This window comes from Dermacentor andersoni, chromosome 7, assembly GCF_023375885.2.
Source record: "Dermacentor andersoni chromosome 7, qqDerAnde1_hic_scaffold, whole genome shotgun sequence".
In the NCBI taxonomy this organism is placed as follows: domain Eukaryota; kingdom Metazoa; phylum Arthropoda; class Arachnida; order Ixodida; family Ixodidae; genus Dermacentor; species Dermacentor andersoni.
This window is the reverse complement of record NC_092820.1, coordinates 134770776-134842864: the sequence shown is the minus strand read 5'-3', so window position 1 is coordinate 134842864 and position 72089 is coordinate 134770776. Positions and strand designations below refer to the sequence as shown.

General features: G+C 46.3%; 2 protein-coding genes and 1 pseudogene across 3 annotated transcripts in view; all 3 read right to left on the bottom strand.

The window, feature by feature from the left end:
- Nucleotides 1–16255, bottom strand: part of LOC126533780 (sulfotransferase 1B1-like) — a 22353-nt gene extending 6098 nt beyond the window's left edge. The window contains exons 1-3 of the mRNA XM_050180976.3: nt 15944–16255; nt 13052–13287; nt 1150–1451 (exon numbers count right to left, since the gene is read on the bottom strand). Coding sequence (XP_050036933.1) covers nt 1150–1451; nt 13052–13273 — 524 coding nt within the window. The 5' untranslated portion in view covers nt 13274–13287; nt 15944–16255. The remainder of the gene's footprint in view (nt 1–1149; nt 1452–13051; nt 13288–15943) is intronic.
- A 12095-nt stretch (nt 16256–28350) lies between these two features.
- On the bottom strand, nt 28351–57846 carry LOC126533782 (sulfotransferase ssu-1-like). 2 transcript variants are annotated; one of them, XM_050180978.3, is made up of 3 exons: nt 57508–57846; nt 37549–37757; nt 28351–29248 (listed from the first exon to the last, which is right to left on the bottom strand). In XM_050180978.3, exons 2-3 carry the CDS (start codon nt 37741–37743, stop codon nt 28505–28507), a joined length of 939 nt encoding a protein of 312 aa, XP_050036935.1. In that variant the 5' UTR covers nt 37744–37757; nt 57508–57846; the 3' UTR covers nt 28351–28504. The 2 variants fall into 2 exon arrangements, with proteins under 2 accessions (XP_050036935.1, XP_054928335.1); XM_055072360.2 differs by lacking the exon at nt 57508–57846 and adding an exon at nt 44031–44122.
- A 4002-nt stretch (nt 57847–61848) lies between these two features.
- LOC126534518 (sulfotransferase ssu-1-like) lies at nt 61849–68582 on the bottom strand (annotated as a pseudogene).
- Between the last annotated feature and the right edge of the window lie 3507 nt (nt 68583–72089).

Below are 72089 nucleotides of genomic sequence, written 5' to 3'. Positions count from 1 at the left end.
TCACACAATCTCCTCCATGTGGACTCAATGCTACAGTATTTATGTGCTAAGCACCGGGTCTCCGATTCTACTGCCAGTCGCTATGGCTGCGTATTGCAGTCGTGCAAAAATGATTGTTCGCTGAGACCTGGGCACTTGGCAAGGTAACCCTAGCTGCCAAAATTAATGCGGAACCCTAAATGCGGAGCCTTAAATACGGCATCACGTCGTAGTCGAATAGTAATTCGGAGGTGTATAATTATATCAATAATCGTTTCACGTATTGATGCTGTCTTAAAGCCTGGGTAGCAGTGCATCTAAACGCGGAGTAGGTAATTTATTTCCTAATAATTTAGTGTTTTATGTATACATTGTGAACAGAACGCGGGACCAAGATGGAATGTAACACTCCAACTGAGCGTTAAAAAATCGGTCACACGTTGCACCATGACGCATGAAGTGTGGCGATCATCCTTTGACTAAGGAAACGCGCAGAGATCTAAATCGTTGTTGGGAAGTCTTGGAAGCTTGGCAACGCACTCTGTCGCAAGAAGCATTGAAAAGCAAGTCAAAAGTGCTTGTTCTTTCCTGAGCTTAAGAAACTACGCCGACTAGAAAACTAAACGCCCATCCTTCCATTCAGTATCCCAGCAAAAAAAGAAGAAAGAATAACGTACAAGCAAAGACGAGAAATACTCGGGCGCAAGGTGACTACCACTGCATGCGACTACGGAAACAGAAGCGGGAAGCGTTCGTGGATCGTTTTAGCGTCTGAAACTGACTCAAGTAGTATTTAGTCATCTGTGTGCGATGTGCCTCTTATACTTTCGAGTCTAAGTTTTGTTTTCTTGAACTTTAGCCCATTGAAATGCAATCGGTAATTAATGGCAAAACGAGCACATCACGTTTAGCGATGAGCAAAGCGAGGTGTGCGTTTTCCTGTGTTCCCGTCTTCTTTTGCATGGCTGTGCTCGTTTTACCTTATGTTACGCATGATTATTCGATCGTCTTCATGATAGAAGCACGAACGGCACACGATGGGACTAACAAATCAGCTAGTCAACATCATCTCTGTCTCTCTCTCTGCCTATATGTAAAATCTCTTTGCGTGTGATAAGCTCTTTACTACTAGGCCTAATGTCGTCTGTGCTTCGAAACGAACGAGCTCACTTGGCCTGCGGGCTGTACGGCTGTTTGTCGAAAGGCAGGTGAGTCTTGATCGTGCCTGGCCTGCGCATCTCCAGCACCGACTTGATGCCCATCCACTCGAGATACGGAGAGCGGGACACGAACTCCGCAAAGTCATTGCTCGGTTGGCCGCGGTTCAAGATACCGAACACCAGGAAGTTCAGAAGCGCCGAGCCACACTTGGGGTAGCTGACGGTGAAGACATCGCTGGGCCGAGGCTGGTAAGTGAGCGCCGACAGCAGGGTCTCCTCCACGAGGAAGTTGCGGGCATTCAAGGCATCCACCTGGATGTAGTTTAGGGGAAAAAAAGGGTTTATTCGTTTGTCTGTAGCAACTTGCTGATATATAAGGCAAATCAATTTGCCCCAATTGCTTATTCGCACGCCTTTTTTTACAGCTGCAAATTAAATGAACCGACAGGTTTTCTTCAGAAGCCCGGGAGACAGCTCGATAAAACAAGGACACCTGCACTGCCTTTTCTCATCCAGTGTTGTTATTTTCACAATGTGCATCTTCAATAAGCAGCTTATTTCTTTGTTCTCATAATAGGTGAATATTGTGAACGTGAACCATCGTTGCTGTGGTCAGTAAACTCGCGGGATCGAATCCCGGCCACGGCGGCCGCATTTCGATGGGGGCGAAATGCGAAAACACCCGTGTGCTTAGACTTAGGTGCACGTTAAAGAACCCCAGGTGGTCGAAATTTCCGGAGCCCTCCACTACGGCGTGCCTCATAATCAGGAAGTGGTTTTGGCACGTAAAACCCCATAATTTAATTTTTTTTTGGTCAGTAAAGCGTCACTTTCTGAACCCTTTCAGCCCAATTTTGTTTTAGTCCGCACCCACCGCGGTTGCTTAGTGGCTACGGTGTTGAGCTGTTAAGCACGAGGTAGCGGGATCGAATCCCAGCCATGGCGGCCGCATTTCGATGGCGGTGAAGTGCGAAAACACGCATGTTCTTTGATTTAGGTGCACGTTAAAGAACCCCAGGCGGTCCAAATTTCCCTAGGCCCCCACTACGGCATGCCTCATAATAAGAAAGTCGTTTTGGCACGTAAAACGCCTAACTAAAATTTAGTCTGGATTTTTTAACTGAGCGGACACATTTGTGCACACGATAGGGAAAAATACCAGAACAAATAAGAGCACATATTGTCACCCAGCTATGACAACTAAAACAGTTTAGCACCGACAGATTGAGAAAAAACGTCTGCCTTTAGCGATGGCTGGTCCTCGGAGAGCACGCGCGCAACCACGAACTTCATCGTTCTCGCCTTAAGGGTCCCGTGTCAACACGTGCAAACCTATTTCGCGTCATTGCTCCCGTCTCAAAAGCGACCGGCCCGGTCGCTTCAAGGGCAGCGGGCGCGCACTATGGGCAAGAGTGCCAACATGAAAAGACAAAAAAAAAAAAAACATACAGGAATGTACACAATGCTGAAGCGGTTTGTGATAGGTTGCTTAGCCCTGGCGTGCGTAGTACGGCTTCATCCGTACTACGTGGACGACTTCAGCACGGGGACGGCGTCGGTTCGAGCCAGGATCAGAGGTTTGAGGCACCACCTCGTAGTTCACATCACTGAGGCGGCGTACAACTTCGTAGGGGCCTAAGTAGCGGCGCAACAATTTCTCTAAGAGCCCGCGGTGTCTGATAGGTGTCCACACCCACACGCGGTCGCCTGGTAAGTACTGGACATTCCGTCGGGTTCGGTTGTAACGGTAGGCGTCGATATTTTGCTGGGTGCGGATGCGATTCCGAGCAAGCTGGCGAGCTTCCTCGGCTTTCTCGACGAAATCTTCAGTGTTGTCATTCCTTGTGGTTCCGTGGTCTACCGGGAGCATGGCGTCTAAGGGGGTTGTAACGCGACGTCCGTAAACAAGCTCGAATGGTGTAAACTCGGTGGTCTCCTGCACAGCGGTATTGTAAGCAAACGTGACGTATGGCAAAATTTCATCCCATGTTTTGTGTTCCACATCAATGTACATGGAGAGCATGTCGGCTAATGTTCTGTTTAGGCGCTCTGTTAAGCCGTTAGTTTGGGGATGATAGGCTGTGGTCTTTCGGTGGTCGGTGTGCGTCAGTGTGACGACTTGTTGCAATAACTCCGCTGTAAACGCCGCACCGCGGTCAGTAATGAGTACAGCGGGTGCACCGTGGCGAAGCACGATGTTGTGGACGAAGAAGCTGGCGACTTCAGCAGCAGTTCCCCGCGGCACAGCTTTCGTCTCCGCATAGCGAGTTAAATAGTCAGTTGCCACGATTATCCACTTATTTTGCAAGGAGGACGTGAGGAACGGCCCAAGAAGGTCCATTCCCACTTGCTGGAACGGCGCCGGAGGCGGATCCAAAGGCTAAAGGAGGCCGGCAGGCTTGACGGGTGGAACTTTACGCCTCTGACAGTCACGGCATGTTCGCACATAGCGCTGAACCGAGGAAAATAGGTGTGGCCAATAGTATTTTTGCCGTATGCGCGCTAATCTCCTCGCGAAGTCTAAGTGGCCGGCACAGAGATCGTCGTGACACGCCTGTAAAACTTCCTCGCGCAGTGTCGCCGGAACGACGAGAAGGAACGTTTCCTGGCTGTTCTCGAAATTTTTCTTGTACAGGACATCGTTTCGCAGGCAGTACGACGTCAATCCTCGTGAAAGTGGGCGTGGGACAACAACGTCAGCTCCCTCGAGATATCGGATGACTGGAAGCAGCTCAGAGTCTGCACGTTGATAGTCAGCCATGCGCACCACGTCGACGACACCAAGAAACGGCAAATCTAGCTCCAAGTCGGAGGATTTCAAAGGAATAGGAGAACGTGACAAGCAGTCAGCGTCGCTATGCTTATGGCCGGATCTGTAGACAACAGTTATGTCGTATTCCTGGAGGCGGAGGCTCCAACGAGCGAGGCGACCTGACGGGTCTCGCAGATTGGCAAGCCAGCAGAGCGAGTGGTGATCACTGATCGCTCGAAATGGCCGGCCGTATAAGTAGGGTCGGAACTTGCTGATGGCCCACACGACTGCTAAGCATTCTTTTTCGGTCGTTGAATAATTAGCTTCTGCTTTTGTCAGACTACGACTGGCATACGCAATTACACGTTCTGCGCCATCTTGCCATTGAACCAGAATGGCCCCGAGTCCTACGTTGCTGGCGTCGGTGTGTATTTCAGTTGCCGCGGTGTCATCAAAATGCGCCAGCACTGGAGCGGATTGAAGGCGTTTACGCAATTCGGTGAAGGCCTGCTCTTGTTCTTTCGTCCACGCACAGGGCACATCTTGTCGCGTCAGTCTCGTGAGCGGTTCAGCAATCCTTGAGAAGCCTTCAACGAAACGACGGTAGTAAGCGCAGAGGCCCAGGAACCGCTGAACAGACTTTTTGTCTTTAGGACGAGGAAACTCGGCAACGGCAGCGAGTTTTTGTGGGTCTGGTCGTACTCCTTGGGAGCTGACCACGTGGCCTAGAAACTTGAGTTCCTGGAAGCCAAAGTAACATTTTTCAGGCTTGATGGTGAGGTTGGCCTTGCGTATTGCGGTAATAACACTTCGTAGCCGGGTGAGATGTTCATCGAACGTGCTCGAAAACACAACAACGTCGTCTACGTACACTAGACACGTCTGCCACTTTAGTTCAACGAGTACAGTGTCCATCATTCGTTGGAACGTAGCAGGAGCGGAACAGAGACCGAAAGGCAGCACTTTAAATTCGTACAGCCCATCGGGAGTCACGAAGGCGGTTTTTTCACGGTCACGCTCGTCCACTTCGATTTGCCAGTAGCCTGACTTTAGGTCTAACGAAGTAAAGAACTGAGCATGACGCAGACGGTCCAAAGCGTCATCGATCCGCGGCAGGGGATAAACGTCGCGTTTGGTGACTCGGTTAAGCCGTCTGTAGTCAACGCAGAAGCGGAGTGTGTTGTCTTTCTTTTTCACTAGTACGACAGGCGATGCCCACGGACTTGTCGACGGCTGGATGACGTCATCCTTTAGCATTTCTTGAACTTGACGCTTAATCGCCTCCCGCTCCATAGGTGACACGCGATACGGATGCTGACGAACAGGCCGCGCCGACTCCTCTGTAACTATCCGGTGTTGCGTAACGGAAGTGCGCTGGACTTTGGATTCCGTGGAAAAACAGCCGGAGAATTCTGTCAGTAGGCCCAGCAGCTGATCCTTCTGGACATCTGCTAAGTCAGCATTATTGTGGACGCGGGTATTCAGGCTGGCGTGAGTTGTTGCGTCCGGTGAAGTCACTTGTAACGTGCCGATATCGGAGAAGTCAGCAATTTCGTTCAGGAATGCCACAGCTGTACCTTGAGGGACGTGTTGATACTCGTGGCTGAAGTTTGTCAACAAAACTTGCGAGCACTTATGCTGTATTCGAACAAGGCCCCGGGCGATGCAGATGTGTTTTTCAAGCAGCAGCGGGATATTTGCCTCGGCAATACCCTCATAGCCGTCGAATGCGTCGCAGGTGACGAGGGTCAATACGCTGCTCCTTGGCGGCACCGTGATGTTCTCGTCAACAATCCTCAAGGCGTTGGCATACGTGTCGTCAGTGCTGCTCCCTGCTAAGGCCTGCGCCGTCGAAAACGTTACCCGCGACTTTTGTAAGTTGATCACAGCTCCATTAGCCTGCCGAAAGTCCATTCCCAGAATTAGGTCCCTCGAGCAGCTTGGGAGGATAACAAAATCTCCGAGGTACGTAAACCCACGAATGCTCACTCGCGCTGTGCATCTCCCTACCGGGGTTAGCAGATGGCCTCCTGCAGTTCGAATCTGCGACCCTGTCCACTCGGTAGAAACTTTCTTCAGCTTGCAGGCAAGGTCCATGCTCATAACTGAGGTGTCCGCTCCAGTGTCGATTAACGCCGTTATTTCTTCGTCGTCTATGGTGACGGGAATGTTCGACGTTACTACCTCTCGTAAGGTGTTCGACTCCGTCTGTACGTCTGCGTCGTTCTGTTTTCGTCGTTGTCGTCGTAGTGGAGGATATTGCGTACGGTCGTCGTCAGCGGCCTCACCTCCGGAGGTCGCTGAACTCAGTTTTCCCGACCCGCCGGGCTAGGCGAGCGGCGTCTCAGAGCGCCGCGAGTAAAAGCTTGGCTTGGTGATGGTGACCTGTAACGAGCAGGAGACGACGAACGGGGCTCCGGCCATCGCTGATCATCATTGCGACGATTTGTGACGAAACTCTCTATTTCCGGCGGCCGCTCACCAGGTCGTGGACGAGGTGCATTCGGCGAGAATCCACGAAGCCCCAGATGACGATAAGGACACATTCTGTAGATGTGCCCGGCTTCGCCACAATGAAAACAAAGGGGTTTGTAGTCTGTGGTGCGCCAGACGTCGCTCTTCCTAGTCCTTGCTTCGGCGATGTGCGGTGGGCTGCGAGGTGGCCTGAAGCTTACGTCCATTTGTTGAGTGGGGTGTACCATGCTGCACGCACTTGAGGGTGGCGGACGGCGTACTGCTTCAGCGTAACTCATTTCGGCGTGCGGTACCTGCTGTGGTGCCTCGTACTGTCCAGGAACATGGACGGCCTGTCGGACCTCGGCGCGCACCATTTCCGCAATGGAAAGTTGTCCTACAGGGGCAGTGGTCGTCTGCATCTTCTGCAGTTCCTCCTTGACGACAGCCCTGATGAGTTCTCGGAAGGCGCCAACGTCGTTACCGAGGGTAACGGCAGAGAGCTCCGTTGAAATCACGGCGTCGCGGTTGTTTTGCCTGGCCCGCTGTTGAAGGGCCTTTTCCATAGTACTGGCTTCGTCATGGAACTCTGCAAGTGTCGTCGGCGGATTTCGAATTAGGCCAGCAAAGATTTCCTCTTTGACGCCGCGCATGAGATGGCGCACCTTCTTTGTTTCAGTCATCAAAGGGTCCGCACGTCTGAAAAGCCGATTCATGTCTTCTACGTACGCAGTCACTCGCTCATTCGGGCCTTGAATTCTTGCCTCCAACGCTAACTCCGCTCTCTCCTTCCTGTCCGCCCTGGCGAAGGCATTGAGGAACTGCCTACGATATTCTTCCCATGACGTCAGTGTCGCCTCGTGGTTCTCAAACCATGTTTTCGCGGAATCTTCAAGAGCGAAGTACACGTAACGTAGCTTACGCTCGTGGTTCCAGTCGTTGAGGTTGGCAACCCGGTCAAAATGGTCAAACCAGTCATCGGCGTCCTCTGAAGCACTTCCGTGGAACAGATTCGGCGTCCGGATGTGATTGACGACAACGTGCGATGCTGCAGGAGTGGCAGGAGGTGGTTGGGTCGTCATTCTAGTTCGTTCAGGTAGCAGACCGTGCTGTGGCTGGAGTCCCTGGAGGCGTCGGCTGGCACGTACGTGCACAGGGGTAAGCTTGGTTGAACTACTCGCCGGGCTTAGGTCTGGGGATGCTCCGGAGATCTTAACATTGACCGTACCCAGCACCTCCACCAGAAATGTCACCCAGCTATGACAACTAAAACAGTTTAGCACCGACAGATTGAGAAAAAACGTCTGCCTTTAGCGATGGCTGGTCCTCGGAGAGCACGCGCGCAACCACAAACTTCATCGTTCTCGCCTTAAGGGTCCCGTGTCAACACGTGCAAACCTATTTCGCGTCAATATACGTGAACCTTTGACATCACATAGAAATCTCATTGCCAACAAAGTAACGTTTTGGAGTCAGCGTATGTTTCTACCGGACGTTATGATTCCCAGTAATGTTGGGGCGACGTATGGCTACTAATTCGCTGAGCGTATCGCCGAGCAAACTCGTGGAGCGATGAGCGGCAACGCGCTGGCTACCGACCGTTGTGTGACGTAAGCAGAATGTCATCCTGGCGAGCTTGGCTACGCGGCAGCTTCCGCCTCCCTGTTTCAGTTTCCCATGCTCTGATGGTCGACTGCTGTGCCGCAGTGCCGCAGGTAATCCAATTTTTCCAGATCCAGATTTTCCAGATAGTTGGTACGTAGAGGTCGCTTCCATTTACTAACTGTGATAAAACCACCGGAATTAGAAGTTTAAAAAATATTTAGTCGATTTTTGTTATTTTCCGACTAAACACTTTGTATTCCCCGTCGCCACATGGTAGCCACAGCTTCACAGCATGTCTCCGAAGGAACTGTCATTTTGCTTGAAAAGGGCCATTTTTATATATTACTAAAGCCTTCGCAGAAGAACCCAGTATATGTACATGCAAGAACATTGAAATAGTTTTGATATAAGTATGGAAACCCTACTGAAAAATAAAAACCGTATTTTCCATGTCTCCTATATCCAATAACATCATATGTCCTATGGAAAAAATTTGTTTTTAAGTGCGACCCCATAGCTTTAACATCGGCTTTTCGGATATGGGAGTTACAGGACATATGGATTCCTCAATAGAGAATGTTGCAAATACGCCTTTCAGACCACACTATTACAAAATTTTGCTGAAGAGCCGTTAGACATTGGTCGCTCATTTTTATTAATAATAGGTTTACTATTCATGGCGGATATTCATACACACGGAGAAGTGCATATGAATATCGATTCCCACGCAGTGTGGGATTCGATGTGATGCGAAGCATCTTGCTGTTACAGGGCTGACGGAATGAAACGCGGCAGGGAGCATTTAGTAGAGCCTTGCATATGAGCAAACTTCTGGATAGTACCATATGTCATGTCGCTATAGGAATCTGTTCACAAAGGATGACGCGGAGACAGATCTAAGTGTGCGCGCCAAAATTACGTCGATGTGACACGAACTGCAGCCGATGGAAACGAAAGCGTGCGCATTAGTTAGCGAAATATTGAGGCGTTTGATTCCGTGCGCACTGTACACGGCTACCCAGCATTGTTTGGAGTTCCACACTTTCTCATCGGATGAACTAACGTGTTTGCGTAAATTGAGTAGGTGTGTGTGTGTGTGTGTGTGTGTGTGTGTGTGTGTGTGTGTGTGTGTATGTGTGTGTTTGTGTGACGATAACAGCACTACGACGACGTCCACGTTGACGACAATTGTATGGCAGCAATGGCATATCTACATCGGTATTTCGACGAACGCTTACGACATGACGATTGTTGGGTTATACACGGTGTGGCATCTGGTTCGCAAGCCCCAAGGATAGCGTTGGCCTGGCGGCCTGGGGCACAACTGGAAGCATTCTAAGGTCCTGGCAAAGCATGAGTCGACTGCTAACAGTACAACTTGTTTATTCTATCATCGCAAAAGAGCGGCCGGTCAGGTCGACCGAAGTGGAGAGACGGGAGAGCACGTTACTCGACGGAGGAAATCGGAGCCTCTCACGGCGTCCGGCGGCAGCTGCTTTTATACTCTCGGAGTCGAGGGCAAGAAGGAACGGCTTGCGAGAGGCGCGCGCGTGACGGCGGCGCCCGGACACGTTGAGACTAGAAGGTGACGCGCATCCGCCGGGCTGGCGCCGGTCAGATCTCCTCGCTTCACAGTGGGGGAGCTCCTCTCCCCGGCTGCCGCGCTTTGACAAGCGTGGGCACCAACATGCACACACACACACACACACGCACACACGAAGACACGTGGCATGGAAACATGCCTGGACGCGCATGGCAGGAGGCGTCGCGGCAGCGCTGAACGGGCCAAAATGTCCGCCGCTTTGAACGAAGCCCCGGCGTCCGTTGCATCCGCGCCGGCTAAACCGCGCGTCGTAGGCGAAACGTAACAACGGGTAGTGGACGAGCATAATCGAAACACAAATTGTGAACTCATCAGCCATTACACGTTCTATAATCGCACGTATACGAACGACTATATGCTATGTGTTTTATGCTAAAATCACGATGACATTTGAACTCCGGCGCAGGAATGTTAGAACATGACTACCGTAACGCGTTTGCATTGAAGCAGGTTCAAAGTACGAAGAATGCACAGAATATTCGCAGTCCTCAGTTAGAGCTCCGCATAGAGAAAAACAAGCCGTACAAGTCTTTCAGGAGAGTCTGTGATGGTGGGCTCGGTTTAGCGAGTCTCTTTTTAGGACAGCTCTTTAGTTTCTTTGCTTTTCTCCGAGGTGTAAATGACACGTTTCTCAGAACCACAGATTCGACTGAGGCTGGGTAAAGCACTACGGGAATTTGTTGTGTCTTCGGCGTGTGGGCAAGGGCCATTACAGAGATATCTAAAGGAAATGGTTGCACATTTCTGTTTCTTTTCAGCGCGTTTTTAAAATAATATTTTTGCAATATTTTAATGAGATGTCACGTGAGATACTGTACAAAGGCCTCATTGGTGAGTTATTTCCTGCGCCATTTTGCGGCAAAATATATTGTGCAGGCCGAGGAAATACTTTAAAACGCATCAGACGAATGCTAGTAGTGCTAAATGTTAGAACCTGTTCTTTTTTTCAGCTGCACACAGAAAACACACTGGTTAAGTATGGTTAGACGATATAGGTTTATTTGTTCTTTAACGTACTCATTCTTTATTATGCACAAAACCAGACACAGTTGAAGACATTAAAGTCCGCATAAAACCTGTTATCTCACGGTTAAAAAGAGGAATGCCGTGTCTTTGGGTCTTGTTACTCTCCTGGGCCTGCGCAGCATATGGAAACGTCGGACAACTGTGCAAAATACAGATATTGATGTTAGACCTGTTCGCCAATATTCTTGCGAATCTGTGTCCACCTTTGTTGAAGTGACGAGGGTGCAGACGTGTGTACTAGAGTGGGTGCCCACATTGAAACTTTTGCTACACATGCCAAAATACTGATAACATGTCAGCAAACATGAGCTGACGGCTTAACGCAATGTGATCTTGCACTATTGTTTTCAGTTTGTGAGCTCTGGCACATACGAGCCAATAAAAAAAAAGTAGCAGTTTAGCTGAAAAGACGATGGACTGATTGCGATATCAAATTAGGAAATATCTATACGAAGCGTGCTAGTAGGTTTATGGGCCGTATAAACTTGTCAACATTCGCTTATTAACTAAGTAACGGTGATAATGTAGAAAGCAACAAAGACGCAGAGAAAGCGCCGTCTCTGTGTGACTGCTTCTTTCTACGTCATCGTCAAGTCGCGCTTACACAATCTGTCATGAATTAGAACCGACTAGGCCGCCAACGTGTTTTAGCTAAATTAACAAGCACGGTACTCCCCTGGAGGAGCGCGTAAACTCACTGTAAAAATGCCGGAGTGAGGAATCGTGGGCACAACAAGCGAATTGACTTTCGTGTATCTCTCGCTTCTACGCGAACGAAGCGTCAAAGGCACAGCGCATGCGAAGCTATCGGCACACGCGCACTCTGCAAACATCGCAGATCCCTTTGAGGATGAGGCCCGCGCGGGCGACCACTTTGGCCCCGTCGCAGTTCGCTTTCAAAGTGGGACGCCCGCACAACCGCGCCGTAAGCTGCAGCCGCCGAAAAAGAACGCCCCCCCCCCCCCCCCCCCTCACCTCCTCGCCTCACCCCCGTGCCTCGGCGCGACAGGGGAGGGCGCGCTTCCGGCCCGGCCCGCCTTCGTCGCTCGCACACGCGAGATTGAGCCGCGTTCGCCGGCTCACCCTCGCAAGCTTTCACTCGCACACAAAGCATACGGGGCGCGGTGACGGTTTTATCGCGCTTAGACTTCATGCGGAACCTCACGGCACTGGCGAAGCGAACGGCAGAAATGCGCCTGGAGTGTCCATATAATTACTATGGCAATAAGGAAAGCGACAGTGTGCTAGTATTGAAAGCACTGTGTTGCTTTGTTCCACGGTGGAGGTTCGAATCCAACATCGGTCACAGGTTATTTCTTTTTTGTTAAAGCGAGACAGGAAGCTACCCGCCTACCTACTTCGAAGTGACAAAAACTGGGCAAAAAATGCTCCGAAATTAAAGCGAGGAGAAATAGGAACCTACGTACCGCAATGTACCAAGAATGAGGCAAAGAATGCTTCGCATTGAAGATTTCACGGCACACTTCACTTTAAGACCTTGTGTGAATGCATGCGTCTGCGTTTGTGTGCGTGTGCGCCACAATACAAAATGACTGAGACAGAACAAGCACTTTTTCGTTGTTGTCATTTGTGTTTTGTGGTGTAAAGGCTATAAATGCCCAACAAGAAGCTTTTCTCAACAAAAGGACTTGTCTTTGTCAAGGCAGCTACTTCTGCCTGACGACCCTGTTATGCTAACAGTACTCGGTAGCCTTATACCTACGGTCTCTTCTGAATTGTATTTGTTTGATGCCAGCGCTGCAATCTACTCGCGCTGTATGTATGTACAATTTCCCGCTGTTTCTCCAGGCATCAGTAATAGGCTAGCCCATTTTTTTATGGTACTTGTCCCGCAATCACCGATCTCATCCCCCCCACCCGAAAATCACAGGTCTTCATGCTGCAGCTGAGGTATGATTCTGGTGCACTGACAGTCGATCACTATACATTGACGTAACTTTGTTAGAAACAGCTTCGGGAAGAGCACTATGGTAAATACCACTTCTCCAGTAGACGCGCCCGCAGGACACGCAGGGAATCTCCGCACACTCCTCCTCTGAACTTTACGCCGTACCGCTTGTCTTCCTTACCTGTTCCGTCACTTTCACGGCGCTAGCTGCTTCGCCGAGTACATACATCCATACATCGTCGAAGGTAGTATTGGTCTGTATAATGTTATTGGAATAAAAGCCTTGCGAAAATGCGTATCGTGCAATAATATTAAGATCGACCTACCCACAGGTTTTGTTACACCGCCAGTGCGATCGCCTCTCGTTGTAAACCACATCGAACTCTTTCGAGCACAATCGGCCACTGTTGTTACCAGCAGCCTGCCAACGCATTAACGCTTTATTCTATCAAGGCAGTCTTACACCAGGTCGACGTATAGAGTTTCGGACCCGTCAAGTGATTTATGCAATGAGAAGTTATTACCACAATGTATCAAGAAAACAAAGTTATGTATGCGCTAACCTCGGACGGCGGTCCAGGGTCTGAAACTGAGCTGTCCTCGTTCTGGTTCCGCTGGTCCGCTCCTACAGGCACCAGCTGTCCATTGGGTTCGGCTGAGATGGGGCCAGCGTAGTCAGGTACAGCGATTGTAGCAGCTGTGATGTTGGTGTTGTAGCCTTCCGAATCACTACCGGGGTCCGAGCCCGGCGGGCTTTCGTACTCAGGCTCACTGCTGTTCTCCATGCTCGAGATTTTGTCTTGCGAGAAAAAGCACACGGCTCAAGGCATGCTAAAATGTGTGCGCAGAAACAACGAAAGGACAAGACTGCAGCAATCACGCAAGCTAAACGCGTAGGACACCAAGCCCAGACAATGAACTCTTTATTTTTGCATAAACTTCAGAATATGTATTTGTATGTGCAAAGAATATGTTTTTGTATGTGCGTCTTTGCACATTGTATGTGCAAAGACGGCTTCCTGAGCCTGCGGACACCGTCGATTCTCACCGATTAATTACCAGTCGTTTCTTCTAACAGCTAAGAAAGATGCGCTGGTGCACATGAAAATAACGGGAGACAACCTTACTACATTAAGTCATTCGGCTAGGCTGTAGCGTTACTTCGTTTCGGTGCGAAACGCGACAGTTTAATGGAGATCGAAAAAAAGAAGAGAAAAGCGGTAGCATGAACTTACACATACCGTTGTTTAACTGAATGTGAAATCTATCGCTTACAGAAGCCCAAAGAAATCCAGAAATCCTAAAGAACAAAAACAGATGTCAAAGAAAAGAACACTGTCAAATCAGGTTGCATCATTGCACGCGCATGTACCCGCAGTGATCGATTGATGCGAGGTCATGCGCACGCAGAGATGGATGGTTTTCTGTACCTATAAATGTTACTTCAAGAGAAACAACAGTAGTTGCAAGCGTGTGCTTGCCTTCGTGCCTTGTTTCCGTCTCCCTTAAGTCTGCGCGCATCACAGAAAAAAATGATGAAACCTTAACAGCACGAGTTTCAATTACTCTCTTTTTCTTTGGTTGTTCGACTGATGCGTTACCCTTGTCCTGTGAGAAGTTTGGTTTTAGCGGAATTGAGTGCGTTATGAATTCGAACTTCTACTACGGATTTTCCTTTAACTGCAAGACATCCGTATAGCCGTGCACGCAGCTGTTAGTATCACTATTCTTCTAACCTCACTAAGACCAGTAATATACCAGACGTTGGCTGTCAAATTCCTCAAAGAAGCCTGCTAAGCTAGCCGCACTCGAAAGCGTTATTCACTGCTATTAAGTTTATGTTTAGAAGTACAAGTTATCAGACTGAAAATTCTGAAATTTGCAGGCTCATGTTGAAAGCGCAAGAGAAGGGTAATTGGAGATCGCTGGGAGAAGCCTTCGTCCTAACAGGTTACCTAAAGATAAGCTACTACTGCTGATGATGATTAGCGGAGTACGCGGCAAGATATTTATCAAGATCGGATACAAACCCTGCTCCCCACCCCCATTTTTTCTATTATGTAAATAGGTATGGGAGTTTAGATAATACGGGATTGTTGCAGTAAGGTCAAGCAGTTGTATTGAACATACCGATTCTCGTTTTATCACCAAAACTCATAACCATTCGGCTCGCTTAATGCATGGGATCACCGAACGCTGAAGATGTCATTGCCGGCAATGCGTACGGTTGTTGTCCAGCTAATGCGGGATCCTTAAGGGTGTACGCGGCTGGCAATCCCCCATACCCCAGCGCTTACAGGCGAGTCTCATATTTCCGCGAAACAATCAAATACAGAACGCCGATGCTGCGAAGGACATCGTGCGGCTAATCTGTCACTGCCTTCCACTTGTCCCGCCAGTGGGAGTATTGAAAGCAATATTGGTCGCACCTCCCAAAGTGAGTGCCTTCCATTAAGCTGGCTCCTAAGTTTGCAATGTGATTGGCCTTCACGATATAATTGTCAAAATATTAATATTCTTCATATTGGACCTCAGTGTTGTTCCTGGGCACGAAACATTAATAATCGATTGATCAAACATCCTTATTAGTAGTGACACTCTCATTCTTATTAGTAATTGATAACACCATCAACTGCTCGCTGTTACATCACCTTGCCAGTTTAACGTTGACGACCTTATGCACAGCTCTGAAGCTTGTAGAAACTGCGATAACGTGGCACAAGCATGCCTCAAGCATACCTATAGCGCGCTATGGTTATGAGAAACATGCCCATACGGCGCATTTGACGCATGCTTCAACGTAAATGATTGTTCCGGCTTACGGCAACGTGCATGTACTGTAGTGACTATCACTTTATTGTACCTATTAGTCTGGTCTCTTTGAATACAGCCTTTAGAGTTACCCTTGTCGCATCCACCTTGATATGTCTGTCGTTTTTGCTGAGGAGCTTAGTGGAATGCGCTAACAGCACAATATATGAAATCAGTGTGCTCGTAGTAAATTCTTTTGTAAGCTTTCCAGCATAAGTTCCCAGAATACAGATTTTATTTGATCAATGCAATGTTCTTCTCGTATTTACATTCAATATTTTATTTCTTAGAGCGAACGCTTTGTTTTAGACTCGCAATGCTTGACTTCTTGTCTAATCTCATGTCGTTGCGTGTCGATAAAAGCTTGTTTGCAGACGCCGCCAGATTATATGGGACTTGAGCTCGGTCAAGCTGCAACGTTGCAGTTTTTAATCCGCGATTTTCTGCTTCTCTCTTTCAGAAATAAACACGTTTGTTGGTGCGGTAATTCATTGTCTCATAACCAACATAAGCAAGACGGCGTCGCGGCTACGGTGTCCAAAAAAGCGATGCGAGATGCTTTCAATTACAAAGCGTGCTGCCCCACTTTCATATAAGGAATATGCTTAGCTTGATGGCGAAATCATGCCAGCGTCCAGACTCACCGCTTCTAGCAGATGTGCTCGATGGAGTGCCGGGCGAAGAGCTTCAATGCGCGTGGCCGCTATAAACAGGAGCTCTAGGTAGAAAGCCCCCGACAACGGCTACCGGCAGCAGCGCCCGACAGCACCCGGAGAACGATGGCGCGTGGATTTCCTTATGTCTTCTTTTTCATCGACTTTGGTAGAGGGGCCACTCACTTGCTTGCTTGTTCCTAAAGTTAGCTTGTTTGCTCTCGGAACAGTGCCTTTTACCCACTAGAGGTTATGAACCAAGGAGCTGGCAGAACAGAGAGGGCAAGAGGGCACGTGAGAGGAATGCGAGAATATGCGAAGAAAATATTACAGAAGAAAGGCAGATGGGTTAACACGAATAATCGTCCGGTTGGCTGCTCCTCACTGCGTGAGACTGGAAAATGCCGAAATGCAATAAAAAGACAGAAAAGAAGAGTGAACATAAATATTTCTGCACAAATAGAAGGTATTATACAGCGGAGGTAAGCTGTCACATAAAGGAAGTAAGACAAGGGCAAATAATACTCAATGCCAGAAAAGGGCAATCTTGTACATACTCGCTGATCATGGGACAAGATGTATCTAAATTCTAGTATGAGTCGAGCATGCTTTGGATGAATCATAAGTGGAGTACCCTTGTGCAGTTTAGAGCAACTATGACATTCTGTGCGATGCTTGCGCGCATTGCATGCGGCCTGTTGTGTAACATGCACAATGGGATTACAGCCGCTCAGGTTTCCATCACGTCTAACATATACACTATAGCTTATCATGAAAGTTTAATTTCTTCCCGGCATTTATTGTAGAATGGTGTCAACCTGCAGGAATTGTTTGCGTGAACAATTCCTTTTCGACAAATTCTATCAGGTAACAATAACATTCTAGATCTACAAGGCTCACTATCATCATCATAAGGACGTAGCAGTAAAATTCAGATTCCACAGACACCTAATGACATGTATTTCTTTAATATTCGCTGTAGGGCATATAATCGTTCGATTATATGTGAATTAAGGCTGTTCGATTTCCACCGAAATTGATTCGCAATATGAAATGACTATGGAAAGATCTAGTCTACGCCCGTAATTGATGTCAAGAGAAATGAAAATCGATGACCCTGCATGAGCACCTGATGCATGGTGATAGCACAAATCCATGGAAAACCGCAAAGACTACTATCATCGTGATCAGAAAGCCAGGTTTCAGATGCAGGTTTCTCTGAATAAAAGAATGCTTCGTTGAGTGACAGAAATCTGTAATGACATTTATATTCGTTCGCAGGCTGCAGGCATTGAAATGAACTATAGAGAGATGTCTGTCGCGTCGCAAAGCAAAGAAATAAACTCGACAGCAGAGAAAGTCTTGATGTGGTAGATTCGCAGACGAGGAACGGAAAAAAAAGTTTAAAAGGCTGTTCGATGAGCGACATGCGACTTAGTTGGAAACACGGAGGTCGATCTGGGACTTTATAAGAAGCACTCTAATGCTCGTAGTCTGACCAGTCAATCTGGCAGTTGTCCGCCCTGATAAATTGCCAGCTCCTATCGTAAGAGCTATAGTGCTTCTGCAAACAAGCGTTTATTCGCAACGGCAATTCGACCACTGTTGTAGGCGGGCGTTGCGGACCTTACGAACGAAGTCGATCTTCTTCTCGCCGCAACAAAAGCGAGCGATAATATTCTTTTCTTTGGCTTTTGTGGCTACCATATCGACAACGGCCATGTCAGATGGAGAAACAAGGCAGTCGATAGCATCGCTATTGGTCTTCAATATTGCAAAGCAATCTTCATTTTGCGTCATCTTTCGTCTCCACATTATTCCGTTGAGAAAACTGTTTTAGACTGGCTACCTTCTTTGCAACGTTTCATTTCTTGCGGTCATCGAGTGCGTGGTTTATAAGCATCAACTCACCCTGCTTCGCCCTCATGTCATTCAAAAACTTTCCGACAACGTCATGGATTGGTCAAAGCCAAATTCACGCAGCTTGTCAGGACACTTAGATACAGGGTTATTGGCTACACACAAGCCTACCAGTGAACAGACCTTCAAAAACATAAAGTCGCTCCGCATGCTCGGCATTGCGAGGCATTGTGGCGTGGACAGTAACGTAGTGGAGGCAGCAGCCACGGCTACGAAGTAAAACAGTAATAAAATAGGAAAAGAGGAAAAGGAACGGCACAAACCTGCAAACAAAAACGGCGAAGCATTTGTGCAGCCGCTAATATTACTTGACAAATGCAGGCGAGGCACTCGTGGCGTCCTTAAGTATGCTTGTATGAGCGGCACCAAGAGCAGACTGCTCGGTAACGCTATAGGTCCCGTGAGAGCACGCTAAAAAACTGCGTCATAGTTCAGAGCAACATTCATTTGGGCTAGATGGCACATACTTGAATTAGGAAGGAACAGCGCCAACTAAGACGATCACGAGAGGGAGAACGACACAGAACAAGCGCTTGTAATGTGTCGTTCTCCCTCTCGTGATCGTCTTAGTTGGCGCTGTTCCTTCCTAATTCAAAACTGCGTCCTAGCACGTCAATAAAGCCACTCACCATTGGCAATTTTAATGACGATGGATGACAACTGCGAACTGCGTAGTTGAAATTAACGTTCAATCTTTTATATATGGTCTGTAGCTTCTTCCACACAAAGAATTTTTCTTTAGTATCATAATCACAGCCGAGGTGTGCACATGAACTTGCCCAAGGATCTGTATAAAGCAAGTGTTTAGGCCTTATTGCAATCTGATGGAATTTTAGCCATATATGTTTTCAAAAAACAAATCCTCTATGCTATCAATATTTACAGTCCAAACTGAATTGACTTAAATATAAAATGTAAATGGCATGCCTATCGGGCATATTCGCAAATATTTGTTGACAAGAAGCAATTAGTACTACTCTCTATACTTAAGCACTTTCTTGGAACAGGTATGAAGCCCGAACATCGCCTTTGGTACTTCTAGGAGGCACCGAAAAAAAGAACACCGGGATATGGTATTATATCCCTAAAATCTTTCAAAAAAGAGTACAATAATTTCTGGAATTCTTAGCATAAATCCCATCCGATTACCTCTATTACCAACAAAATAAATTGCTGTAGAAACCACTTCACGATAACTATCGATGGTAAGGCGTTAGCATAGAATAAATGTAGCTACAGAACTTGTTGGCACCGTCGAAAAGCGTAATGTATGAGGCGTGCATTGCAGTGAGACTCGTCTTTCGTGCGTCCCCATGAACACTCGGCGTCCTCAAGGAGCGCCGCAAAGAGCATGTGTGTGGCCTCTGAAATTCATGACGCGCTGGTGCTCGTTAACCCTGAGAAACACCTCATGCGGCAACCGAACTCCCCTGTCGCGCTTTTTTTTTTCTAGATACAAGGCGTCTTCTATAGTGACGCTGCTGACAAGTCCGCGCATGGCCGACTAGAAGTATGACACAGCGGTGCTTGCGAACAATCACTACACGTCACCCAGTGTATTTGTGACTCAGCCTGCTGAAGCGTCGGGTCACTGTCACTTTGTGCAGCAACCCGACGTGGGTGTTGTTGGGCCAAGCGTCAGAGAAATTTAAAGGAACTTTTTCGTCATTCTAGGGTGGCATAATTCCAATGGCACACACCTAGCCAACCAAGTTGGCGTCAAAGACGTTCATTGAACAGCAGCACGCTCTCACAGGCCACCCAGTGACCAAAGTTAGCATCAAATAGCTGATCTGTCACTCGCGCAGGCTGAGTGGCAAGTACGTCCAAGTAGTACATGACGGCACCAAATGTTTCATAGAACATTGATACCTACCGAGTCAGGCGTCTACATTCACCCAAGTCGACGAGAAAGAGGTTCATTGAAGAGTGGCACATATGTGTGAGATATCGCGTACTCCGTGAGCCAAGTTGATCCGTCGGTTGCTTCCAAATTCGGTTCCCTCAGGACGAAGTCACTGAGCAGGTTGGTGGGCGAGTTGGTTATACGTGATTACAACGAAGGCGCCAAATAAAACAATGGACGAAGGAAAGCGACACAGTACAACCACGTAGGCGCAGTTTTTAGTGAGCCTACGTGGTCGCCCCGTGTCGCCTACCTTTCTCCGTTGTTTTATTGGGCGCCTTCGTTGAAAACCATCAGGGCTCCACCGCAGTGCGCTACTCATTAGACCATGGACTACCCAGTGATCCAGGCAAGCGGGAAAATGACGTGCGACAAACATACAAAGGCCCGGACAAGTGCGTGAAGAATCGTAAGAATACTCATGCATTAACAAAAGCAGCGGACGTCAGCGATTCCTTGGACTTGGAGCTTATTTACTGCAATAGTAGCATTCTCCGGCCCTAAAGGCCACTATTTTGCTTTTGTCTTGGCTTAAAGTTATGGCCCCTTTATTTTAATGTTTCGTTGCTTGTTCTTTCCTGAAATAATTGCCGTCACGAAAAAGGAGGGTATGGGCAAGATGCCGGTGTTTACAGTGTTTCTAGTTTGGTTGGCGAATTGGTGCAGTCGTAATGTAAAATGTTAAAAGAATTGGAAAAAGACGGATATATTCAATTTAGTAACTAAAATATATTAAAAATGTGATGATAAAAAGAACTGCTTTTTAGATAAGTAATCTGCGACTATCTTTCTTTTGCTGCACGGAATTTCTTTTGTGCCTAACACAGTGGTACATTTATTGAAATTCTGAAAAACATTTACCGAACTTGGCACCCTCAGAATTACTTTATGTAGTTAGATTTGATTGATTTACAACCAGTAATGAGCCTGATGGAACCTTCTGTTCGCAGTTATTGGACTAAAGGCTAATGCTAATATTTTTTTGTTGAAGGGGGTAGAACATGTTAAATTTTCAATATATTCATATCTGACCCTCTTGATGCATTAGGCAAATTTTTTTATACGGCGACTTTCCATTATTGCCAGTTGATTAGGTTATGAAATGTGCTGTAAAAAAAGATTTCCATCATTCAATAAGATAACTTCGAAGCCGGCATACCTGTCCAGCATGACGGCAGCGGGGAATTTGGAAAAAGTACATTAAGATTTAAAGTTCCTTTTTTGTTTATATATATGCTTAAGGAGCATGTGAGGAGGGAGTTGCTGCGTGCAATGATGAAGCAGTTGCTTTTAGGGCGTGAGAAAAAGTCTTGAAGGCACCGGCTGTTGGATTATAGAGAGTTTTAGCAGTGCCAAGTTACCGTGCAGTAAGTGCGGTAATAGCGTACCGGTCGAGGACTGCGCATGCGCGCAATTTACCCCACGGAAAGATTATCCGTACGGCATCCTAGACGGCAAGGAGTCGGTAAGGCTCGGCTCGCACCGTGTTTTGCAAGATGAGCCGCACCAAGCTAAAGCATGTCCACATCTCGCATGCGTTTTTCACCGTGATAGGACCAAGGCACGCGTTAACTTTAATTCACTTTATGCGGCACGACAAAGGTGGCAGCAAGTATGACAACCCTTGTAACCGGAAGGTCAACTTGGGCTGAACTGAACTTGTGAGTACCCTTCGTAACAGGCGATTGATATACTCTGCCCGAATGAGAAAGAAAAGAACATTGTAAAAAGCAACTCATCTCAAAGAAAAGCAAAAAATAAAAAGTGCCATAAAAGAAACATTTCGCATTGGTGACGCCATCGAGTGACGCAGAGCTTACTTGCAGGGCACGCAGAATTTTTATTGCAGCAACTATATTCTACTTATCTGCTCGTGTAAAGTGTCACCGGCGGTGCAATTTACAATATACCAAACCCTTGCTTATATATATATATATATATATATATATATATATACATACATACTTACATATATATATATATATATATATATATATATATATATATATATATATATACATGTATTGCTTAGACAAAAACAACTATGTAACATAAAAATGTTTCACGCGTTGAAGAACAAAGTGTCACAAGATGTTGCTCCGGCCTTGTGACTGGCCTCTACGTTTCGAGTAGCCGGTCACTTCCGTAAAGAAAGATGTGTGTATGGACAAGCTGAAGCTTTCTAGTATTCGCCAAAATGAATATTTCGCGCTGAGCGCATGGTTATTGTATTCTGCAAAGCCCGAATGTTAGCCACTATCATCATTATCACATTGCCGTACGCATCAAGCTGCACACGCGGCTGAAACGTCTTCGGTCATCGCTGTAGGTTAGTACGGAACTGTAATACCACACCGTCAACCGCACTTACCGTACCGTAATACGGCACTGCTAAAAAACCCTCTAATGAACTGCGAGTCGCGAGCATCCTCAAATATATCGCGGGTGAAACGACACAGGACATCCTGAGAGATATGAGCCCCTTGCAATGCTGATACATCGGCAAAGAGGCAACGGCAGCGGCTGTAAATCATTTGAGTTACTGTGTAATAAACCTACATGACGTAATCGTTTAGACGTCAATGCTTTGTCTTGTCTTCTACCAGCCACCTGATTCTGGACATTCTCTATTTTAATAGCAAAAGCAGTGCAAAACAAAAATGGTTGCGACATTCTGTAGAACTACACGGCACACGCGCTCTCCTGTGTACTTTTCTCTTTTGTGTTGCCGTTCCTTTTTTACTGCTTTCACAGTGACAATCAGCCAATTCGGCCAGTATTTTACACGCTGTGTTCAGTGCGCCGTAAAATAAGCTGATCATCATCGTTGTTAACTACGCCTCCTGTGTGCCGTACTTGCTGTTTTCAAGTCTTCTTTAGCGTACTTGCTGTTTTCCACGCATTTAGGTCACCTTAGAGTTCCACACATTTCGCTTCCATGCTCTTCGCTGTTTCTAGACACGTACGCGTAGCTATACTTATAACATTGTTATTGGAAGAACACCAGCATAGCAAACGAGTAATTCAGGATGTTCGCCATTTGGCTGTTCAACTCCTACTCAAAAATCCCCTTTTGAAAAGCTCTCCAGCGTACATTTACAAATTCGCAAACGCGACAACCAGTCCACATTTATAGATAGTTCGCCTAAAACCGCACATACACCATAGCATTACATTTTTGCTTGTTTGTCTTGTCGCTACAACGGGTCTTCTGCTGGTCACAATTAAAAAACCTGAATGTCGTCACAAGCAAAGGTGAGACAGCAAGTGCTGTCGTTGCGACGAACGAAGAACTCTGCTAATTACTGACAGTACCAATAATTACATCACACAAATCCATGTCGCTAACCACGACATCGAAAGAAGCACTGGCATCCTATATGGATTAGCGATTTACTTCAGTTTATGAGATTGCGATGGCCAAGCTCAAAGAAATGGCACAATAAAGCCCTTTCATTGTAATGATAGGATCACAGTGCTTTGTATTTCAGTAAAAATATTTCTTTCTCCACAGTAACCTGTATGACTTACGTGATATTTATGAGGCTTACTCTCTTGCGCATGAAACATTTTTATTGCTTTAACGATTTCCTTTCCGTATAGGAGCTTGAGATTACCACGCTGGCCAAAACGACACACTGAAGCCTATTTATTGTAATCAGCGGGTCAGAACGTTTTCAGCCACAATAACGGTATGTTTTGTCCCGTAATTACACGTGTGACTTACGTCATATTTGAGCGTCCTTTTTTTTGCACTTGAGGAGGAGGAGGAGGAATAAGCTTTATTTGTGCACAGCAGATTTGAGACTTAGGCCTCTACCTAAATGACGGCCTCGAGCCCTTGGGCCCTGGCGTCATCTTCGGCCTGCTGGATTGCCTTGAGTTGGTCTTCCGGTGCACAGCTGAGCAACGCGGTCTCCCACTGCTCTCTGGTCTTAATTATTGTATTCTGTATGGGTGTACGAGGACAAGCCCAAACCATATGTTGTAGGTCCGCCCTTTCTCCACAGAATCTACATCTATCCGTGTAAAGGTCCGGGTAGTAGCGGTGGTAGGCCACCGGGTTCGGATATGTATCTGTTTGTAAGAGGCGCCATGCTGTCGCTTGCCGTCTATTTAACGAGGAGTGTGCCGGGGGGAAATGGGCCCTTCCCAATTTATAGTGTTTGGTGATCTCGTTAAAGCTGGTCATCCGGTCTCTCTCCGTTCCCAGTATTTGTTGCGTGTCACCTGCTCGGCCTGTCAGTTCTCGAGCCAGGTTGTGCGCTATTTCGTTCCCGGGAAGGGAGGAGTGTGCGGGTGCCCATATAATGTGAATGTCGCAATTTTCACGAAAGTTTTTTTAAAATTCTCAGTGCTTCCGGCGAGATTCTTCCTTTTGCATAGTTCTTGACGGCTGTCTTGCAGTCGCTTACTACGATGTTAGCTTCCGTGGAGGCTATTGCCAGTGCTAAGGCAGCTTCCTCCGCCACCTCTGCCTTCCATGTTTTTACCGTCCCACTAACTCTGCAGTCACCCTCTAGACTCGTAGCAACTATCGACATACTCTGTCCATTTGCGTACTCCGCCGCGTCCACGTAGACCACGTCCCTGGCACTACGGAATCTTTTGTGGAGAGCTCTCGTTCGTGCGTTTCTTCGATCTTGGTGAAACTCCGGGTGCATGTTTCTGGGGATTGGGGGTATTGATAGATGTTCCCTTATTTTCCTTGGGATGTCTCTCCGCACTCCGTCCTGTGCTTCGTAGGTTATTCCGATGTCATCTAAGATGTGTCTCCCCGTCAAACTCTGTGTAAGCCTTTCATACTGTGCTACTCTCTGGGCCTCAATAAGTTCGTCTAATGTGTTGTGCACGCCGAGCGCCAAGAAGTTCTCGTTTGACGTATTTGCCGGAAGTCCCAAGGCTTGCTTATACGCCCTTCTAATAATGCAGTCTATCTTGGCTTTCTCTGCAGCGTAGAGCTTGAGGTAAGGAACCACATATACAATACGACTGATTATGAATGTTTCTATTAATCGGATTAGATTGTGCTCTTTCATGCCATAGTGCCTGTTGGATATCCGCTTTATTAGTCTGATTGTTTGTTGAACACTATTGTCAAGTAGTCTAATGGTTTCTCCGTTATGGCCGTTTTCGGATATGCGGAGTCCCAGTATTCTCAGGCTCTCCACTATCGGTATCGTGGTGCCTTCTACTGTGACCACAATTCCCGGCCTTTCCCTAATGCTTTTTCGACCCCGGCATGTGGGCCTATAGAGCAGAAGTTCTGATTTTTGCGAGGAGCATCTCTGTCCCTTGTCTTTGATGTAGTCTTCCACCGTGTTTACTGCTGTTTGAAGGATCTCTTCCACATGCCCATCGCTTCCACCCGCCACCCAAAGGGTGATGTCGTCCGCGTGGAGGCTGTGTCCGAGTCCTTCTGTCATTTCGAGTCTCGCAGGAAGACCGATCATTGCCACGTTCAATAAAAAGGGCGATAGGACTGAACCCTGCGGGGTACCCCTATTACCTAGCTTGAGCGCGTCCAATTTGGATTCTCCAATTGAAATCTTTGCGGTACGATCTGTCAAGAAGTATTTGATGTACACGTATGTTTTACGTCCTACATCCAGCTTTTGGAGATTTTGTAGTATGGCCTTGTGCATGACGGTGTCAAAGGCCTTAGTTAGATCGAGACCTAGTATTGCCTTAGTGTCTAGACTTTTCTCACCCGCATCTATAATCTGATGTTTTAGTTTGAGCATAATATCCTGCGTCGATAACTTTGGTCGAAATCCAACCATGGTATGTGGGTAAAGTCCTCCATCATCCATGTATATAGTGAGACGTGTGAGAACCACATGTTCCATGAGTTTACCGACGCAGGATGTCAGTGATTTGGGCCTTAAGTTCATCAGTTGTGGTTTCTTTCCAGGCTTTGGTATAAAAATGATTTGGGCTGATTTCCATTGACTTGGAATGCTGCCTTGCTCCCAGCAGTTATTCATGTAGTCCGTGAGAGCTCGGATGGATACATCGTCGAGGTTCCTGAGTGTTTTGTTGCTTGTCCCATCAGGTCCTGGTGCAGATTTCGAGTTGAGCCTGGTAAGTTCATATCTGACTTCTGCCTCCGTAATAGGGGTATCAAGATCAGGATTCTCGTTACCTAGGTAATCCGGAAGTAGTTCTCTATCCGCATCTCCAACGTACATCTTTTGGAGCTCTCGAAAGAGCTCTTCTTCTGTACCGTTGTAGCTGTGTATAACCTTCTGTAGATTGTGTCTTTGTATGATTTTTGTACTTCCGAGGTCCATGAGGCATCAGAGAATGTTCCAGGTCTTCGACATTCCTATCTGCCTTTCCATCAAGTCGCACGTGGCTTCCCACTTCTGTTGTGTTAACCTATTTGCATATATCTCAATTTCATTGTTTAATTCCACAATCCTCTTCCTTAATTTCCGATTATGTTTTTGCTTTTTCCATCTTTTCAGCATGCTACCTTTCGCTTCCCACATGTGCAATAATCTGCTATCCATCTCATCTATACCTGCCTCCTCTGGAACAGTTTTGGTAGCTCGTTTAATGTTTTCTTGCAGTTTCTCTGCCCATTTCTCAATGTCCGTTATAGTGTCTTCCGCATCGTCTTGTCGGATTTTGCGGAAAGAGTCCCATTCTACTAGCTTCAGTTCTCTCCCCCTCTTTTTCCTTGGACCTGCTTGTACCGTTGTGACGACGATGTAGTGGTCACTACCTAAGCTTTCCTGCATGTTTGTCCATTCAGAAACTGCTACATTCTTCGTAAATATGAGATCTGGTGTCGTGTCGTTGGTTACGCTGTTTCCTATTCTGGTTGGTGCCTGAGGGTCAGTTATGAGCGTTAGTCCTTCGTGCTGAGCGTCTACCCATAGGCTTCGGCCCTTAATGTTCTCTATGCTGTATCCCCAAGCCGCGTGTGGCGCGTTAAAATCGCCGACCACGACTAGTGCCTGCTTGTGCGCTACGCTCAACACTTTGCGGAAGAGTGGGATGAATTTGGGCTTGTGCCGGGGTGGACTATATATGTTCAGAATAAATAGACTTCCCTCTTCTTTACGGGAGGGGATTATTTCAATCAGGACGTGGTCTATGCCGCGCACACCGGTATCGTGCTCGACAGCCGAGAGGTTTCTGTGTATCAGCGTCGTGACGGTTGCCTTCTCGCCGGAAGCACTGTACGATTTATACCCCGATAATTTTGCGATCCCCCCGGTTTCCTGCAGGGCGATGACATCAGGCGCCCCCTTACTTGTTACGAACTGCTGCAGGTTTCCTCGCTTGCGACGATACCCGCGGCAGTTCCATTGCCAAATCGCGTATTGGTTACGCGGCGCCATGTTGATTTATCTGTTCTTCCCCGGTGGCCTTGCTATTTTCTACCGCATTCGGCCTGCTATACGGTTTGCTTTTAACCGATCATGCGCCTGCCGGCCTAATATCCTTTGGTGTGCTTTCTAGTGCCGCTACTCTATTCTCTAATTCATCAAATCGTTGTTTAATCTCTGCATACATGTTTGTGATTTGTTGCTGTAACCCATCGAACATTCCTTTAAACGTTCCCATAACCTCGCCGATTGCAAAGACGCTCTTTTCTTCAGCTGTTTCTTGCGCCCTCCTTTTGTGTGGTGGTGCTTCTCCGTTCGCTTGCGTGGGAGCGGGCGTTGGAGCCCGACTACGCGTCGACGTCATACTGGCGGAGGGTGCGTTGCCATTCTTTTGTTGCTGAAGCTTCGCGTTTTCTGTCCTAAGCTGCTTGATCTCATCTTAAAGCGTTGCATTCTCTCGGGTAATCTGTTCTAACATGTTTCTAATCTGTGTCATTTCTTGTTCTAGGGCGGACCCTTTAACTTTAGGAGATTGAGTAGCAGTGCCGGAGACCGCGCTTGCCCAGCATACCTGTGCTTTGCTCCCGTCTCCGCCTCGATTAATTCTCGAACCAGACCTCGACCTCGATCTCGTCCACGATCTGGTCTTTGACCTGGACCTGGAGCGTTCGCGACCGGCTTCCCCTGGCAGTCTCGGGTAGGAACCGGAGCGGTGTCTTCCATAGTTTTTCCTGCTTGTTTGTTCTCTGTCGGTTGAGGGCTGCTTGCTCGCTACCGTCTTATGATTATTGTTGTTGCTCCCTCTGTTTTCTTTGCAGTTGTTTATTTCCGCTACCAACATTTCCGCTACCAACACATTCTCCTTTCACGGTTGGTCAGCTTACCTTTCTCCCAAGATGCAAGCTGTCGGTGCTATTTCGAAATTGGTTTGCAGAAGAACCAAGCGTTTTAAATTTAGCTCCTGCGCGAAGAAGTTGGAGCAATCATCGTACATCAGTTGTCAAAATGTAGGCAGCCGATTGCTATACGTGACGTAAACAGTAGGCTAGCACTACAAAAAAAGAATAGATTTTCATGCGATCTTTACGCTATAACATCTGAAAGATTCATGTAGATATCAGTCATCCACCTGAGATACAGAGGAGTCACCCCTAGAAGGCATTAATTCCTAGTTGGATGACCGCCAGGCAAGGGCAATTTTTCTTTCTTAATTCTAAAGGTTTGTTTTTGAGAAACTCAAAGTGGTTCTAGTTTTTTCTAGTATAAACATCTACATCTGTTTATTCTTCTCTACAAAATAGACAACAAACACGCGCTCAAAATTAACAGTGTGTGCGCCTTTCGTTTACGTCCAGTATCTCAAGAGGTATATAAATACATATTTGTTTAGGGAAGGTCAATGTCTTTCCAAAGGCTCATGACAGTGCTGTTCTTGGTCTTGGCCGAAATTCGCTCTTTCATGCGTCTAATTTGATCTGGCGTGAAGTGGTTCTTCCAGTCACCAATGATTCCCTTCCTCACAAAGTCTCCAGTCATCGGCTTCTTCAAGTCTTCCGCTGCTTCCGCGGATACCGATTCATACTTGCCTGTGTCTCCAATCAAATCACCTGCCTTCGCAGTCCAATTCTTGAACTCCTTGTTGAAGCCCTTCATGGTGTCCAAGCTGGTAGTGTTCAAGATCCTCTCGAAAACTTCCGGTTGCTCTCGCAGCTTCTTTCCGTAACCTTCTCCGAGAAAGTCGGCAATCTTGAGAATTCCTGCACGGGGATCCAGCTTGAGCTCCTCGTAAGTTACGACGAGGACGTTGTCATCGTTCCTGTGGTCGTACCAGGATATCTGATGGTCGAAGTAGTCACCGAAGTCAACCTTCCCTTCGATGAACATGTCGAAAAACTTGTCAAATGGTTCTTGGGCGAATCGATATGCGGGGAATGACTTGGTGTGGTGGTAGAATGAAACGCAGCAGTCGTAGGGGTTACGCGTCACGTAAATATACTTTGCTTCCGGCGACATGGGCTGGAGGGAGTAAGGAAGGTGAGTTTTTATGGCTCCGGGACGCGGCATACTCTCAACAGCTCCGGATCCCAGCAACTCTAAGAAGGGTGCCCTTCTCATGAAGTCATCCATGTCCTGCAAGTTGAAAGAGCATTTCAGAAAAGTGACGCTGCATCCCGCTAAAAACACATGGTAAGAAACAGTGCATCCAATCACTATCATGACAGCCTCCATGTTCGTTCGCTTTCATTCAATGAGCTTACATTAGCGCTCACATTTTACTTAAAATACCCGCCAGGAAAACATGCCGAGTAGAATTGGTCACGGTGCTCTCAGGGTAAGCAAGTGATAAGTCGCGGTACTATGGGGTGGCACTTAATGCCTAATGTTATAATAACGGGGTTTGTATTTGGCAAGACAAATAACTCGCGGCCACGGCTTTCAGGTAGCGCGAACAAATCTTGCAGTAGAATAAATGTATCGCTTTTATACGCAACAAATTAAATATCGCGGTGTTGGCACATAAAACCCAAGAGTTCAATTCAACTTAGTTAACTAGATAAATTTTCTAGGAATAATGCGACGCTTGTTTTATGACAAAATTATATTACAGGCGCTGCTGAATTTTATTTTACTGAACGTAGTATCACTAGCTTTCGCGTAAAAGTTTGGAGTCTCTAGCACAACGAGACAACCGAAAGTATGGCAAGTCATATATTCGTTTCATTATCATTCCATTGTGTGTAAGCTTACTTAAGAACTGGCGCGTGAAGATTTACGCAGACTTTAATCGATACAGATGAGTGCTGTTGGATTTAAACAAGGCAAAGGGGACGTCGCACGAAGATCCAGGCTTGCCATGTGATCCAGTGTCGCTGAACACGAAAAGCCACATTCTTGTGCTGTCGTATTTAATCGCCCAGCTAGCATGGACTGCTTCTCCCTCATGTTATCTCAGGTGCCCAATAACGTTACTGGTATTGCGAAACAGTGCGAACGCCAATCAGAAGATTGGCGCTCTAAGTGCACATGGCCCGTTAGCTTCGTACAGTGCTTTTGCCATTGACTAGCCTGCGCTCTTTATCCGTGCCTTTGTAACGTGCACTCCTCCTCCCCCTTTTTCCCGCAAGGTGGAAGGGCTAAGAGTGTATACAGCATGCACACAGAGCAGCAAGAACACAACATTTAAGACTATTTGATTTCTAAGCTAGGTCCCCGCAGAAGCTGTGTTTGACGAGTGCATTTATACATGAGCAGTCGAAGTAATCACAAATAGATTTACATGTATGCGGCATTGGACTGTGTAATGCCTATGGAAGGACGCTCTTGTAGACTGCATGCACCGAAAGGCAAGAAACTATTTATCTTTGCCAGGATGTTTATGGCAGGGAGTTATTCATTTAGTAGGAGTCGAAAGCACCATAACTTGCAGCGGTAGCCCACTGGTTATGTCATTTCGCTGCTCAGTTGGAGAACGCTTGTTTCACCCCGGCCGTGACGGCTGCGTTTCGAAAGTGTGATTTGCAACAACGTTTGTATACTTAGATTTAGGCGCCCCTTAAAGAACCCCAGATGATTAATATTACCCCGAAGTATACCACTAGACCACGTGCCTCATTATCAGATCGCGGGTTTTCCAACTAGTCTCCGAACACAACCTTTTCCTTAAAGAAGGCCATTACATGGCATGAACGAAAACCTGCGCTTAAAATGGTAATAAGCAAGGCAGGCTAGGCTATTTAAAACTAATGACAATAATCTTGCCACGAGCAGATTTTTGCTAAATCCATGCGAAATTTTTTTGGAAAGTATAAAATATTCCTGAATATGGCTGCCTTTCAGCTCATTCCGCATTAGCGTGAAAAATACATTCTGCTGCTTTACGTGCCAAAACCACGATACAATTATGACGCATGCCACTATGGGGGATCCGGTGATGCCACTCCGAGTTAACTCCGACTACCTGGGCTCTTAAACGTGCACAAACTGCGAGGTACACGGGTCTTCGTGCATTTCGCCCCCATTGCACCTGTCAAGTCCGGTACTGGATCCTGCGCCTTCAGGCTGATGGCAAAGCAAATAACACACCACGGTACTTGCTTTACTGGTAGAAGAGTAGTTTTCCAGTAATTCCGTTTGTTTTTCAAAGTAACATTGTTTTACTTCTGTTGCTTCAATACTAGTAATTGTTTATAAGAAACAAATTCCGCGGAGCCCGTCTCACGATAACTGTCGACGGTAATCGCTTACCATTGAATCAATATAGAGCCACAATGCATTGCCACTGTAGAAACGGGTTATGTGTGGTGCATTTATTGCAGCGGGACCCGTTTTTTGTGCTGCCGACGTGAAGCCTGCGTGTGGCCTTTCAAACGTATGGCGCGCCGGTCCGTGCGAAAGCTCAGAAATGCGTCATGCGAAAACCGGGCTCTTCTCTCGCGCTTATTTCTGGACAAGCTGCGTCATCTTGTGCCGCTGCCGAAAAGTCCGCCCGCGGCGTTTCTAAACCAGCGTGCCACGAAACGTCGGGCAAGGTCCGATGCCTCGCGCGGGGATGCGTCACGCTGCTCTGGGAGATGTCGCAAGATGGCGCGACTTCACCATTCACGTGGTAGCCGGTTGTTGTCCTGTACACGCTCTGCGCCGAGCGCATAGAGGAAGGAGAATAGAAGGGAGCGTCACGTGACAATCCTGAAGCCCAGTCGTAAAACGTTGAGGAATGGGACGACGCGAAATGGGCCCTCACGTGATAGGCAAGCGGTAGATTTATTTTGCTCGCTTTGGTTGCATTTGCTGCGGGGTTCTGGAATATGCGCACATAGGCGGGACGAACAGACGCGAGATTGAATTGAAGTTTATGAACAAATCGAGTCTCTTATGCCAGTCAGCTAACGCACCACACCACAACGCTGCTCGCCGCTTAAACAAGCAGCAGACAGGCACGCGAAGGCTGTAGCGAACGAAGGCCTCGGGTAATTAGCCGGCACTAGGCGGAATAACGCTTGGGAGCCGCCGCGATGACGACTGACGTTTCGGCGCGGTTTCAGAGAAACAAGAAAACCTTATGCCCTGCAAAAGTGTGAAAACAACCAAGCCGTCCTTCCGACGGCAACTCGTCGCTGTTGGGGGCATCTTCTGGTAAACAATGATGTATTTCCCCCCTGCAAACATGTGCAGGCGATCAAGCGAAAATCCGGGGTGTGTAGAGATGTCTTTCCCGTGCGAAAAATTTGTCCCAGCTTGCGCCCAAGGATGGACTGGCGAGCCGGGGACCCCGAACATATCTAAAGGCATGCCAGTCTATTTTTAAGGCAGACGGTGCCAGTCGACGCTGTCGGTCTACTCAAAGTATTCGGCCTATCAGCCAACCGGTGAGAACAGAACAGGCGCGTTTCAAAAGCGTAACGACGCCGCACAACGCAAAGGTACAAAATAGTAAATACCAAGGAACGTCGACCACTTCGGCGTTTAGAGCGGAGGCCAATGCTATTTATTTCTTTCCAGGGTGTCTACCAAGTTGGCATTTTCATGTTCACCTAGTTTTCCAGGTTTTCCCTCAGAGACACCGAACTTAATTGTATGTCAAGACAGGCTGACACCACGTGGCCCAGTGCTGTCACTCTAAAGACTTTTAAAAAACAAAAAAAAAGCAACTTAATCGAGTTTGAATAGTAAGGAGTAGTGTTTGTTATTCAACATAGAAAGCTGAAGGTAGGGGATAGTAAAATACACAGCCAGTAAAAATGACAAAGCCCACTGTAAATCCAGTCGATGATTTTCGAATGCAAATAAAAAGCGTACAAAAAGAAATATTTTCGAAAATGAGCTATGTCTATCAAGCGATAACAAGATGATTGGTATTAGGCCCCATCTCTGCCACAAGTGAGATTTTCTCAGCAGTTGGAAAGTGAATCTCAACTGTCCTCACGTACTCTTAGCCTACACACAATACCTACGTTTTGCGTTTCACTGCTTTCAAGAGTTTATTTTGGATTAGATGAGGGTTACCTGCATCTTTGCGTCAGCCAGCACTTTGCTTTTTAATCAAAGAGGAGACGGCACAGTTCCTTTTCCGGCCATTCCTGAATGCGACGGTCATTTCTGTTCTTGTCCTTGTTCCGACACGCGTTCGCCCCACGCGACCATGTGAACCATCTTCTCGGTCAGTGGTACAGTCAACATCCGATTTTTCATACTCCCTAGGAGCCACGAAAACGCCCGAAAAATCAAATCGGGAATCCAAGAAAAGGAATGCATGTCTTTGACTGCCCTTAAGGGCTTCAATCCTCACAGGCACGTCCGAAAAAGCTCTGAAGGCCTACCAGTACCCTTATTGGGTATATCGCTGCTCGTACTGTCACAGGAGACCGCGGGCGCACACGTGTATAGTTATGGAGTACGTACTGGGGGTGTCCTGTGACAACTGCCCCATCCGACGCTTGTTAAGCTTCACCGCGTAACATTTCTGTGCTGAGAAAAAGCTACCTTTCAAAAACCGGCATTATGCAACGGGTCATGGTTCCTAAGCTTCAAAGCCAATCGCGAGCATTACTGAGGCGGAGTCGGTGCCATTACTGACAGCGGCGAATTCTTTCAATGAAAAACATGGCACCGAACGGCAACAACCTTAACAGCGAATGTCGAAGCAGCTAAGCCTAGCGTTGCCGCGGTGGTGGCTACGGCTCGGCAGCGGATCTGCGTGCGAGAGCGCTGGTTCGAGGTGGCGAGATAATCACAACGGCGGTGTTGGCTTTGATTAATGCCGTTTCAGAAGTGCGGTTGCCGCAAGAAGTCTGTAAAATCGGACAGCGAAGAATTCTTTCATCTGAAATTACAGACGTTCTTATACATTCACTTTATTGGGTCACGTTATGGTGCCGCGATAGCGTCCGCATTTCGGACATTTCATAAAAATCAGGGGTCCCGAAAATCTGTTGTTCACTGTACACTGGCAACTCCTCCAGCCGACAACACGACGTAAAAGAGAATTCGTTACGATTCCTCTTTTGTACTCAAGCCAGCAGTAGGGAGACTTTCGTTCAATTTCAATAAATTGACAGCTAATTTTCCTTCATAGAAGCACCAATTCCCCGCGTTTTTCCTGAGTTTATCCAGAATATTCAAAATCCCTGAGAATTCCCGGTTGGTAGACAACCTGCTTGGTACTAGTATAATCTGGTACAAGATTAGTGGCTTACACTTCACTTATCCGACCGAAACTAGAATACGCATGCATCCTGTAGGATCCCTATAAGAAAGTTAACATTAACGCTTTAGAGATGGTCCAACTTAAAGCTGTCAGGTTTATTTTTTCTAAATATAGGCTGAGTGACTCTCCTAGTAGCCTAATGAATCAACGTAATATTCAAACGCTACAACTACGCAGGAAAATACGAGTGAAGTTTCTTTTCTTGCTTAAAAACAACTGTTTGTCCCTCGACCCACAGGTTTATGTTAAACCACTTACAGCGCGCCGAACACGGCATCGTCACGCTGATTCGTCAACACCTTATAACACCCGAACTAACCTCTAAGTTTTCCTCCTTGCCGCGCACTGTAACAGATTGTAACAGCCTGCCATTATCACAACTGATAAACACCGATTCAATTGAACGCATGTGTCTTTAATACTAGTGGTATTGCCATGTCGGCAAGCCTTGTTACTGCTTTTTTTATTTTTTTTTTATTTTTACACTTGAATTTTGTTTGATACTTTCCAGATCTTCGTTATACTATTATTTTCAATATTTTGCAATTGTCGCTGGTTCAACTTCTGGTATTTGTTTTCTTCCTCTCTCAATAGTGGTTGCAAGTGCTCATATATGCGTGTGATACTGTTCAAATGTTTGTCAAGTTGTCTTCCTTCAGTGTACGTTCCCTTAATGTTATTAGTCGTCGCTTTCATTTTTCTTTTCTTCTGATATTTACATATGTTGCATTGCTTTTATATTTCATATGCAAATATTTATGTATTTTGCCCCTCCTGCTTGGGCCCCCATTTGGGCCTGCCGTATGGTATAAATAAATGAATAAACAACGAGAGACGCACAGTAGAACTTGTTACTAAGCTAACAAGTGACAAATAGCTATCGCGCGAAACATGTAGTCTCATCCTATATAAGTGCAAGATGGCAAAACCAAAATTAACAAGAAAATACGCACCGGAGTGTACGGTACACAAACGCTGATTTGACACCACACACGGGCATGCTCCGGACGGGTTTCGAGGTGAGAGCGCTAACTGCGGTGGCAGCAGCAGCTTTGAAAACTGTCTGCACGGGCCTGGCTCCGCAGTTTTTGTCCACGTGTGAAGGCAACGCATTCGATGCGAAGAACGACGTCCTCGGTAGCAGAAAGCCACTCGTTATACTTCCTATACGTGCCTACGCCTGATAGTGTAAAGGCTCTCAACAAATTTTTGTATGAGAGTGGACTGGACAAAGGACTTTGAAGAGTCTTGGAGCGTGCAAGAATTTCCCCGCCATCTTCATCCTCATTATCAATGTCGTCTTTCTGTCAACACCCTTTCCCCCACTGCCGGGCAGAAGGTCACAACATTGATTCAGGCCAACCTGTCAGCTTTTCTATCATAATAGATACCTCTGTCTGCATGCCTTTGACGGCAGGCGCCACAGCCTGTAATCATTACGAGGTATACGAAACAATCACCAATGGTTCGGCGACTGTGTGGGCCTATTGCTACGCAAAATGCACCACGCACAAGGCCCCCCGAGAGCGAGAGGGGCGGCTTCAGGGGAGGTTGGATGACTTGACGAGGCTAGCGTAATCACGTGACGCTCCCTCCTAGTTCTTTTCCTGCCTCCATGCACGAGCGATTGTCGCCTCCCTTCCGCTTGTGAATATTTGCTGTCTTATTTATTTTATTGAAGGTCCGCACAGACTAAGGTGGTGTATTGCGTGAGGGGAGTTGGAAATGATAAACATTGAAAAGTACCGGAAGCCAATTTGTTACATAAAATTTAGCAATATTATTAAATCAAATGTTGTACAACAATCAACGGTATAAAACGGTATATCAAAGTATATGAAACGGTATAAGTCACAACTGTTGCTTGTAGATCGTTATTCAGCAGAAACTCGATTGTGGAATTGCATATTTAAGTCTCAATTATGTGACATCCATCAAAAATTTGCCAAGGAAAACCCACTCCTTCCTACGCCGATACTACTCAAAGAATTCATGAAAATCATGCAGAGACTTTTATTTCAAAAGGACATTGAATCTACTATGTGTTAAAAAGGATGAGTGAAAGTACGTACGAAATAACTGTTTCCTTATGTAGTCGAATATACAGGAAATAATGCAGGTAGGAGCAATTCAAATAACTGCTTAAGTATTTATCAAAAGATACTACTGTGAAAGATAATAACAGTACTTTTCCGTGGAGTAAATATTTACGTAAATGAAGTAATTCTGTGTTTATTAATTCATTAGCTGCAGGCAGATATTGATATTGCGGTGACAATCGCGTATAATTAAAAGTGCAATACAGAAAGAAAGCAAACCTTTATTTTAAACGAATGCGTAATTGAAGCTACGTAAACTACCACACCGAAAAAATCGCAAACGACCAGAAACTTCGACGAACACGCGGCCCACACACAACCAGCACAACTGACAGGAGCAGAAACGAGCGACGGATGTCGCATGGGCTCGCATCCAAGTGCCAGACCTTTCTATGCTGCACGCTTCGCGGTAATGGATGGCGCGCGCCTCTCCTGAACACGCTACCCCGTACAAGTACGCTGTACTTCTCTATAACTCGTCGTGTTGAATGTGGCTCGAAGCACCGCGGCGATCAGCTGTTGCCATAGCGAATGTATACAGCTGCGCGCAGAGCGGCGAGCCCTTTCTTTTTCCTTTCCTTCTTTTGCGAAGGTGCCTTCAACTTGTCGCACTCTCTTCAGTGCACCTGAAGCTTAAAGTGGATGCTCTTCAGCTTTGGGTGGGCTGAAGAAAGAAGCTTGGTTGGCGAACATGCTACCAGCCAGCCATGCTAGCTCGCGATGTACAGGCGCCCAAATCCTTAACTGGCGTGCGCGAGCGGCGACTTTACCGTAAACTGCTTTAGCGGCTGTGGCGTGATATTGGGCATTTTCTGTGCCTGCGCCGGCCACGTCAAAGAACGCAAAACGCCACCCGTCACGCCGGCTGTGGCATGGCACTGTGGAACACCTTTCGCCCGCGTAACGCATCTGCACCCGCGTTGCGCCAGGCTAGAGATTTGCGCCGTTACTTGTTAGAAAGCATTACAGGTGCAGCAGACAGAAGTCGAAGACGCAAACACGAGCACTGCGTGTTCTTGTCCTTGTATACCAGCGTTCTATGCCAACGTTTTCCAACACGGGCAACAGGCAGCAGTCTACCCTATAGCGGCAACCTGGGAAATGCAAACGTGATTTGCTCGACAAACCTTGGGCGGAATGCCATCGTTGTAGATGGCGTAGACAATGTGCTGCATCCACGTGGTGCCGCACTTTGGGTAGGAGACGATGAACACGTCGCCTGGCTTGGGCTTGTAGGCGAGAGCTTCCTTGATGATGGGCTCTTGGAATATGCAGCTAAGGTAGAGCCCATCTTGAACACGGTAGACGTCGCAAGCACTCATGGTGAAGAAGACACCTGTGATAATAAGAACGAGAAAAAAAAATGTCGCTGAGGGGCTTGGCTAGCATACCGGCCTTAGACCTGGTTAATCATGCTGCACTACACTTATCCCTATTATATATACATATTTATGTAGCTGGGTATGTACACGTGGCATCACTACCCAGGCAATGAGCAACATGAATTTCGGAAGTTTCAGTGCTTATCCTCGTTCTTTTTTTTGCACTAGAATTGGTGAAGCTATAAATATTTGCTTAAGATCAAATTTAGGCGCTCATACTTAATTCTTACATCTATGATTCGGCGACTAACAATGAGCTTCGTCGTTGAAAAGGGTATTAAAAGCAAATCGATATAACAGAGTCTTCCGTGTAATAAGTTAAACCGAGACACGTACAATTCAGGTGGCACGGGGTGGTGGTGGTCAAGGCACAACGCTCACGCTGCTGGTTTTAAGCAGCAGTGGGGACTGCAAGTGAAGCTTTACTGAACACCGCTTCTTGCAACTTGGTCGCTTTGGCTCAAGATTGAGGGTGAGAATGCGAAGCAAACGCGAGGAGGTGAATTACGCTCACGTCTGGCTTGCCAATTTGTAAATGCGGGAGAGACGTATACGGACAATAGGAAGGGATGGAGGCTGTCGTATAGTAAGAACAACTTCGCATGTATGCGAGGCGCGCAACGCGATTGTCGTTAAGCGAGCGATTAAGAATGGAATGTTTACGTGCGCTTTATCAGCGGTATACTCCGTTTTGAGGGTCCTATAAATGCGCAAACAGGTAACACACGGAGTTATGTCCCCGTTATTCCATACAGCATAGCACCTCTTTCACTGGAACATTTTAAAGGCAGTCCTTAATGACATATCTTCATCTGTAGGAGTCAGTTTTCATCTACGGAACATGGAAATGAGAATGACAAACGTGTGCGTGTTAAGTTGTATTGAGCCATTGTGTCTACATCGTTACGCAATACTTTTCCCCCACTTTTTTGTCTAACGTTTATCATCACGTGGCTGTTTGTCTTTATCCGGTAGCTTGGCCCCGAGACAACCATCGTGAAAGGGCAACATCGTCCCTGAGGCCTACTGCACAACGGCGGAAGTAATGGTTCGTCGCCGGGCAGCAAACCGACGTATTGCGGGACAATTTCACGGCCGCTTGCGCACAGTAGGCGCAGCTAATGGCGCTCGACGGAAGCCACTCGTTCCAGGGAGACTGCGTGCCACGAGGTGGGCTCACGGAGTACAATGGATGCGTGCGACTGTAGACACTGAGGCATAACGACACAGCGAGCATTTACGCTTGTGAAGGAAGGTCGCGCATCCGCTATCACTAGCGGAGGGACATGCAAGGACGCATTTTCTGCGCTTCACTGATGTGAAGCTTTGGCGGCGGTCGGAAACGTTCGAGCATTCTCGTGGGCAATGCTGCAAGCACGACAGCCGGTAGACTGCTCCTACGGACGATGAAAACCATGTGCATAACGAAATACTAATATACCTCAAAATATAAGGAAAGAAGTGTGCCAGGCGACACATTCTTAGAAACCAGGATAAATGTGACTGCGCGGCACACGTTAGTTCGCATTGCTGAGAATACGAATTTGGAGTTAGCGAAAAAGGGAGTGGTAGGTCAATCGGTAGAAGACAAGAAAAAGGCAACGTATGCAGATAGCTCTAAGTAGCGCGTTGTCAGAGGTAACCTTAAGAAGGCCCCCGTTGCGGCAGGGGCCGAAGATTGATGAACCACACGAGAAAAATGCGCTTCTAAGACGGAAGCTTGTTCCAAAACTGGGCCCGACATCTACAACTAGGAAGGCCAAACAAAAGGACGGCGAATCACCAAAGCACGGCGGGAAGCACAACGTTAGCTTACCATAGAAATTAGTGCTTCGTGAAAGATTCCCGGAGCCGGAACGCCCCGCATGACATAAGGGGTTCCACAGGTAAGTTCTCAGATTTGCGCTAGCGCACTCAAAGCTACAGTGCACCACTGAAGCTGTGTTTGCGGGCCCCTTAAAGCAGGACTGCACCTCCACCGCGGGTCGGCCAAGCATCGCATTATCTTCGGGATAGACCAACTTATGGGGAGTGCTTAACGCCTGCGTCACTTCCGCCGTGGGTCGTCCCGGCATTGGACTATCTTGGAGATCGGCCCACGTAAGGGGAGTTTTGTGTCTACACACGGACACAATCCGGGGGGGGGGGGGGGAACTAGCCCTTAACAGCTTTGCTGTGATTCTGTGAATTTGATTACATAATTGTAGTTCTATTATAATGAACGAATTATAATTAATTGCAGCGACGAACGCAGTAGCCGTGCCAACAGCGCGTTCGCATGGTAACGCCGAGGGGCGACAACGAGCCAGCTGTGGAAGACGACGAATGCTGGAGCCAAACCTGATGATGATAGTTTGGTGTCAACGTACTGACACGATCCTGGGGAAGCTTGCCATGATGATGACAAAATGTATTTATGAAAGGATGGCGCGAAGGCCTATAATGGGGAATAGGAAGAGGAGGGGGGAGGCGTATTCAGAGCCGTTAACCGCTTCGCGAGCGAAAATTTTGATATGCAGGAAACGGTCACTTGAAGCACACTTGCGTCCTCCAGTAGAAAATCAGGCTGATTAAGAATATGATGTCATTTTCTGCTCGTTTGATTATACATGCATTGTCGAGACGACAGTCGCACTACTCCCATTTTTATACGAGATTTTTATACCATATACAGCAAAAAAAAAAAATAAAGCTTCATGTGCGAAATAAATGAAAAGATGACATTTAGTATCGTTTGTTCCCAGTGCGGAGAGAGTGGTCTGCAGATGCCAGAGCTAGATCGCTTACGAACCTCCGCGACAAAAGGCGAAAACGGCTGTGCGGGACATAATCATGACGCATACCCATGTTATTTGTTCCATTGGCAGAAGCTCGCCACCTTTTCTTTTGCGTGCGGTAGCGAAAGCCATCATATAACTAATTTTCCACAGTTCACCGATAGCTCATTCCAACTTTACCCTTTCACCAGGGCACTCAGGGAAGATGAGATTCATTTGATGCATCCAGCACGGCGGACTTCCGGTGAGCGAATGCATGAAACAAGGCTCCTGAGCTACTCGTATAAAATAACCTGACTAAGCGCCGAAAAACCTGGATCCAGGACTAAAACTTAGCACTCTTACTCCTAGTCACCCTAACTCACGGCGGATAGTGGTTTCATAACATGGCGTGCATTTTAGAGCATTGAACACACCTAGGCACAATAGAAAATTAGCCGTGCCGAAAAAAAAGAACTTCGCCGTTGCAACAGCCAGATTAGGATTTAAAGAAATAAAACACTGGCGTCCTCATTTCTCTTAAAAGTCCAATCATCGTCTGGTCAATAGCATTCCAGTAAGTCATGGGCCTGATCAGACCTTGTCATGAGTAGATGTAGAGAGTATCAAAGAATGTGTGGAGCTTGTGGGAATTAGTGCTGGCGTTGTGGTATGCGGGTTTATCTGGAAAAACCACAGCAAAAATGAACATAGGAGAAGCTTATTTGCAGCCCAGGGGCGGAACACCGTCAGTATTCTGTAGAATCCTTTACCCTTTCGTGCTTCGTCAGTGAAGCGGTGCTAATTACATCATTACCAGCGTCAGGCAGTCGTGACCGATGGATAAGAAAGGAATACTGAAAACAATTCATATGGTATACCAGTCAAAGGACTTTCTCCGTATATTGTAATTTATTGCCTAGTGTTGTCTCCTCCCGTCCTTTCCTGGTGTTTCGAGATATTTCCTTATATAACCAACTTCTCGGTTCTCAATTTATTGGGTCCAGCAGCTGCATATGTTGTGTTGCATCTTACTGCGTCGTTTTTATTAAGCTCATTAGAGTAGGCTCCGTTACCTAACCAGCTGTTGCCGCCGACAACTAATGTGCTGGGCTCACTTATGTCAAGTACTTTGCAAGGTCAATAATAAGCGTCAACATGACCTCATGATTCAGTTTGTCAGCGAGAGAAGCAAAACTCAGAGAAACTGCCCAAACTTCTTCCGCTTCGTCGGTGACACGCAGCATTCGATTAGAGAGCAATCGCGTGCGCTTAAAGACTTGTAAGTATATAGATATATATATATATATATAACCTTTATTGAAGTGGGCACCACTCTTCCCTGTTTTCTCGCACGATGTGCCAAGCGAGTAGTTTTAAAAATTATAACTCATTACGCCTTTGTCTGATTCGAACCATTTAGCTTCTCTTGTTTTGCTATCTCGTTCATGCTGCTACATTGAACGCCTGCTTTTCAAATTTGAGGAAGCTTCCATTATATTTGTACAATGAGAGTATGCGCAAATCACGCTTAACGAGATTAGATACAAACACTCTTCTGCAGCATTGAGATGAAATCAGACTGCACCGTGAAGTCAAAAAAAACTGTACAAGTGTTATGGATTATGCGTAATGCAACGATTAATACAAATATCGTATGCAAGTCGAGGCTGTCCGAAGAATTGGTAAATACTTGCTTGCTTTGAATAACCCTATGCAAGAAGTATTTTTTGCAGTTTCATGGCTAATTGCGATATAAAATGCGTAAAGGAGGAAAAGGTAACGTTGCAGGCTTATTTGTCGCAAAAATGTCTATATTGAAATCACCGGCCAAAAGAATGCTGCTTCTTTCTGCGTACTTTTGGAGGAAGCTTGCCAGATCGTCTAAAGACATACTTATGTGAGTGCTCGGTGGCCTGTAAACAGCACATACTGTACATTCCGGATCTGCCTTAGTCATTAGTAACTATTTCAGCATCTTGAAAAATCAAAGAACACTCACAATACCAATCACTTTTCTCGTAGACCACTACGCCACCACCCCTTTTATTATCCCTGCACAAGAAGGAAGACTGAAAACCATGCAGTGCAGAATGAGCGCATTCGTCTGTTGAAATATTGATTTCTTATAAAATTAAAACATATAATGATGGCAATGCTTTGACTAGGTGAATCTTTAACATGTCCCAGTGTTTGCGCAGGCCTCACATTCATACGGATTAGCTCCAGCAATATGCTACTCGAAAGATCTGACGCCCACTCGTCTCTCCTTGATAGCCATTGTTCAGTTGAGCGTACTTTGTCAGTCATTTCACATTTTATTTGTGCCTTGGTCATTGTCAATGCGTAACATTGACATTCCTTCGCGTTTCCTTGCAAGTATTCTGCCATTGCGCGCCCAGACGAAGCGATATTGCTTATCTTCCGCCAGATCTTTTGTCATCCATAGCAGTTTCTCCACTCGTGAAGTTAATACTCGTACATCTTTTCACCATTCAGACTCTTCCGCTTTTCAACCCATCGCTCTTTTATTTCACTTATTGAAAATCGCACCAGAAGTGGTGGGACGGAATTAGCTTTGCATTTGATTCAGTGCACGGCTTCAATGTCGTCGTGACTGGGCCTAGCAAGTTCGAGTTTCGTTGCAATACATCCCACCACCTTTCGTAGGTCCTCGTTAACAGTCACTTTGACACCATGGCTTTCTAAATTGGTTCTTCGGTAACACCGTTCAAGATCATCTACTGCGTGTTCCATATTCGAAAGCCGGTCAGATTTGGCCAAAAGCTCGGCTTCGAGTTCCGTTACCTTTTTGTTTGTTTCCTTAAGTTCCTTTCTATGCTCCTCCAACTTTTGAAGAATTGGGTCATACTTAGATGAAAGCAATCCCAATGCTGTCTCAATAACCTGAATTGAATCCAATGCTGAATTGAATGAATCCCAATAAATTGTCTCAATAACCTGAAATGAATCCAATGCTGGATTGAATGAAACCGAATGAATTGGGGCCCGATGCTGTCTCAATACCCGCCAGCATTTCCTGGTTGGAAGCCTCGAGCTTTGCCAACTGCCCGTCTTGCCACCTTTCTAACACATCTAGTCGATTCAGTGCGACATCAAGTTAGGCCAGTACATGTGTCAGTGACAGCTCGACCGATACACCCGTTGCTCCAGGCTTCTGGGTTACGCCGTCACCAGTTAGCAATCGCGATGCACGATTCACGCAAGTCAGACACCCACTATTGCCTTTCCTTAGTAGAGAAGTTCTTCAAGTTCGTTTTCGTAACCACCGAACACTTCCCTGTGTGATACCGATTGTCGCACTCGGCACATGTGAGGCCCTGTGGAACATAAGCAATCGATTTCATTCACGCAAGGCAATAAAACTCAGCCATCATAGCACAGTGGTGCAGTCCAGCGGAAAAGTATGCAACAATGAAACAAAAGTAATACCTAATTAGGCATTCTCACCTATAAAGCAAAGAAGCGTTCAGCCTCTTTGCAAGTACTCCACCGGACTGAAACAGACGCGCAGTAGGCAGCGCCTTTATACCCTGCTGGTTCCGACATCTAGCGACAGCTAGACACCTTCCCCAGATAACGTGGCGGAAATCATAGCCATATCTTGCTTCCGAAAACGCTTTGCCTGCGATGCCATGTGATGTCACGTACAGTCGTCAGCACGTCTGCCTAGAGCGCTGGAAAGGGCCGCTTTTTCTGTCCGCGCGACGCCTACCGATAACACTCGGTTCGAGATACCTGCATCTAAGCATGCGCCGTTTTACTGGTTACACTGCCTGCTGCTTTATCGCCGCTTCGGTTCACAGCCGCGATTGATAACGATCACCGGTGAAGGCGCTGCAAGCCGCAATAGCGAGGTCGAGATAACACGTCTAGGAAATTTTTGTCATGCTCGAACTTTGACGCACATCATTTTCTTTGTCAATACATTCACGCTTTTCGATGCGCAAACGCATTACTGCGCACTTGCAGTAGCTAGCAGTGCATTTAAAAGCCATGTGCGGTTTCGAAAATGCTGCCCATGGGTTTCAACGATGACTCCGTGCTTGACGCTGCAGGAAATAAAAGCCATCTGCCTAATGGGACGAACGATGTCTCAAAGAGCCATATGTGCAGCAACAGGGCATCCGATGGCGACAGTGAATAGAGTCCTGCAGGCCTATTACAGAGAAGGTCGTCTTGCTGATGCCGTCCGAAATCCACATCCAAGGAGGACCACGGATGAAGAAGACCGATGGATTGTGGCAACCGCAGTGGCGGACCCCTTTCTCAGTGCCCGCGAAATTCGGGATGAACTTCAGCCGGGGCATGTTTCCACGGACACTATCCGACGCAGGCTTCATGCAGCAGGCATAAAGAACAGAGTCGCTGCACAGAAGACATACCTTCAAGGATCGCATAAGCAACAGCGCCTCGAGTTTGCCTCAGTTGTGGAAGAATGGACGTCCGAAAACTGGAGGGCTGTAGTTTTTGGTGACGAAGCTACTTTCTGCACCCGCTGGGAACAGCAACAACGGGTGTGGCGCCCTGTGAAATGCCGGTAAGACATATATTCGTAAGACACTTTCTATTGTAGCTAGACTTGGGTCATAATGACCACAGTGATTAAGAAGGGTAAACGCGCAGAAATATAACTCGGTAGGATTTTCATAGGCTGTAAAAAACCAGTGCACTTTTCCACTTTAGCACTGCTTCTAAACGTTAAGGGTTCTTTATTTACCGCTTTAATCCACTATGTTGCAGGTACGGCGAGGATTATGTGTTGAATGTGCGGTCCAGCAGCCGCACGTCAGTCAACGTCTGGGGAGCAATAAGCTACAAAGGACTTGGGCCCCTGCATAAAATCGAAGGAAGAATGACAGCTGCTTCCTACGTGGACATCATACAGACGGTCCTTGTCCCCTATGTGCTGGATGGGCCGTTCTTGGATGGATTCTTCCATTTCCAGTCGGATGGAGCTTCCGTCCACACTGCAAATGTTGTTAAAGATTGCTTGCATAGCCTCGGCATTTATCCTTTGGATTGGCCGGCAAAGAGTCCAGATTTAAACATTATAGAAAACGTATGGGGGTTAATGAAAAAAAAGGCTTTCACGACAGTCCGGCCTCACTACAGCGAACTCTGATCAGCTATGAGAGGCTGATCAGGAGAGTGGGAACGTCTTCAGAGAGATCCGATGGTAGTAAAACCACTTTGACTCGCTCCCAAAAAGGATTTTAAGTGTGAAGCAGTCTGGAGGAGCGGCGATCGGCTACTAGGAGCCACGGACTTCTTCTTCCAGCGTAACTAGTGCTACCTGCTACTTTCTTTGGAAAGCGTCTTACGGGATTTTCTATTCGTTTCTTGTTTTTCGTGCATGTGTATAGCTTTAATAAAGCGATCTGAATATCTGCACGTTCTGTGCGATCGTATCTCTGAGCGTGAAAGTCAATCGGAGTGATCACAGTGTCTAATTCCAATAGCTCTTCGGGTTATTTAATGATCATGCTCAACAGCACAGTCTGCGACATTCATAATATCCACTCACTTGCGAGAACGACAAATTGCCAACTTCTGTTCTGAAAGTGAACTCGCAAACAACAATAATAAATATGGAACGAAAGTGCTGCGCATCAAAGTTCCAGGATGAAAAAAATTCTTCCCTGACGTGTTATCTCGACCTTGCTATTGCGGCAAGCAGCGCCTTCACCGGTGATCGTTGGTGATCGGGGCTGTGAACCGGCATGGCGATAAAGCAGCAAGCTGTGTAATCAGTGTGGCGGCGCATGCTCATATGCAGGCTATCTCGAACCGGGTGTTATCGGTAGGCCTCGCGCGTGCAGAAAAAGCGGCCCTTTCGAGTGCTCTAGACAGACGTGCTGACGACTGTACACAGTCCTTTCTCTTTCTGTCGGGAAAGCTTGGTTTGGACGATCCTTGCTGCTTTCTTCAACTTCAGCGTTTACTAAATCGAAAAAGCGGTCAGTCTCTGCACTGCAAGTACTCCGCCGGACTGACGGATAGAAAAGGTAAGTTCTTCGTGTTCGACCAAATTTAGCCGTGTCACTACGAAGATCGGCGACCGAGATTTTTATCATGGCAAGGCAAATCTCCAGACACGGACCAGGTAGTGACCGCGAGCGACGTGTTGGTCAAAGTCTAGATGTAGTGTCCCGTGGCAGCCAACCAGTTCCTCGACAGACACTGCGGCAAGTTGTCAACATTCTCCGTGAACAGTCTGCCTGATTCGTGCCCGCTGACAAAGGCAGCACCTTTATTGTAACGTCGCGTTCGCAGATTTATTAAAAAAAAATCGCCGCCCCATCCCGCCCATGAAGATGGTCGAACAGCCTAGCTGTGTTAGTTACACCGAGTGTTATTCCATGTAAGTCAAACTTCGCAAGCCGTCTATTTCGTAAATATTTTGTTTCACCATTCTTCTCATTCTCGCTTTTGCGTGATTCGCGTGGTGAGCCTGCTTTAGGAAGGCTGATTTTTTTTTTTTTGTGGTTCTCCCAGATTTTCTTTTTTTTTTTGCGCGTTAGCTTTGTGTCTGTGTTTTGCCGTGCTTTCTTTCGCGTGCAAGGTGCTCCGCCCCATGGTTTTCCCATGTTGCAGCAGGGATGAAATGCGCGGAACCCAAAACCAAAGGTCCGTATAATGGGCGCAAGGTCCACCAGTGGTTTGACGATTGTTTGACGATTGACGTGTTTGACAATCGTTTTGACGATTGCTTGGATAGGATTAACGACTGCCATCTTCGTGTTTCTTAATGAGGTTACACGTTCGGCTGCGACGGAGAGAACGACGTCAGCGACTGTGTGCGCGCAGTTCGCCGTTGTCACTTGCACTCGATGTCTCGAGTTTACTCGGTGGAGTGGTTAGCAGCATCTACCTGGCGTTCCCGATTGAAATTAATGAAAATTAAATCTGTCGGTCACGTAAGTCAGTGAACGGCTAATACCACCAAGGGCCCCTCGCCAGGCCCCATAGCAAATTTTGGTTATACGCTCTATTACGCTGTTACGTGTCCTCTACGGAGTGTTCTTCCGCAAAAATTTTTTCAGTCGTGTCATTAAAAGTCGAGATAGACACATTTAAGTGCCGCGAACCCATGATTTCAGCAGACTGGCTCCACTGCATAGCGAGACTCCCTCTCCACTCGCCCCGTCTCGCCTTCGCAACCGAAATTCCTTCCCTGCGCTCTACGATGTCGGACCTCGAGGATCGTGTGACACATACATCACGCGCACCGCCTTCACTTTTTTCTCCTCGCCTTTTTTTTCGGCGATCCGCATTTCCGCTGGCGGCGTTGCGCGCGAGCTGTTTTCCTTTCGCGCAGCGCACAATTTTGCGCGCTGTGCACAAGGACACAAGACTAGCGGTATAATTCAGTGCTACATGAATACTGAGGCAGAACAAGGGGATCGCAGAGCATGATCACGGCGCTGGAACACAGTAGAAAATGGCATAGTTGCGGTACGTGTGCACGTGACCGCACGACCGTGGTAACAAGCAGACGAAGCGGACGTATATCTCTCTTGCTTCGGTGCGAAGTAAAGCAAAATATATGTAGACATTCTGTTTGCATGTTTTATTGCTTCTCTGAACTTGAATTCGTCAATTCGAGCAACAGATCGCACATAAACAGATGGTGTCTTGAATGATTCTCGAAGTCACGTGTCACCAAGAGCGACGTCACAGTGCGGACTCCAGTACATAGGCGCAGGGACGCGAGTACGTCATCCTCCGGCTTGGAGCGCGGCGGCCGCGAAGAGCAGAAAAAAACGGCGTTGGGTTTGCAATTTCAGATCTTTCCGCTGCGCGTAGCGATGTAATCCTTTGCAGACACGATCGTTATCGCGCAGTGTATGTACTGCGCTTGTCGGTTCAATATGGCCAGACCTGGTGAGGGGCCCTTTAAGCAATGGCTCATAACCTCGTAAACAGGGTCTCCCCATTACGACGAGAGCAGTGAAATTCTACGCTGGAATGACGAGCGGAACGGGGCCAACTGTGGAATAAGACGACGACGAACGCGGGAGCAGTGGCATGAGCGCGATCGCGCGATAGCGCCGAGGGGCACCAATGAGCGAGCTCTGGAAGAAGTTGCAATAGAACTGCTTGTTGGCCTAGTTGGTGCTTGCTAAAAGACATGTTTTTTGCCGCAATTGAACACTCACAAAAGAAAGACACATAAAGACACACACCCGTGTTGTCTTTATGTGTCTTTCTTTTGTGAGTGTTCAATTGCGGCAAAAAACATGCCTCTGGAAGAAGACGATGACGCTCTAGCCACTGCTGATGATGATAGCTTTAGCGAAGTCCGACAACGACGGCGCAGGATCCACATAAACAGTTTCGCTTTAAAACGCACAAAGCAGTCGAGTCGGTGATAAAACGGTGCAGAGGTGTCTCGCTCCCTAAGCTTAAGGCTAAAGCAATGAAGTTGTGCAACACACTGCACCGTTGCCGCTTAGCGAAATGTGTAGAGGGCAGGAAGAACACTAGTCTGAGAGCAACGTTCAGTGCTGAAAGGCACAAAGTGGATTACCCTCTAATAGTTGTCGTTTCCGAGAACGGGACTTCGCAAAAGGGCGTTACGTGGTTTCTGCAGGACAAATTAGGGCTCCTCCCAATTTACCACCCATACTCGGTGAAAACCTCGGAAGCTGTTGTGGAGTTCTTTTAAACAGCCCTAGAATACGACCTAGAAAGCCTAGTTGAAGGCTTTTATTGTTCGCTGCTGCGCGCTCAGCTCCTAACATGTGACGAGGAATGCATTGACAGCTTATGGGCAGTAGAATTTCAAAATAAAACAGGTTTGACTGCTGCTAGTTTTCTTGAGATGCTCACCCTTTACCTAAATTCAATGCCAATCAAATGGAACGATAAAGCATACATTCAAAAACAAGGTGTTCGCGTCGGATCCTGCCTGGCACTGGTCCTAAGTGACTTGCTTTTAGCTAAACTAGAAAAATACAGAGTAAATCGCCTCGAAGGTATCTTGTATTAAATATTATTAGATAGGTAGATTATTTTATAACCAGTAATAACAATGTGCATGGCAGCACTGACCAGGCAGCCAATATTTCAGAAATCTTCTGGAACTCAATAACCCCACTCATTTTAATCCATGAATCATCGGATGATAAGACCTTGCAATTTGTTTATCTTCGACTAACTTTTCACGACAAACATGCAAGCTGGGCTCATAGTCCCCGTGCTAAAAAATCGCTCCTGGCATGCAATATATTACATTCGAATTTGGCGAAGGGTGGTTAACTTCCGCTGTACATATGACATTTGGAAGTCTTGACATGCTGCTGAGACCAGCCTGCGAAGACCAGCAGCACGTCTGGTATCCGCAGAATACCCAACGAAGGTGCGCGTCTGAGTTGCAGGCGACGCGCTTAGGAAAGCGCGGTACCAGGAGGGTGTCCTTGCGGACACGCTGGGAGAAAAAAAAAACAGAAGCTGGGGAAAATTTCGTATATACATAAGGTCTCGCATGGGCTGAAGAATGTAGCCGGTCAGGTCGGCATGAAGGCGGCATTTTCAGCTCCTGAAAAGCTAAGCCACCGGTGTAAGCTCACTGACCCTTTCAATAAAAAGCCGAGAGGCTGCCAAAAGAAGCACCAGAACCCTCTCGTGCCCTGCGCAGAAGCAGTGGCGCACCGCATACCACTGACATGGGGCGGAAAATACCACGGCCAGACAGGCTGCTATGTAAACGATCTCCTAAAACAGCAAACACAAAACGTTGCACCGTACAGAGATGGGCACTTGTGCACACATCGCAATGCCTGTGGTTGCTCACCACTACATTGAAACAGCCGCATACTCAGTTACCACAAAGATTAATGTACGCCGTAAAAAATAGAGGCGAAAGCCACAACTAGCCAAGGAATGAAAAGCGCTAGTACACCGTCAACAGTGCTGTCAGACAACACAATTTTGTTTTTGAATCCCTCATCGCGATTGGAAGGATCACGGGACAATTTCGTGATCTATATATATGAAGACGAAAAATTTCAATAAATATCAGTTGCTAGAGCGCCCCCGTTTGTTTTTCTGCATGCCTCATTATGTCGATGTCTTAGCGCTACTCTTACAGTATAGAAAAAGGTAGCCATAAAAATGATTTATTGGGCTTAACATACAAGCAGCGAAAGAACTAAAGAAGCAAGATTGTGTGGTTGTTTGTGACTGATTCCATGGATGCTTAAAGTATTGACACGTGTACTTGTCTATCTTTATCGGGTGACCGCGTTTCACCGTCTAAGAATTGTTATCTCTCAGCGCAGGACGCGCCCGCATGTATCGGAAGTTTCTCGAATGTTATCGAGGCTTTTATTTACTGTCGTCACTGAATCATGTGTAATCTGATTGCTTGTATGCGCGACGCAAATTGCATAGGAGTTTCTGGAAGACACGCGGGTACCAGAGAATCTTTCTGGAACTTTCAATGACACGTGTATAGAAGCCGACGTGCTAGCCCCGTATATAAGATTTTCGATGATCGCCAACTGTGTTCACCGCTGTCATTGTTATTTAACTGTAGCCTGTGTTTGAGGGCACAGGTTTGCCCAGTAAAGCATTATTTTCATCATTCCCAGTTTTCCTGCTTTCTTCACCGTCACTACTACGTTGCAGTATTGTAGACACATGCACGAAGTGTCTCTGCGAGGAAAGGAATAGTGTTATTGTTGGCGGCTGTGGAAAAAAAATGAGTAAGCGATAACGTGATTCATATTTAAAAAATTTGCAAAGATCTTGTAGCTCCTTCCATGAAACGCTATCATCCCAATTTCTGACCAAACGTGGCCAAATTGTTTTCAGCCACCGTACTCAACACGTTTTGCTTCCTCGTCCGCATGAATAAACTCGCTCTTGCTTGCGCTGCCCCACGCAGCGTGTGTGGCATTCCACCAGAAGCACAACAAAACACTGAGACGTAACCAGCTCGTCCGTGGCATTGCTAGAAAGTACCATCTTTGAGTTTAGCTCTGCCTTTGTCATTTTTACTAGAAACCCGTGAACGAACTCTCTTCATCCAGGGTATGGAAGGGGATAGGAATCCTTAAGCAAAAGCAGTATTTGCAGAGCCCTACTTAGACTGGAAGTTAAACTTTGAGTGTGAGTGTGGTATCATGCTGACAAGGTGGCATCATTTGACGGAAACTAGTCAACCTTGAACAAAACCGATGCGAAAGCCATGATCATGACTTTGGTCGTATGAAATAACAATGACGTTTTTAAGGCTTACTACGAAGTTATGTTACAACCATTACAACGTAACTGGAAAGCGGAACTAGTTCATCAACATTATTTTAGGAATAATGTAACGTAAACTCACCTGCGGGATGGTTAAAACATGCAATGTACTCAGAAACTATACGCATAATGACAACATCGATGTTCGTTTTCTTCATAAATCAAATTGTGGGTTTTCACGTCCAAAAGGTAACCCTAGCTTTGTGAGAGGACGAAGAATGAGGCTAGAAACTAGTTTGGATCGCCTTTGGTTAATTAACGTGCAAAAAATTCTCGGTTCATGATGATGCGTTCTTGGTGTATGCGGTCATAAGCGTCCTATTCGAACTCGTCGCTTTCATACACTATATTATGGTCCATGAAGTAGCCCGGTTGGATGGGTTGGCGGATGGTACATAATGCCGTGTTCTTGACAAATAAACACATGAATGGAGATGATAAATACATTACTGTGCGCATTCTTTCGTGCACATAGAATAGGCCCTAAGCATGGCAGACAGTATAATAGGAAGTTTTACCAATAAAGCACTCAATAGATTTAGATTATGTAAAAGCGAAGCACCATTACGCGCCCCCTGTGTTCTTTTGTACTTTCACAGCGTTGCTTATTTTTCTAGCTTTTTTATGTATGCCAAGCCGAAATCAATGCGTAATTGCCAGCGCTATAACGTAAGGCTCTCCCAAGCATTTCGATTTCAACTCTGCAATCAGCCGTCCACCATTGGTCAAAAAAATTTCGCGCCACTCCCGCTTCGCCTGTCTGTCACACGATGTCACGAAAACCGCAATAACGCCCCATCTGATACGACGCGTACACACTGATTATGCATGATTAGATTGAACAGAAAAAATTATTTATGATTCAACGCTTTTTCGCCATTATGCCGTTGATGTTGGTCAAAAGTTTTCGGGCTGCGCTCACTTCGCCTCTCTGTCACACGACGTGACAAAACTACGAAAACTCGCCGCGTCAAAATGACGCAAACGCCTTAAAAATGCATTAATATGCCGAACAAAACTGATTTATTCCCTGAATAGCCACAGACTGCCCGATTACGAAAGGAATAGAAGATGGGTGCCCACCGATCCCTCAGCCACTGGCTACTCGCAGCAGCCGGAGAGCATGGATTTATTTCCGTTTAATAAAGAATTTTCGTGACATTATGACGTTATCAGGCCCCTTTGGCACGTTTACGAGATCGCGCAGCCAATTCTTCTTTCTTGAGGTTCGATTTTAGCGGCATTCTTAACCTTTTGTTGCACGCCGCTGTGATTTTCGACCAGCCATGTGCACCGCAAGCTAAGTAAGGGGAACCGGACCAATCACAGACACGGGCTCCACCCTCTTCATCCGATTATCCATTTTCACTGCGTTGGCTCTGCCCCATCGAAATCATCTCTACTTGAGCGCGCTCCCCTCCTCTTGTCAGCCAATTAGATAAGAAAGACTGCTCAAGGTAGGAAAAGCTATTCGCTTTCAAAGCAAAGTCGCCTCCTATAAACGAGGAGTGCGTTGGATTGGACTGTTAGGCAACGCTGTGGGTCACTGCCCTATGCTTGTGACGGCGGTTACGTAAATTAGACGTCAGGAGATTGGAATAGTTTTACGCTATAGGGACCCTAGACACCCTATTTCTCAATGACATTAATGATATCGATCACAATGCCTCGTTCGCACGTTTCATTTCTGTTTCCCGTAAATTGCGTTCTGTACGCCGACGCATCGTGTCTCTATTCTAGTTGGCCATACGTTTGGCAGTGCAGCCTTCATTGGGCTGTGAACAATGCTTTGATGCTTCGGCCAGCAGGATCATTCTACAGAATGAAGTTAATGCTATTCGAGGGCACTGATTCGCTGATTTTGCTGATTCTGGGAACGTTCTCAATGTTTGTCGAGATTATTTCCGCAACATTGCCTCAGGCACGATTTCAAATGGCGACATAAAGTTATGTTACGTGATCCACAGCTGAACTTCAGGCGAAGAGTTGGTGTTCTGAAGAAAGTAAAGATAATTGTGATTAAGCTGCCACCACTTACGCAAATTTAGTCCACTTTCTTTGCAGCCTCAAATTTGTGAGTGACAAGTGGCTCGTTCGGATCTTTCGACTGCAATCGAACATGAAAGGAACAGCGCCGACAAACAGAAATATGTTTGTTTTCTCTGCTGACACATTGAAGCTGCGACGGCGATAAACGGTAATCGAAGCTACTCTACTTTATGAAATCTTAAGGCTGTGGTCGTTAATTGAAATGTCAGTGCACACGTGTTATGTTGAGCTTCCGAAGGCGAAGGTCCTTTACTATAAGTAACCGTGTGCTCGCTGGCTTTATGCCGGTGAGTGGAATAGTGGCTTTAGGACCTAGAAGAGAAGATGCAAATAGTGTGATAGCCCTTTTGTCCCGCGAGATATTAGAGAATACTAAAGTAGTAATAGCAGACACTGCACTAGCCTTTGTAAGCCAGCGTCGGCAAGTGGTCGAAAAAACGAAGAGCTGTTTCGCAATGCTGTGCGCCCTATCATCCTGCAGTAAATGACACGTCTGAAAGAATCATACGCGACTTGAAACAGTTTATTTTCATATATCCAAGTTTCAAACGCGGATAGAAGTGCTGCTTAGAGGCCGCTGTAGCTCGTCACAATACGTCGCACACTGCGATCTTCGGCTGCAGCCCATATTTCGCAACATTCGGAAAGGCACAGGTACCCCTTGCTGATCAACAGCTTTGTACTGCTGGCCGTCTGCAATTGTGCCAGAAGCAGAAAACTGCGGAAGCAACACACGCGAGACAGATCGTATTCTCGGGCAAAGATGGGGAAGACGTCGATGACTGGATCAGCCTGTATGAACACGTCAGCCGCAAGAACCGGTGGGACCCTTCAATTATGCTTGCCAACGTTGTCTTTTACTTCAGTGGCACAGCTAGAGTTTGGTATCGCACGCACGAAGATCAGCTCACCAGTTGGATTCACTTAAGACACAGCTTCGAGATGCAACCATTGGGAACGTCTTTGTGTATCATCTCAGGAGAGATGAGTCTTCAAGGAGGGGGAGTGCACGTTGCCGTTATGAAGTCGTTAGAGAGGGTCTTAACGAAGATGGCGAAGGGTCAGGAGGCTAGGAATAAAGAAGACGGCTGACAATATAGCCTAGCCCTACTGTGTATTATTACAATACTGTCATTCAATAGCCAGGAGTTAGTCAATTGAATTAAAGCAGAAGCTAAAGCAGGAATCTTATCGACCTTTACAATGAAATTCTGAACTTCCTTTTGTGACTGTAGAACCATAAAAGCTTCCGCCATCTCGGCATTTGTGATTGGCAAACATACTAGAGTCAGAGATGACTGAAAAAATGCAATTCATAAAGCGTGAGGGTACATCGCACGCACGCACGCACGCACGCACGCGCACACACGCACGCACACAAGCGCACACGCACACACACGTTCATCACAACTTTCACTATACAATACTAGGAGAAAGTAGCTATAAGCATATTTTTAGTTCAGCGCAATCTATGTGATATCAAACAGGATACATGATTCGATCACGCAGTATGCTGTTGGTAGACAAAAGGAAAACTTCACAGGGCTGCTCCCTATGATTAAAGAAAGGAAAATGACCCTTCGTTACATGTCTCACAAAGGCCAGTATATTTTCCTGCATATTCTGCGCGCCAGACGCGTTATTAGAAGTAAATCAGCCATATGTCCCCCCCCCCCCCCCCCCCCAGAACTAGATCCCCTGCGTAACTGCTACAAAGGTTGAGATGCTAGCCGAATATCAGGCATTACAAGGCAGTATGGCTCATTCGTGGTCGTGATATTTATATTCTCCCAGAGAATTGAATGACCGGATTGAAATGTTTCATATATTTCTTGTTTAGTTGTAGTTAACTGATTGAGATCCGTCAAAGAAGCTTCATGCTGAGATGTCATGTCGAAAGGCCCAGAAAGTAGTAGTTCGGTTCCCGTATGCCACAGCTACTACCGACAGCGCCACGCATGCCATACTGGCGAAAACAGCAATGCCCCCTGCATGGAGCGCATAAATTGCACCGTTCACTGATGGGTAAATGAGCCCTGGTTTCTCTCGGAGTGACATTTGTGATTAAATTCTGAATTGATTTATATAGCGGCTGGAAAAAGTTTGTACCTGTCTTGACAGCATAAGCTCTCTCGCGACCCCGTATGCTTTACGATATACGAACGTGGGCTAAAGTGCCTGCTGACGTAAGCGCCTGCAAGTCTTTTGATTGTACTCTCGGAATTCTACGGGGCGATTTGTAATTTTAAATTCTAGCAATATAACCAGCATATCTGACGTAGTTCACAAGATTCGACTAGGTTATATAAACCCTAAATACGAGGTTTTCGAATGAGTAACTTAGGGGTGCGCCCCCACTTCCCTTTCTGACAACATTAAGTGTTTAGTGAATGTAATCGCATCAAAGCCTTAAACAGGGGAGGGAATGAAGAAGTCTGAACGTCACTCTAATTTTTCAATGATCTATTTATTTTTATCAAGATGGTATTGGTTATATATTTCAAAAATTCCCTCAAAAAGAAGCATCTTCATCTCTCAAGTCTTTTCCAGAATCTTGTGAACAAAGTTTGCACGCATTACTAGGCGGAAGTATCGCTCACTTCGGTCATATTTTCTTTGCGAAGTGCTACTGCAATGAAATTTCTGCCTTGTCATTTTTTTGCAGTAGATGAACGTCAACAACCGCAAAGCTCTATAAAAAGAAAAGTTGTGAGTATCACAGCGTCATAAAAAGTTTCCTTTTTTTAGTGAAATACAATATAGAGACAGACGTATTCACCCTGTCATGTTGACAACTACTCCTTTTAACATGTAAGCAACCATAATAAATATATCAAAAAACAACGTCATATGTTCAGAAAAAGTCTTGATAGCGCAGTCCCATGCACGTGGGAACATCACGAGAAGAAAGTCGAGGACAAGTTGCATACAAGTTGCATAGCACTCAGCCCCTACATTTATGATTATACAGGTTTCTAAACACATATACCAGGCAGTGACGCAGAATTAAATGAGCAGGTGCCCGGATAACAAAAATACACATATAAAGTTATGCACGCCCAGGGATAAGACCGTTAAAAGGGAGCTTCTTCTCGCAAAATGCGAAATTAGAATAAGAAAAGCGTATTTTAATATAACGCTCTGCGAACAAGATCAGGTTTCGGTATTTAGGAATTCGATGTGTGCCGACGTGTAAAACACTGCCTCATTTTGTTCCTGTGATCGTTTCGGAAGCGGACGTGATCCCAGCCAATATAAACGCGCGCGGCGTCCTTGTTTCGTATCATCTTTTCATCGCTTTGTTTATCATACTTCCTATCGGCCTCTTTATCATCTTCACAGCCATCGATATTGCTGCGCATCCTCGGGAAAGTTTTCGCTGTGTTATGACGCTATGATAATGTCGATGACGCTAGGTGCGGCATTAGGAGACTAACATTAGAATCAACATAAAATACGAGAACCAAATTAACTTGCATACATGCAAACAGTAATCATTTTACCGGCAAAAAAAAAGTTTCTCAATATTTCTACAACTTCGCAAATGGATGTCAGTACTCCTTCAGAGGCAGTGTAAGCAATTGAACACGGCAAAGAAACAATGGGGAGAAACGAAACCTACCTTAAACAGCCCGCTACAACGGTCACGTACGAGTCGATCAAAAGACCAGGAAGGTGGTGCACCCGGCGTGAGCTGCGACAGGCACTCGGAATTTCGGGGCGTTCTGTCAAGCGGGAAAAGCGCCTACAGCCTTTTGACCCTGCATACTACGCGCACGTACGTTTCCGCTTGTGGTTTACTCCCGCCGAACTCGGAGATTCATGCCAAGCGACTGGTATCGGCTTTCGCCTTCGGCGTCTGGTCACGTCATCACGCTCTCGCACACAGAGAAAGAGGAGCTGCGCGTTCATTGAGGCAGCGTATCATTGCGCCTTCACTGGTATCTGCGGCCTCGCTGATCGGCGCCACATATTTGGCGGTGGGACGCTGCGGCCTTCCTCTTCACGGTATCATTTGGCCCGTATTGAGGCCAGTGCGAGCACCTGCACGTGCCTCGATCCGCTCCTTGAAATGTGGAACTATTTTACAGTGCGCAGCTAAGTGAACATCCCTACCTCTCTCCGTGTGTCGCGGTTGCGTATTCAAGCAAGGGTGAAGGCTGGCGGGAGAGGAGAGCGTGAGGAGCAGTGCCGTAATCACGCGGTGTCCTTGACTCTGTCGCGCGTGCACCAAAGTGGCACGGAGATCCAAGTGGGAAAGCGCCTGGTCGAGGAAGGAGACAACTTCGTGCTGGTCAACTTTTTTCATAGTTTTATTACCTTGCGAGTGCTTCATGTGATAGAAAGGAGGCGTAAATGACCCCGTCATTCCAGGGAGAAGCGAAAGGCTGTCGGCGCTAAACTACATATTTTCTCTTGAGAGAGCAGCCAGCATGGCATTCATTAAAACCAAAGCGGTTATGAAAGACATGACGAATGTCTTTCCAACAATCGAGAGTGCAACGGCAATTATAAAAGAATGGAACACGTGACTTAGAGGAAGTACAGTTTGGAAACGTATGCATGACGCGCTCTGCGACGAATGGTATGTCGCAGTTTAGTACGCTGTAAAAGCAGGCCATGAAAGCAGCACTCGAGTGGAAGTGTTAATGCTTCAGTCGATAAAAATGGCACCTGCTCGTGTGTGGACAACTGTGTGAGTATTGGTTAAGCAGGTAAAATAGGATAAGGTGTAGCCGGAACCATAAAAAGGAAACTGAATGTTTCTCTGGGAAGACGTCTCAAATGAAACCAGGGGGGGGGGGGGGGGGGGGGGTATTCTGTAATAATCATATATTCTGTAAGAATCCATGTGGACTCTCCATTTCCACCGCTGCTGATTGCTTAAGGCCGCTCGTCTCCTTCTCTTTCTTGCAGCTGCATCCAATCAGCAGCGGCCGAGATGGACATTTCACTAGGTCGATTCTTACGAAATATAACCCCCCCCCTCCCCTCGCGCTAAACTGCAAATCCTTTCTGGAAGACTCTTGTGCAGGCCTCTGTGTAATCATTGACAGCGATATATGCAAATACTCATCATTACTTGTTTTGCTGCAATTTCCGCATACGCATGGTAATTGCATAATGTTCAAGTAACTATTTCCGTATTGGCTTTGTTCTTCCGTGATGAAATTTGCGGTTAAGTAGAATGGCGGCTTACCTTTCCGTTCTGCAAAAACTTCGCAAAGATTTGGTGGAGGCAATCCATGAAATCAAAATTAATGATAAAAGGCACCCTTTGGGCATTTATTTGTAAAAGTGATTACAAGATGCAGGCGGACGAAAGATTCAAGACTAAATGGTTGTTTTTTAACAGGCACATTTTTTTTCACTTTAAAGTGTTAAACACCGTTCTATCAAATATTATTTCATCATTATCTATGTCATTCACCTCGCGTATTACCATTGGTCAATCACGACTGGCCAAAGAAACCAAGTAAGGACACGATGTGAGGACAAAACAATATTTTCATATCGAAACAGAGAACAAAAAATGACAACATCGAATAGAGCGTCGACACATCAACTTACTGCACTGGTCGATGATGGCAATACACTCTCTTGGCGATAGAAATTGTCATTCTTTTGTACGCAATATTCACTACATTTAATAGTGCCTTGCTTCTTTCTTTCCAAAAACAAATATGCTCTTTCAAAATCGTCTCTTCTATTTTGCACACATCACTAAAATAAATACTACAAGCTGAGCTGTGTCACGTACCAAAATAATACTTGCACGAATGTATCATTTAGTGACCAGAAACCCCAGTGTGAGAAAAAATTATGTAAAAAAAACATAAGAGATGCATTCAGGTGCTTCGGTTTCCAAGAATTCTTATCAAAGCAAACATTATGTTAATGCCCGGTAACGTGCGAGGCAATACATTATCGCTATCTTCATCTTCAATGAGAATGTTATCCGTAATAAAAAATATTATAGGATTCTTCATCCCGAAGCACCGGATAGGGGGGCCGTAGTGAGGGCCACCTGTAAAATGTCTACCCCCTGAAGTTTTTCAACAAAGCCAAAATCATCACTTGAGCCGGGCGACCGCGTAGTGACTCTACTGACACTGTCCAGCTAGTTGTTTTTGCGCTTCGTAAATGTCCTTAAGCCTGCAAATGTTTCGAGTTAATGTTCTAGTCGCGGTAATGATCCACCATAATTCATCGCAGTGTGCTTGGACGCCATCTTTCTACTGATTTCGTACCATCTCCACACTACCGATAGCCATTATCAGCTGTGAAATAATGATATTTCGACAAGCTTTAAACAAATCATGAAGCAACGTAACGTAAAATTATTTTAAGTATTTTGTATACGGGAAGCTGCAAGAGTACACCTAATTTTTCAACCGCCTGCGAAGACGGAGAATTAGGTAATGGGCTCGGTCCCGTTTCGGTCAGAGCTTCTAAGTTTACTGACTAATGACCTAGGTAACACTGCATGGTCCATCTTCAATTGCTGCTCGGAAGTAAAGATAAATGTTAGTGGAGGCACACAAGAAACCTCGGCTCGCCGCCTTCAAATAGCATCACGTTAATCGTACGCGAGTGAGAAAGAGTAGAACTGGTGCTTGAATGGTCAAGCTGCTTGATAAATGCGAAAAATGAGTACACGAGTGTTATTGCTATAGGCCGTCGTCGAAATATTACCAGACCTGCCGGGAATCGAAAGCGCGGTATTCCCGTCGCAGCAGAGTGGACGCAGCAATGGAGGCACTGCGGTGGGTAATGAAATACCAGGAGAGCAGAGTTGCAGAGTGTTAAATTTCATTCGCAGGCTACGAAGAAGCGCGGTGCTCAAGGGAGAGCGGCTCCTTACTACAGACTAATCAGGGTGTTGCCCTTTGTTATGAGCACTATCTTTTTTTTTCATACGCTTTATGTGGTCAGGAGCAAAGCTATTTGTCCAATTACCAGTTATTCCCTTCCATAGAAACTGTCTAGTCCCTAGATTCTTTATTACTTGTGTTATTGTGATCGCGTGCGACTGGCACCTTCCAGTCGTTTCCAATGTCTCCACGGCTTTTGTACAACATATCTTGAATTACTCGTTGAACCCCTTCATGGTCTTTAAAGTGGACGCGTTAAACATTCTCTCCAAAATTTCCTGTTGCTCCTGTATTTTCCTGCCGGAGTTTTCTCCTAGAAATGTGGCTATATAGAGAACTGTGGTGCGGTGTGCCATTTTTCAGTTCTTTGCGGGTGACGCCGCGCACGTTATAGTTGTTTCTGTGGTAGTACCATTAGATCTGGTGGTCAGAGTAGTCTCCCAATTCCGCTTTTATTCCAACGAAAATGTCGAAGAACTTGTCTAACGGCTGCTCGTCGAATAGGTACGTTGGGAATGATTTGCAGTGATAATAGTATGAAACGCAAAAGTCGTAGGGGCTACGCCTGACATATATGTATTTGGCTTGTAGAGAGTAGGGTACGTATCGAAAGGCAAGATGCGTTTTTATTGCAGCAGGACGTGGCAAAGATTCCATGGCTTCACCTCCGATCATCTCCAGAAAGGGTGAACTCCGCATGAACTATTCCAAGTCATCTAACATAAAGATTTTCACCCCTCGTCGAACTTCGAAGTTATGAAAATTTATACAGCTGACTGCTGCACGTAACGACAACAGCGTGTAACCATTGCGCCGAAGAAACAAAAATTTTCATCTAGCGGCAAGACTATAAGATGGAAATGGCGAATGCAGATATTAGTGGGCAATTAGACTGAGCACTTGTCATCTACTTGAGAGGTGAAGAGACAGCTCTAAGAAGGCATTAATTTTTTGTTCGATTCACGGACCCAGGCGACATTTTCTTCAATTGCGAATCATCGTTTCCGAGTAATTGAACATTGTTTTTTTTATCTGCTAGTGCAAACTTACAGTTCTATTTATTGTTTCCTAAAAAGTTGCACCAAAAACCTGCACCCCAAAATAACTGTTTGGCATCCCTCGTACACGTCGACTATATCAACAGGTATATTTGGTTACGGAAGATCAATGTTTTTCCAAAGGCTCATGACCGTGCTGTTCTTGGTTTTCACTGCAATCCTCTCCTTCATGCGCCTAATTTGACCCGGCGTGAAGTGGTTCTTCCAGTCACCAATGATTCCCTTTCTTACGAAGTCTCCAGTCATCGGCTTCTTCAAGTCCGCAGCCGCCTCCGCGGATACCCATTCAAGATTTTCTCAATCTCCAATAAAATAGACAGCTTGCGCAGTCCATTTTTTGAACTCCTCGTTGAAATCCTTCATTGTCTTCAAGCTGCTAGTGCTCAAAATTCTCTCCAAGACTTCCGGTTGCTGTCGGAGCTTCCCCCCGTAACTTTCTCCGAGAAAGTCGGCAATCTTGAGAATTCCTGCTCGACGATCCGTCTGGAGCTCCTCGTAGGTTATGAAGAGGACGTTACCATCGTTCCTGTGTTCGTACCAGGATATCTGATGGTCGAAGTAGTCTCCGAAGTCGACTTTGCCTTCGACGAACATGTCGAAAAACTTGTCAAATGGCTGTTGCGCGAATCGATATGCTGGGAATGACTTGGTGTGGTGGTAAAATGAAACGCAGCAGTCGTAGGGGTTACGCATCACGTAAATGTACTTGGCTTTCGGCGAATGGGGCTCGAGGGAGTAAGGAAGGTGAGTTTTTATGGATCCGGGGCGCGGCATACTCTCCACAGCTCCGGCTCCCAGCAATTCTAGGAAAGGGGCCATTCTCAAGAAGTCATCTATGTCCTGCAAGTTGGAAGAGGTTTACAGAAAGGTGACGCTGTAGCCCGCCAAAGGACAGGCACATCGCAAGAAGCAGTAACAGCCACTAACATTCATTGAAGCCTTCGTGCTCGATCGTTTTTACTCGAACTAGCAGGAATGTATTGGTTATCGTTAGGTTGAACTTGAAATAACACTAACCAAAACATGCCAGACACTACTGTTGCAGGGGTATTTAAGTTGAATTTCGGTCAAATATTTTAAATATCCGCTAATAAAAGTCAAAAAAGCGATACTTTCCAGTATAGAGAGCAAGCGCTCTGGATCGTCGAAACTTTCTGTGCAACAACAGCGCCGTGGTATGTATAGCGCGATGAATACTTTGGCCATTGTCTTTAGGTAGGTAGCACGAAAATATCCAGTAGGAAAATAAATTTGTACTGCCTTCAAAGGCAGCAAATTACACGCAATAATGAGTTTCGGGCAGGATGCATCGAAAAAAAAACATCTGTATGCTGAGCTCTCCTTGCAGCTTCATTTTGGAAACATTTTACTTTTCCTCAGCCTTGATTTCAGCATTTCGTGCTCTAACATTGTGTTCTTAAGCTGAGAAAAATTCCCTGAGTTTACATGGGTATAATGAAGGGACGTCAAAGCAAAAGATCGAATCAACTTTAGTTCGCAAGTGGTGCTTCTAGAATTTGGGCGGCGCTTGTCTTATGCAAAGAAAAATATCATAGATGCTGCTGAACTTTAATTCACTTAGGCTCGTCACAAGCTTGAACATAAAACTTTGAAGTCTTCCACGTAGCGTAGCAGACGAACTCCCGGCAGGAAAGTCATTCGAATTAACTTCCACGTTTTTGAATGCGGGCCTACTTTGCTGCTGCGAGTGATTTATAAATTCTTTTCCAGAACCACATACGTCTTTGTTAAATTTGAAGATGGACTTGAAGTTAGATCCAGACTTAAAGGGTGACCAGGTGGGACTGAATAAGGAAATCTTAATTTTGCTACCTCTGTGTTTAATCACGAAACCTGAATAAATCGCTACTCTGTGATGTCATCTCAAACGTTCACTAACACTCTGGGTATTACGAGGCAAAGTAATCAGCGTTTGCACGTGTAATCCGTAGACTGATATACAAAAGTGCCAATGTGAAAATTCATTTGGCGCGCCAGCTAAGTACAGTGCTATATTTGACTACTACCAAGCCTCCACTCATATTGGTGTCGCTGTAATGTAGTCTCTCACTCCTCCCCCCTCTCCTTTATTTTTTTGTCTGCCAGGCGGAACTGCTCAAAGTGCATGCCATCGTGCACACAGGGCACCAAGAAAAAGATTTAGGGCTATTCGATTTCGGATCTAGGTTGGAAACACGCCGCGTCCGCCGAGTGCCATAGGAACCACGAAAGTATTCATAAAGAAGTTTTCACGTGTGCGGCATTGATATTTGTATTACGCGTCGAAGAACTGCATCTATATAGAGCACAAACCGAAAGGTAAGAAAATGTTTATTTAAGCCAGAAATTGCAATGAGCCATTCATCAAAGGAGGCTCAAAGCCCGCTGCGGTAGCCAAAGTGACTATGGCGTCGCCATATTGAGCTGGAGGTCCCTGCTTCGGTCACCGCCGTGGTTGCCTCATTTTGATGAGCCCAAAGGTAGAGATAGGCGTGCGCGTAGATTTACGCGTATGTTAAACACCCAAGGTAGTCAAAGCTAGCACTAGAGGGGGCGCCTCATAATGAGATCGTAAGCTTGGCACGCAAAGCCCTCGAATTCATTATAACTTTGAGCCTGTCATTGTGCGGTACGGAAAGACAGTCTATGCTTAAAAATTATCAGGAATTGCCTATAAAAGCGATTTGACGTATCCGAGTGGGGACAGAGACCAAGGGGAGCATATACCGGTGCTTATACGAAGTATATTTAGGTAATATTTAAAAAATAACCGTTTTGAAATAAAAGAACGCCTCCTTCGGTGACATGCGGTCACCGGTAATGACCACGGGGTGTGACGGGTGATAAGTGGTAATTATTCAATAATTATCAACAATTCATCATTTCTCTTTTAAGCTCGGCTGCGGCTCCGTGCTTCTCGCTGTCGTAATGCGCTGGCTGCCCGATGTTCCATGGCGTAAGCAGGACGCCACCTTGAGGTGTGCGGCTTTGGGCTCGTTGCATTCAGTCTCCCAGTTTTGGTATCGCGCCCTCTGACGGCCCAAATATGTTGTGTCAGAATTCCACACGTAATCGTATTTCTCCAGTGCCGAAAGTAGATATGGCTTGTACGGAGGCTCGCTTCAATTTTGGGTTTACGATGAGCCTACTGAAAAAATGTTTGTAAGTGAATTAGTATTTTTAATGGTTAGCGACTAATTACCACGTGTCACTTGTCACCCCGTGGTCGCCCTCGCTGAAGGCATTTCTCCGAAGGTACCGTCCTTTTTTTTCAGAAAGGCTATCTTTAGGTATTACGTAAAATAGTCTTAGAAACACCCGGTATGTTGGCGTATACTCCCTGTGCCAGCAATAATCTAACTGTGAATTGCTCGCAATTTTAACCACAGCCGCACCCGTCCGAGTCGGTCACGGTGGCGGCGGACGCTCGTAGTCAGCCATGTGGGAAAATAAAGATGCACCGACCATTAGTATACTCCTTAATGTGAAATTTGAGAGCAGCTCTCTGCGCGCTTTCATTTCGCGTTATATTGGCTAGCGCGGGCAGTCTGTCCCGTGTGACACATTGCAAACGGAAGCAAAGGTGGCGTTACCTACTGCCTCGCTAAGCGGGACATCGTGAGAAACAGCGCGTGGGTGACGAGTGGGCGCGATTCACGACAAATACCGCAAACAGACCTGCGCTCATGCAGTGCTTTTTTTCATATATGGGATCGGTCGACGCGATCGCCGCATCGCATGGTGAACAGACGACGGTGCACTACTCTGGCGCCATCTCGTAGCGGTCTTCGCCACAGTGTCTGTCTTGGGCGGCACTACGCTTTTCTTACACTTTCGCCAAACTTTGCTCTTGCCCTTTTTCCCCGCACTCTGTTCGCTATCGCCGTCCTTCATTCCCCGCTGCGCTCCGCGTTCGCTATTTCACCCTTCGGTGTAGTCACTCGCTCAGTTACGGCGAGGGACACGTCGACACGAAACACAGGAATAGGCGCCTAAAGCCTCTTTCACACAGCCGTCCAATACTTCGTCGCGTCACCATCACGCGAAAAAAACAAAAACGAACAGCAGGCGCGACGAAGCAGTGTAGCAATAGGCGACGGCAGTGGTGACGTTGACAGAAGCACTGTTTTGCACAGTGTTGACTGACCGGTCCCATATTCGCCTACACCTAGATGACATTTGCGCAGCCTATCTGCTAGCCGCTGCTGTTGCCAGCTTCAGCTTTGTAAAATGGCTCTAGCTTAATTTCTGTTCGGCCCATTTGTAGGGACGCGGCTCTGTCACCGTACTGGCGAAAAACGCGGAGCCCCGCTCTATGTCGCGAGAGACCTGTTCATTCGTAGAAAACTCGGAAGCCCTCTCCCTTGACGAAAACCGGTGCTGTAATGGTGACGCGACGGAAATCTTGGCGTCTGCGAGAATGAGGCCTATGTACTGAGTTGTAAAATATTCGTGCTGTGGAGTGCGGAGCATGTTCGTGTGTTTCGAATCGTAAATTACTGTTGTAATCGGTGGCGTCGACATCCACGCCCCAGTGACGGATGTAATCTCAAAGGCTATATATGCTATAACTGAAGGCACGTGCTGGAAGCAATCGCCAAGTCTGCACTCGTCGTGGACACCATGTTTTAGACCACCTTTGAGGGGCAAATCGTACATACGCTTGCTCAGATGAAGGGCGTAGGCATGCTATAGAGGCTGCCTAGTTTGAATCATCTCAAGGCACCAGCCCTGGCGAGCAAAGAGCCGTAAGTGTCAGAATTATTCATGCAATTATTCTGCTTCCTGAATTTGGTAGAGCGCTGGAAGTGTGCTAGGAGGTCGTTCTTTATTTGGCACCATTAGACGTAACAAAATTACGCGCTTTGACGCTTCGTGCGCTTGTGTATGTCAAGGTATGTATCAACCGTTTCAAGGCGCAAACAGCCACCAACTCAAACACGTCAGTCCCAGACATCCCCCTATGTGTAGCTTAAGCAAGGCGTTCTTAGATCGATATAGATAACATATTTTAAGAAGATCGCTGACATCATAGAGTTTAGTAAAATTACAAGAGGAAATGCTGGCGCTAGTGTCTACGAGAACTGCAGGTAGGACAGTTCAGCCCGCTCACTTCCACAGTGGTTCAGCTAACATGAGCACAATGTGTAGAACATAGATTTGCCGAACTTTCGTCTTTCCAGCTTTAGATAACTCCGTGATATTACAATGTGGCAATTTTTGGAAAAGTACTGATTAGAAAGAATTAAGTAAACAATGCTAAAATTGTCTGATGGCACTATTCGAAAACAGGACCTCAAGCACAGAAGCCTGAAATTGAAACGGTTATGCCTCGAAAGCACGGACAAGCGGAACCACTGCAATTAGCCGCGACCATGCTTGCTTAGTCTTTAGTCCTTGATTAGCCCTGATACATATTACCTTCTGCATTAAAATATGTATACATTGCTTTAGATTTTAGGCCAATTTAGGCCCCGATAAAGGGTATTAAACAAAGCCACAAGAATGCTTGAAACCCCAAGTACGAAGATCGGATAAATGCATCTAATACGCATCATTCCCATGGTGGCTCAACAATCGCAGTGCCAGTATTCCCTCTAGTAATTGTAAGAAACTTATGGCCGACATAACGCCCGCATTTGGTTTCCGAGATCAGACAAAGGGTATAGATCTGCAATACCCTTCCCTTGGAGTGGGATAACGGATTAGAAATGGTTACTCATTCTGTCTAAAGGGGCTAGGCTGAATGTCTCCATGTCAGCTGATGACGTTGTTTCCGTGTAACGGAAGCTACAGTATCCCTCGAGAAAAAGCGCTTTTTCGGGAAAATGTAAAATCACTACCGCGCGAGAACAATTCAGCGCCTGTGGTGCAGTTGGATAGCGCTGACGTTATCATACCTGGCAGCGATCATGCAAAATTTGTATAGACGTGCATCATCTCCCGCGCAACTTTTGCCGAAATATCTTAGCGCGATCACATGCCTTCGAAGTGGGTCACCTTCTTATTTGCTGCTCAAAATGGCGGAGTTGGCTCATTGTCTAGCTTATAACTCAGTGGAAGGGCCAAGCTTTCCTGCCGCTCCTGATTAAAGCACAAAATTTCGACGCAGTCCATGTGTTACGGAGGCTGGATCGACGCGGGTGGACGAAATTCCGCGGATGACCATCGTGCGTCTGAATGCCGCTCGTCGATGCCCCACACAGGGACAAAACAGAATGCTACGCAATTCGTTTCGTGTAATTCGAATTGGTCGTGTAAACCCAGCTTTAAGGAAGCTTCAAGCTACACGCCCTTACCAGACGAGTGAGCCCTTGTGTCTATCTTTCTCCTTGAAAGCACTACAGCTCTGGCAGACAGAGACAAGAGCACGACACAGGCGTCCTGCATGTCTCTGTGTCAAGAGGAAAACAGCAGGAGCCCTGTGTCTTGCTATTATCCCTGTCTGCCAGCGCTGCAATGCTTTTAAAGTATGTTTACCAACATGTGCAACACTCAGTTGCTTCGTTTTACCCGATTGGAAGCCCAGTGGCAAAATAATAAATTCAAGCGTATCTTGCAATACAAACCTTGAGTTGAAGGTGGTTGTTGAAGATGGCGTACACTATGTGCTGCATCCATGTGGTTCCACATTTTGGGAAAGAGACAATGAACACGTCGCCTGGCTTGGGTTTGCAGGCGAGAGCTTCTTTGACAAGAGACTCCTGGAATATACAACTAATGTGGAGGCCGTCCTGAATACGGTAGACGTCGGACGTAGTCATGATGAAAGAGAGCCTGCACCGAGAAGAACCAAAGGAAGGTTGCTGAGAGTGTTGGGTAGCCAGCCCGGCTCAGACCCGGTTAAGCACCCTGCCGTTCATTTATCATTTAGCTTATGTCTATTTAAGTAGCCTGTATGACCTTTGGCTTCACTGGCAATGTTTTGAGCTGCGTAAACCTAAGAAAACTCTGCGTGGGTCGTTGGTTTTTTTCCACTATGAAATGACGTGAAATCATGAATAGCATTTTCGGAATAAGCTGGAATGGATTTTATCACAATTACCCTTATTAGTGGAGTAACAATCAGCCTGTTCGTTGGAAAGGATGCTGGAAAACACGTCCCATTTAAAAGCGTCTTTTCGGTTCCCAAGAAAATCCAAGAGATTGCTGAGGTGGTACGTGGTGATGAGGGTCGGGACGGCACTACGCTCGACGGTGCTCTCAAGATGTTGTACTGACTAGCGCATGATGAAGTGCGAGATGACGAAAGAAAGGCCAGGAGTGGAGTTACGCTAATGTCTCGTTGGGCGATTTCTATATACGGAAGATGTAGTAGGACAACAGTAAGGGATAGCGATTGCTGTAGGAAGAACGACCGCTCATGCATGCAAATAGCGCCGTGTGGCTATGACTGACGTAGAAAGCGCAACCTTAGGTTTTAAGCTTCGCTTCAACAACCTGTACATAAACAGAAAGTGATACACCTACGATCCTTGTGATGATTACGCGCGTGAAATTCCTAATGCCTTCGCGCCATCGGTCGAATCTTGTGATGCTTCTGCACCACCCGCCGCTGAATACCACTGAGCAAGGGCCAGTGGATCCAAGTTAGCTGCAAGTAACCAACTTTCGCTTTTATTCACAAATGTCTGAAGCATACTTCCGAAATGTGATGATCTTTGCTGTGCTGTCGACGCTTCTGACGCCGACATAATCTGTCTTACGGAAACATAGTTATCTGCGAAGATTGATAGTAGCGACTTGCTCGGTAAAAAAAAAAAAAAAACTCTAAAACATTTACCGGTGAAACAGGGTGCTAGGAGTGGCGGAGGCGTGCTTATTGAAGGCTCTGATGCTGTTTTGTCTTTTCCTATCCATCTTACTAATAAGTTGGCACTTCACCCGTCGTGGTTGTCAGAGGCTCTGGTGTTGGGCTGCTAAGCACGAGGACGCGGGATCGAATCCCGGTCATGGCGGCCGCATTTGGATGGGGCGAAATGCGAAAACACCCGTGTACTTCGATTTAGGTGCACGTTAAAAAACCCCAGGTGGTCCAAATTTTCGGAGTCCCTCCCTACGGCGTGCCTCATAATCAGAAAGTCGCTTTGGCACGTAAAACCCCATAATTTAATAAGTTGGCACTTTTCTTTAATGAAGTACAAACGTGCTCTAAGAAATTGATATTGGGGGTTTGTTATAGTCCATCGTCCTCATAACCCGCCTTTGCTGACGATATTCATGATGTCATCCATATGATTACAGTGCGGTATCGCAATAGCCCATTTCATTTATTAAATGTCTCCAATTTCCTTCATATATTATGGTTAAATTTGCATTCCTATAGTCATCATTTTCGAGCGAAGGCGACAGATATTTTAATTTGTGCAGTGATTTCAACTTGTCTCAGCTTGTAATGCAGGCCACTGGAATTACGTCTACTGCTTGTAACATCCGCGATTTAGTACTCATTACTGTGGCTGATCTTTTTCATCCCATATCGTACCTACTCGGGTTAAGCGTTCACTTAGCGCTTCATTTTCTTTGAATTGCACCGTGCCTCACAAGAGTAACCGCAAAAAATATATCTGATTATATCCGTGGCCATGGTTTTGGCTAGTAAAACCTCATATAATCATTATTTAATTGAAAACGCTAATTAGTATACTCTTAACCATGAGCTGTCTCTTTAGATGATTACTTGCCTAACATTGATGATCGCTGCGTGAATACTATTTGGAATTTATTGAAAGGAAAGTGTCATCATACCTTGCTGGTGAAGCAGCGCACTGACACGGACACCGTGAAGACACACAAGAAAAGACGACACTCGCTGCCTTTTTTTTTCGTTCCGTAACACGAACGGATCGATAACTATCAAGCCATTGAGGTGGTTTTGAAGAAATGAAGAAGCAACCAACTGCCACGAGTCCCTTTCTGATACTATGGCTCTGAACGGAACGCCAACCTTATGTGTTTTCGCCCCGAAAAACAATTCGAGGTGTAGGTTGCGCGAGCGCTTAGCTGCTTTTCATATGTGTCTTCACTGTGTCCGTGTCAGTGCGCTCCTTCACCAGCAAGATATGATGATTACTCACCAACTAGCCCAACTTTCCAGATTGCATAAACGTGTCATCGCTAATCGAGAAATACGTTCGACGCATAGTTATTGCGTCAAGCTGGCAATCACCATGGTTATCTCAGTCGTTAAAAAGGCTCTGTAATAAAAAAAAAATATATTTTTTGCTCTGCAAAACTAAGCGGTACTCAAGAACGTTGGACTACTTATCAGACCGTGGCTATCGAATACAAAGAATGCTCTCAAGCGTGCCAATGGTTTATTTTTCAATATTATATTACCATCTCTCCTAAGTACTAACCCTAGGCAATTTTGTAGCGCAGTGAGCAAAAGAGGCAAATCAGCTACCACCCTTAAAGACTTCAACAATCAACCAATCCAACTTGATCAACGCGCAATTGTTCTGAACTCTGCATTTGTTGCTGATTTTTCCGAAAATGTGTGTCCTGTAACTCCTACCTTTCCCGGTACTGGCTTTATACCGATGGATTCTGCTGTCTGTGATATTGCTGGAATAGAAATAATTATACATAAATTAAGTGTTTCTTCATCATGTGGCGTTGATAATGTAAATTCCAAGTTTATAATCGTGACTAATGTGTACAGTCCTATATTATTTTCTAATCTATTCCAGCAGTCTCTTCAGACAGCCTGCATTCCGGAGGGCTAGAAGGTCGGGAAGGCGATTGATTCCCTTGCACAAGTCCAGGTGTAGCCATTCAGCATATCATTATCGGCCCATTTCACATAGATGCATTCCCTGTAAAATTATGCAACAGGTCATTTACTCTCACCTTGCATCATTCCTACAGTCAAGCACATCTTTTACAGATCATTAGCGTGGATTTCACAAGTCGTTTTCTCTTGAAACCAAACTTTTATGGTTTACACATGATCTACATGGCATAGTTGACAGGGGTTCCATTTATGACTGTATATCTCTAGTATTTTCGAAAGCATTAAGTAAACTCAACCTTGATCCTAACGTTCTTCAATGGCTGCACTCTTTTGTCCACGATCGTTCCCAATTTTTTATAGCTAATAAGACTTCCTCTGTCACTTCTACAGTTGAATCATGTATAAGATAAGGTTCTGTGCTGGGACCTTTGCTTCGTCTTATTTATATTAACATGTTACCTGATCGGTTATGATCATCAATTATTTTTTTTGCAGACGACTGCGTCATACACCGCAATATTAACAGTGACACCGA

What these genes read in the sequence shown, in the direction of transcription:
- LOC126533782 (XM_050180978.3), bottom strand. Translation starts at nt 37,743, where the DNA reads ATGAGTGCTTGCGACGTCTACCGTGTTCAAGATGGGCTCTACCTTAGC. An exon ending in ACGATGGCATTCCGCCCAAG is followed by an intron (nt 29,249 to 37,548) that starts GTTTGTCGAGCA and finishes TTCAACTTGCAG; the next exon opens with GACATGGATGACTTCATGAG.